The sequence below is a fragment of the Zea mays genome, chromosome 1 (genome assembly GCF_902167145.1).
Source record: "Zea mays cultivar B73 chromosome 1, Zm-B73-REFERENCE-NAM-5.0, whole genome shotgun sequence".
Taxonomy (NCBI): domain Eukaryota; kingdom Viridiplantae; phylum Streptophyta; class Magnoliopsida; order Poales; family Poaceae; genus Zea; species Zea mays.
The window spans coordinates 238,855,657-238,916,628 of record NC_050096.1 but is presented as its reverse complement, the minus strand read 5'-3'; the positions used below and the strand labels follow the sequence as shown (position 1 = coordinate 238,916,628).

General features: G+C 44.1%; 1 protein-coding gene across 2 annotated transcripts; it reads right to left on the bottom strand.

Annotated features, from left to right (window-relative positions):
* Positions 1-8,018: 8,018 nt before the first annotated feature.
* LOC103643471 (DExH-box ATP-dependent RNA helicase DExH1) lies at positions 8,019-31,415 on the bottom strand. 2 transcript variants are annotated; one of them, XM_008666665.4, is made up of 16 exons: positions 31,039-31,415; positions 29,816-29,961; positions 29,502-29,601; positions 29,216-29,416; positions 29,028-29,123; positions 17,660-17,935; positions 15,998-16,201; positions 15,755-15,907; positions 15,440-15,532; positions 13,427-13,641; positions 12,405-12,564; positions 12,041-12,314; positions 11,752-11,944; positions 10,033-10,219; positions 9,005-9,373; positions 8,019-8,386 (listed from the first exon to the last, which is right to left on the bottom strand). In XM_008666665.4, exons 1-16 carry the CDS (start codon positions 31,342-31,344, stop codon positions 8,255-8,257), a joined length of 3,105 nt encoding a protein of 1,034 aa, XP_008664887.1. In that variant the 5' UTR covers positions 31,345-31,415; the 3' UTR covers positions 8,019-8,254. The 2 variants fall into 2 exon arrangements, with proteins under 2 accessions (XP_008664887.1, XP_008664888.1); XM_008666666.4 differs by having other exon boundaries at positions 29,502-29,605; positions 31,039-31,260.
* Between the last annotated feature and the right edge of the window lie 29,557 nt (positions 31,416-60,972).

The following is a 60,972-nucleotide window of genomic DNA, read 5'->3' as shown; positions in this document are numbered from 1 at the left end:
CAAGACCAACTACAACAGTGCAGTATTGGCAGAATTGTATATGTCTCGGATCGTTTGTCTTCATGGTGTGCCAAAGAAGATAGTGTCAGACAGAGGAACGCAGTTCACCTCTCATTTCTGGCAGCAGTTGCATGAAGCCTTGGGCACGCATCTGAATTTCAGTTCAGCTTATCACCCGCAGACAGATGGTCAGACTGAAAGAACCAATCAAATCCTTGAAGATATGTTGAGAGCCTGTGCGTTGCAAGATCAGTCCGGATGGGACAAGCGATTGCCTTATGCGGAGTTTTCCTATAACAACAGTTATCAGGCCAGTTTGAAGATGTCACCGTTTCAAGCGCTGTATGGAAGGAGTTGTAGAACTCCGTTGCAATGGGATCAGCCTGGAGAGAAGCAAGTGTTTGGGCCAGACATTTTGCTTGAAGCCGAAGAGAACATCAAGATGGTCCGAGAGAATCTGAAGATAGCGCAATCAAGGCAGCGAAGCTATGCAGACACAAGAAGAAGAGAGCTGAGTTTCGAAGTCGGAGACTTTGTCTATCTGAAAGTGTCACCGATCAGAGGAGTCAGAAGATTCGGAGTGAAAGGCAAGCTAGCACCCCGCTACATTGGTCCGTATCAGATTCTTGCAAGACGAGGAGAAGTGGCTTATCAGCTCAGTTTGCCAGAGAATTTGTCTGCTGTGCATGATGTCTTTCATGTGTCTCAGTTGAAGAAGTGCTTGCGTATGCCAGAAGAGCAGTTGCCAGTGGAAGGTCTTGAAGTCCAGGAGGACTTGACCTATGTTGAGAAGCCAGCTCAGATCCTTGAGGTTGCAGATAGAGTCACCCGAAGGAAGACCGTCAGAATGTGTAAAGTCAGATGGAGTCACCACTCTGAGGAAGAAGCAACCTGGGAGCGTGAAGATGATCTGATGGCCAAGTACCCGGAGCTCTTTGCTAGCCAGCCCTGAATCTCGAGGGCGAGATTCTTTTAAGGGGGATAGGTTTGTAACGCCCCGAATTTTGCAGTTGAATTTTTTTTCTTTTCTTTACTCGCCAAAATTCGGGCGTTACCTTTCTTTTTCTTTTTCCCTCGCTAAACCTTGACCTTTTCCAAAGTTCTAGCGGGATTCGGTTTGGAATTCCCGTACGTATAAAAACCCTAAATACTTTATGTTGTTTGATGCACCATGCCGAACCTTGCATTTCTTTTGATTGCTTTGAAAGTGCAAATGCATTCATGTAGAAAGATCGGATTTCGAAAATGTTTTCTTTCTCTTTTCTTTCTCTTTTCTCTCTCTCTTTCTCTCTCTTTTTTTTTTTTCTCTCTCTCCCGCGCCGTGGGCCGACCCCGGCCGGCCCAGCCGCCCCCTGGCGCCCCCCTCTTGGGCCTAGTAGGCCCAGCCGCCCCCCCCCTCTTTCCCTTATCCCCTAACCCTCTCCCTCTCCCCCCTCATTTTCTCCCTCCCCACCCAAGCCGCCGCCCCCTACCCGCCCCCTGCCCTAGCCGCCGCCCCTGCCTAGGCCGCCGCCCCTCCCCGTCGCCGTTCGGCCGCCCCGCTCGGCCGCCCCGTCCCCGTCGCCGGTGAGCCCCCCCCCCTCTTTCCCTTATCCCCTAACCCTCTCCCTCTCCCCCCTCATTTTCTCCCTCCCCACCCAAGCCGCCGCCCCCTACCCGCCCCCTGCCCTAGCCGCCGCCCCTGCCTAGGCCGCCGCCCCTCCCCGTCGCCGTTCGGCCGCCCCGCTCGGCCGCCCCGTCCCCGTCGCCGGTGAGCCCCCCCCCCCTCCTCCCTCTCCTCCCTCCCCCTCTCCTCCCTCCCCTTCCCCTCGCCGCTCGGCCCCATGGCCGGTTCGGCCGCCCGCCCCACCCCTCGCCGCTCGGCCCCATGGCCGGTTCGGCCGCCCGCCCCACCCCCCCCCCCGCGCGCGCCCCCGGCTTGGCCGGCTCGGCCGCTCGGCCGCCCCCGCGCCCTGCCCCGCGCCCCTGCGCGCCCAGCGGCTCGGCCGCCCCGCCCCTGCGCCGCCCCCTGCCCGGCCGGTTCAACCGCCCTAGGGCCGGTTCAACCGCCCCCCCCCCCCCCTCTGTTTTTTATTTTTTTTTATTTTATTTTATTTACTTTCTGTGATCATAATTACTGTATTTTAAGTAGGCTAATCACTGTTCATGCTATGGGAAAATAGGAAGTTTAATTTAAAATTCCGTTATGCTATTGATTCACGTAGTTAATTGTTTACCCCGTGCAATGTTGATCAACTAGAAGTGATTAGGTTTCCATTAGTATATATAAATATGTATAACAGAATTATTTTGTTAAGAACCAATTGTGTCATTAGTGCATAAGATTTAACCCCCTGCGAGACCTTTCCCGTTTCTTTCTATCCACAACAAATGCGTTATCGAATGTCATACTTGATGCATATTCGCTTTATTTGTTATCTTGTATGGTGTACTGTTCTTTTGTATTAAATATGTGGATGTATGTATGTATGTTTGCGCTCGCATAGAGAACGATCCGGTCAAAGAGCCCGAGGAATTCGCAGGAGAAGCCCCTGAGCAGCAGTCGTTTGGTGGAGGCAAGTGTCCTTTGACCCATCTATGTCCTATTCATTCTTTAATTCACCTCCCGCTTTACACATTTATACCTAAGGATTGACTAGCTTTTGTTATCCATGTCCTTGTTTACCTATTTGGGTCGGATTATTACTACTTAGTCTGATGCTATTGCTCAACTCTAATCAATGAACATGATGTGATTATCTATGATACGCTGTTTTCCCGTTCTTCTTTATGATTATACTTGTGGTTTTCAAGGGGACTCGAGCGGTTTCTCGAGTGCCTCTCCGTAAGGACCTGTTCTATGGATGACCGCCCGGGAAAACAGTGCAACCATGAGGGTGGAATGGGGTGCCCTTAGCTGAATAATTAGAGGATCCGGGGTGTAGTTCACTTAGCCGTCGTGCCGTCAATGGGGCTCGGTGTATGCGGCTCGCTCTGCCAAGTTTGGGTTCGCCCCTTGGGGAGGAGTGCGGTGCATTTAGGAAACCTAACGGGTGGCTACAGCCCCGGGGAATCTTTGTAAAGGCTTCGTAGTGATGCCCTGCTGGATCACCTTGGTAGTGATCAATGGAGAGTCATGATCTCCGGGCAGAATGGGAATCACGGCTTGTGGGTAAAGTGCACAACCTCTGCAGAGTGTTATGAAACTGATATATCAGCCGTGCTCGCGGTTATGAGCGGCCAAGGGAGCTCCAATGATTAGTGGTACTTGATCAGAGACATTGTGGTACAGGTGGTTATGAGATTGATGGTTCTGGTTATGGTTATGATGCTGGTAAGTGGTATTCTTTCCGTTTGGAAAGGATACATTGGGTTAATAACTTGGGTTAATGCTAAAACTTGGCTTTCTACTAGTAAGTAATAACCTGACCAACTAAAAGCAACTGCTTGACTTATCCCCACATAAAGCTAGTCCACTACAGCCAAACAGGATACTTGCTGAGTATGTTGATGTGTACTCACCCTTGCTCTACACACCAAACCCCCCCCCAGGTTGTCAGCATTGCAACCACTGCTCAGGCGAAGATGAAGCTGTGGAAGGAGACTTCCAGGAGTTCCAAGATTACGACGAGTTCTAGGTGTGGGTTAGCGGCAACCCCCAGTCGGCTGCCTGTGAAGGCCGCGTTATCTACGTTTCTTTTCCGCACTTTGATTTATTGTAAGAACTATATGGACGTCTCAGACGTAGGATGTAATCGATTATTTCCCCTTATTAATACTATTTTGAGCACTGTGTGATGATGTCCATATTATGTAACTGCTGTGTACGTGAATAACTGATCCTGGCACGTACATGGTTCGCATTCGGTTTGCCTTTTTAAAACCGGGTGTGACAGTTACCGTTTTGGGTCGGGAAAATCCCGTTTTTGATACGGTTTAGGCTATTCGGTTTTGGGCCTTTCAATTCTCCAATGTGGCAATGTCAGCACAGCCCATGAGCCCAAGGCGACAAGGCCCACCAACGCACACACACTAAACTGGAAACCCTATCCCGTCATCCCGTGGCCTTGCCAGCTTGCCCTTGCCCGTGGCCGCCGCCCGCCAGCCCCAGCCCCCAGCCACCTTCGCCCAGGCGCCCAGCCCTGTCGGCTGACGGCTGTCGCCGGTCGGCGGTCGGCCAGCCGGCCAGCCCTAGCCCAGCGCCGAAGCGCCCCAACCCCAAGTCCCCAACCCGGCAAGGCGGCAACCGGCAACCCAGACGGTAGACGCGGTCCCACGGAGACGCCAAGCCAGTCAGCAGTGTGTCGCGCTCGCTCGCTTGCTCCTGGCTGCAGGCTGCTCGCTCATGTGCCGCGCTCGCTCGTGTGTCACTCGGTGTGTGCTGGACTGCGCTGGTGTCTCTGCTCTCTGGCCGGCTAGCTCCAAGCTCCTCGCTCCTGCGGCTACAAGGTAATGAAGTTGATGTTTTTTATTTTATTGATCTACTCATTGATCCACATTCCATATTTCTAGTAGGACCATGGCAGGGAGAGATGAAAGCTCCGACCGTAGTTCGGCGCGCTTGTTGTTGGGAACACCGCCTCTACCGGCTGCTCTTGGAACTGCTGGTACTAAGAGGAAAGCAACCACACTTATTGCGGCATCTGGACCTGCAACTAGAGCTAGGAGTGTTGAAGTTGAAGATACACTAGCACCAGCAGCACCTCCAATTGTTGAGAGTACCACAAATGTGATAGATAGCAGTGGCACTGGCACACAAGAGGATGGGGATGACCACTCCCTTCCAAAGAGGGATAAGAAGCGCACATCAGTAGTATGGGAATATTTTGAGAAGACAGATATTGAAGTTGAGGTGGATGGGAAGATTTACAATCAAAAGTGGGGTTCTTGCAAGTTTCCTAAGTGTAAGGCAAGGTACAGATGTGAAGGCAGGTATGGAACAACTGCATTTCTAAACCATTTGAGATCAGCACATAGGATTGTTAAAGGGCAACGACAACTCAGTATGGTAAAGGATCATGAAAAGGATTGCACTGTGGTGGAACCCTATAAGTTTGACCAAGCAGTTAGTTTAAGGAAGTTGTATTTGGCAATAATCATGCATGAGTATCCTTTCAATATAGTTGAACATGAGTACATGGTTGACTTCATTAAATCCCTACGACCCAACTTTAGTATCAAGTCTCGTATCACTACTAGAAAAGAAATCATGGACTTATACTTGGAACAAAAGGATATTTTGTATGGTTGTTTGAAAAATGTTCAATGTTGCTTTAGTGCAACCATGGACATGTGGACATCATGTCAAAACAAGTCCTACATGTGTGTTACTCTCCATTGGATAGATGATGAATGGTGTATTCAAAAGAGAATTGTAGGTTTTTTCCATGTTGCAGGCAGCCATACAGGTCAGAGGTTATCACAAACATTTAGAGAATTGATGGTGAAATGGTATGTTGAGAAGAAATTATTTTCATTGACTTTAGACAATGCTAGTGCAAATGAAGTAGCAGTTAATGACATTATTGCTGATCTAAATGAGAATCATGGCTCTTTAGCTTGCGATGGTCTGTTTTTTCATGTGAGACGTGCATGTCATATACTCAACTTGGTTGCTAGAGACGGTATGGCTGTAATTATAGGAACTATTGACAATATCAAGAAACTTGTGCTGACTGTAAAAGGATCTCCATTGCAATGGGAGGAGCTTATGAAGCGTGCAAAAGAGTGTGGATTGGATACATCAAAGGGGTTGTCACTTGATGTTTCAACTCGATGGAATTCAACATACTTAATGTTGAGGGATGCATTATATTACAAGCCTGCCTTCATGAGACTCACTGGAGAGTGGAGACTTGGAGAGAGTGATAGGTATAGGTTTCACTTCTGGATAAACTGAATGTCTGTTGTCCCTGGCAGCTTTTTGTACATAGTTCACGGGCATGTGGTCACTGCTGCTCACTTCTGGATAAACTATTAGTTAATCAGTATGCTTGTATGTGACATGAGTGTAGATATAATTTCTCACTCAAATAATGTCACTATGTGATTATGTTGATGCTATAAACTTAATATATATTAATGTTTGAATTAAGTCATTCAATTTATTGTTTGTTTTTGTTAATTACCGACTCAAGTTTCATATGTCGATCGTTTTCGACGTATCTTCGTTTCGATTTTTTCGTTTTCGAATGACCGGTAATTTCGATACCGTATACCGACCCTCAACTTTTCGTTTTCGTTTTCGTACCGTTGTTATAAAACGAAAACCAAACCAATATCAGTGTTTTTTCGATCGTTTTCGACCGTTTTCATCCCTAGCTAGACGACTAGGCTGTAATTCTATTTGAGAACTTCCACCCAAACTTAGCGAACACCTCCATAACGACCGACTCCGATAAGTGGCATGCCTTGTTCAGATCGGTCCTCGCGTCCTCGTCTCTAAGCAGCAGCGACCAAGAACGTGCCCAATATGTCGCCCTGAAAATAACCTGCATGAAAGTGTTAGCCTTGGCGCAATTAAACACCATATCATTTCTATTCAACCATATAGCCCAACAAATAGCAGATAAACCTACACAAATCTGATTTCTAAATGTTGGCCGAATACCAGCAAGCCAAGAACCAAACATGTCGGAGATGCTAGAGGGAGGTTGAATTCCAAAGGTGATATGTATTGTATTTTAAATAAAGCGGGCGAAGTGACATTGGATGAAAAGATGTTCAATAGTCTCTAGAGAACTACACGAACAACAGTTTAGATTTCCTTTCCAATTCTGTTTTGCAAGGTTATCCTTAGTGAGAGTAACTCTATTTTTGATGTACCACAGGAAAATTTTAATTTTAAGTGGTATCTTAATCTTCCAGATTGGGCACTTACGTGGAACAAGACCATCACAAATCAATACCCTATAGAAAGAGCGTGTTGAGAATACCCCACTTTTGTGTAAATTCCAAATGAAAATGTCCCTATCACCTGTAAGGCTAGTGTTGAGGACACATGCCACCAATTTGTACCATGACTCCAAGTTAACGCCCGTTAACGCCCTTCGAAAGGTCACATTTAGCGGCGTGATGCTTAGCACCTCAGCTACCGTTGCGGACTTTTTGCGCACAATCTGATAGAGGTTAGGATAGGCGATTTTAAGACGCCTATCACCAACCCAGTTGTCCTCCCAGAATCTAGTTTCCTTTCTATTATGAACTTTGAAACGTCCGTAATGTAAGAATTGGTCTTTCACTTTCATGAGTCCAGACCAGAAATGGGAATCCCCGGGCTGTCTTTGAGCTTGGGCAAGGTTTTTATGTGACAAATATTTCCTTCTTAGAAGATTTTGACAAATGTCTTCCTCATTAATTAACTTGAAAAGCCACTTACTCCAAAGACATTTGTTTTGGGTTTCCAAATTCTGGATGCCTAAACCCCCACAGTCTATAGGCCTACACAAGATGCTCCACTTAGTGAGCCTATACTTCTTGTGTTCATCACATTGCCAATAAAAACTTCTTGTGTTCATCACATTGCCAATAAAAACGTGAGCGATAGTAGTTGAGTTTTTTAAGCACACCTTTCGGTATCTCAAAGAAAGATAGCATATACATGGCAAGGCTAGTAAGCACAGAATTAATCAGAACTAGCCTACCACCTACTGACAACAATTTTCCTTTCCAACTACTGAGTTTTTTCTGAAATTTTTCCTCAATTATCTTCCGGTCATTGTTTGATAACTTCCTATGGTGCATGGAAATTCCAAGGTATTTAAAGGGAACACAACCAGTTTTGCACCCAAAAAGATTGGCATATTCATGCTCAAATTCTTTAGCCTCGCCATAGCAATATAGCTCGCTCTTATGAAAATTTATTTTAAGGCCCGATAGCTGCTCAAAAGTACTTAACACTAGTTTAAGATTTTTGGCCTTATCGAGGTCATGTTCCATAAAGAGGATAGTATCATCAGCATATTGTAGTATAGAGAGTCCTTCATCCACTAAGTGTGGTACTATTTCTACTAGGTCAACATTATTCTTTGCTCTCTCAATTAAAATAGCCAACATGTCCGCAACGATATTAAAGAGGATCGGAGACAGAGAATCACCTTGTATAAGTCCTTTCTCCGCAACGATATCGTTGTGGTTGTTGCTGGGCTCAAATTCTGGTTTCTAAAAAAAGCAACAGAAATATGCTAACACGCAGAGGTGAGATTTACAAAAGAATACGCTGATTTTGCTTTCGTCTAGTGTGAAACTTGTCCTGATAACATGTAATATTTGGCATCTAATGGTCGAAATTTTGACTGTGTAGCAGTTCTACAGCTGCCGCCACAACACCCTTTCCTTGCGAAAAGATGTCGAGTCCAGGTTCCTCAATCTTTTTCTGAAGGAGTTTGTCCAATTCACCTCTTAATTTCTGTTAAATGAAAATAAGTCTCAAATTAGGAAAATATATCTCTATCTATATAATCTAATCCTGAACTGCTTTATGCGCTAATCAATTTTCGATGAAAACCAGGGTATATGTGTTAACTAAAAATCGATGTCTACTACATTCACTACAATGAACTTGGAGTAAATGCAAAAAAATAACACAAGAAACTTCACAGTTGGAGGGCAGTGTCTCCAACAGAATAAAGAATCTAGATATTTAGAGTACCAACAATATTTAAACAACAGGAATATTTAAGATTCAATTCAAAAGGATTTGAATTTTTGAACCTAAATAGACAGTATCCAAACAGAGCCTAGAAATGTGAAGTTAGGGCTAGTTTGGGAGTCCAAAAACCAAAGGGAATTGGAGGGGCTAAAATCCTCTTCTTATTCAAGATTAAATGAGGAGATTTTAGCCTCTCCAATCCCCTCCGGTTTTGTGGCTCCTAAACTAACCCTTAAGGTCTCTCGTTCCACACTGAACTTCAATGCAAAAGTGTGAGGTACAAAAACAACTTTTTTAGCAAAAATAACACAAACAATTGAAGATATTATTTTTTTTCAAAGTTGAGACAATATATTGGAGTGGAGCTGGTTATACCTGAATCAACTCTATGGTACGCTTTGGAGCCGAGAAATGAAGATAACCCCCAAGCATCTCAATGCCTTCTCCAGTTTTGCTCGGACTAAGCGAACCACCAAAGAGTAGAAGGGCATAGTCTGATATATTTGTCGAGTCCCTTACATAAATGCTAGCAGTCTTCACCTTCTCACTGTAAACCAAGAAAGGTAACGGGAATTGGTTTACGAATGCATTGACTGATGATGGATGAATGTCCACTTTTCCCACATCTTTGGTGTAGAAAGCAGTCCTCTTGCCTCGCCTTTTGCATTGCACAACATTTGGGTACAGCCCAGCGCACAAGACAGCGCAAACCATCTCCAGATCATTACCATAGCGGTTATATGCCTGAAGTTATAGCATGGAAGTAAGGAGCCACCCTGAACTATTTAGAAACTGTAGAGAATTATGTCCCACCAAAATTCACAAATACTTAATAGATTTAGTTATTACTCCCTCAATTCCAAATTACAAACGTCTTGACTTTTCAAGATACGTATTGTTCATTATGCATTGAAATATACACAACGTCTAGATACATGGTAAAAACAGTATACTAGAAAAGTCAAAATGTCTTATAATTTTGAAGGGAGTAGGCACCAATCAAAATATAGTGATATTCAGGCAGGTGGTAACAGAGGATGCACATAACACAAAAAACCCCTAGATGCACAAGGAATTGAAATATCAGAAAATAAGGTTTTGGTCCATGACAGTTGACAGGGATGGGGTACGCCTCCGATTCCAAGTATATGGCCATCTACATTTCTCTCAAATGCACAAAATACAAGTCCATGAAAACTCCAATGCACTTTTCACTTCATTCCTCCATGTCTACCTCAGGCATGACATGCTACTAGTGTTCATGAACTACATCTTTGAAATTAAATATTAGTGCATGGCAAAACAAGTTAACATGGTTATATAATTAGACTAACTACATGTTTCAAATGATTACAGCTGTACAATTAGATTTGACATGCTTGAAATGAAAGAGAGCACATAACCTTCACTCCTGCTGTCTTGCTAACAAACCCAATATCAGATAGTAGATCAAAAAATTGATTTCGCATGTCGTCCATCATCTTCAGGGTCATAGGGGACAGAAAACTTTCCCAACAGAAAGTGCGTTCTCTACCACTCCTTTTAGCATCCTTCCATGCTACAAACGCCTTAACAAGAGCAATGTGATCACTGAGAAAGAAATTGCAAGAAACTATCAGCCAGACATAAGCAACTTTTGCATGAAGTTAGTAACAAATGTCACTGCTGTAACCAGAATAGCTCCAAGCTATCTCCATCTGCATGTTTGTCTGTAGCAACTAGTGTTCAAAAAAACATTAAATTCTCACTTAGGTACACGTAGCACGCCGCCAAAGCCATAGGCATCCAATTACACGTAGCATAAACTGTTAGAACCAACAGATGAAGAAAGGAAGAGAACAGAAGGGGTTATGATGGTAAAATAGTTTGCTGTTATTGTGATTCCACCCATGCTCAATTTCGCTCACCCTCGATTTAACCCATTACGCTCGATTTCTCCAAAGGGTCATGTGTGGCTGTGTGCAGCAAAAGCAAGGGTGCCATGAAAGGGGGAGAGGACGAGGTGTGCATGGGCAGAGTAGAGGTGGGTGCATGGCGGAGCATACAGAGTGAGTGCAGGAGAAGAGGTGGTGTGCCATGGAGAGGTGGAGATACGGATGGGGGCACAAAGGCAGAGAAGCAGCGTGGCTGCGTGAGAATGAGAACTGTCTACTCACTGAGAATCGGAGGTGGTAGGGCATCGCTGCATGCTATGGTGTTCAGATGGGCTAGTGGGCTTCCTCCCCTAGTGGCCTCAGTGGGCTGTTATGGCATTGCTCTTCCTTTTCTATTTATTTTGTCACATCTGTGCAACTATAGATCTGTTGATATGTAGTTATAGTGTATAAACACTTATCACGTTTGATCTACATTGAGACATCCTAGGTGCTAATCGATGGCTTAGCGCCTAGTTCCTTTTTGAACCTTTCTAGCAACCAAAGGAACTATCCTACAGATGCTATAAGTGAAGCCCCATCAGCAGTAGTAAGTAAAGCATGTTGGCAATATATAAGAACAAGGTTTTAAAGTAGACAAGTCAACTTGGTCAAAGTTAGAGAAGCTTTATGTAACACAAACCTAAACTTATACAATTTGGAAGAGAGGGAGCAATAAACATCGCAGCCTTGTCTTGAAAGAAAGGCTTCTCTTATGATGTAGATCGCTAGATACTTCTAGAACCTCAGACATGGCTTGGCTAGATAGCCTCCCGCAGTTTTCCTTTGTAATTGTATCTAACAGCATCTCTCTCTTCTTTGGTCTCTAGTTTTTGTACTGTTTTTTTGTACATACAATAATATAGCTACCACAGTAGGTGTTTACCCTACTGTTGCACTTAAGGAAATCGTACTCCTTCCGTTCCAAATTGTAAGTGGTTTTAGCTTTTCTATATATACATAGCTTTTACTATGTATACATAATGTATATCTAGGTGCGTAGCAAAAGCTAACTACTTACGATTTGAAACTGAGAGAGTAGGAAACAAATTGCTACATTCAAGTAGGCATGAAACAATCAAATCACAGCTATGACTATCTATGGTTGCAGAAATATCAACTAATCAGGTGCCTCGAAAAAAGAATCCTTATAGGTTCCCTCAGTCCTTAGGATTTTTATCGAAGTGGCAGAATTGCTATAATAATTACCTGCACGAGTCACCAGCAAATGATCTTTTGACAGCATCAGCTTCTTCTTTTCTATCTATTGGGAGCACAAATGGATTTCGATATGCGAGAGCAGCAGCAATTGTCAATACTGGATCCAGGCACTGGAATACAGATCCCATAAGCAGCATTTTCCCGATGTTTGGGTCCAGTGGGAGAGTACAGAGATGTCGCCCTGCACAAAACCAAAGTAGATTTGAGAGGTTTATGCAAACAACTGGAATAAATGTGCAAAAAAACTTATATGGAGGTTAGCTGGAAAATTTCACACCAAGAGAAGTGAGCTCCTCCATATCATCCAGTGCGCCAATGGTTTTAAGAAGCTCAATAGCATTCTTAACAGAAAGTGGATCTGGTGGCTGCAGTGACTTGGCTAAAAAGGAGGATACTGCTCCAAGCTGTAAGCTTTTGATGGTAAGGCATAGCTCTTGCAAAGGAGTCCTGAGAATTTCAGGCAACTGAAACTGTGGCATTGCATCGTGAATGATCTTTGGATAGAGCCGATAGCAAAAACCTGGCTGAACGCGGCCTGCACGACCTCTCCTCTGTGAATAAAATAAAGAGAGAACTGCATCTGTTAATGGACTTTTCATGTCTGCAAAGAGCCTAGTTACATATTGTCAGCAGTAACATACCTGATGAGCAGAAGCTTTTGATATCCATGACGGAAGAAGGCATGCGAGCTTATTCAAGGCATCATAGCTTGTCTCCTTGGCCTTACCACAATCAATCACATAGACAACATCATCTATAGTGATACTACTCTCCGCAATGTTGGTTGCCAAAACAATTTTTCTGAAATTACAAACAAACCGTTAATAGACAATAAGAAAAGTAAAAGGATCTAAAATTTCTCGATAAGATCTGAAAGGAATTGTTAACCATTTATAAAGAGCTGCAATTAGTTCAAACAAAACAATATGCATAGAGAAAACATTCAGAAATCAGAACAAACAGAATAGCTATTGAGCAAAACCCAGAAATAATGAGAAAATGAAAAAAAAATTGTAGAAAAGAACAAATACTTTGAAGCAGCACACATTGCTCAAAAGGATACCGGAAGGGACATGCCTACATGGCAGAAGTCAGTTCTTGCTTAGTGACCAAAAAACAAATAATTTTGTAACTTCAACAGTTGACTTTCTGACCATATATATGAGCTACATATGCGGCATAACAAAGTTCTATAATCAAATGCACTAATGATGATAATGATAAGGGTCACAAACCAGCAGTCTACATAGTGGTGGAAAGATACCAAAGGTATGCAAATAAAAGAAACGAAAACCTTGTCTAAAAGGCAAACACATTAAGGCTATGTAGCATGATCATATCCAGAACACATTGAAGATTGTACCATGTGTTTGGTTGGGGACTAGAGGGAATGGAATTGTCATGACCCTGTTTTGGATCCCAACCTGTGTTCTGGATTACCCCGAGACGCCAAGAAAGACAACGGTGTCGAAAAGGATCTACTCCATCCGCTCATTTTCAGAAGGCAGGGAGAACCCGAATCTAAGGGTTCCGCTAGGAGACAGACCCATCCCTCGTCACCCCTCAACCAAACACATGCTGAAAGTGGATTGACCCATCTCATCCCTCATTGTCCCAGGAACCTAACACAACTATTTTCTCAATGGGTACCTAACTGGCTCACCTCATATTAGCTGGTGGTCTGTCAAAAATTTCGCGTTGATTCACAGTTGGCATAGAACCATGCAAAGGAAGAACAAGAAATCTATTAGGACTGCCAAGGAAATTATTCCCTTTAATCTTGTCCAGAAGCTTCGAAATTTCATCCCAGCCAGTAAGGAACACAAGGATTGCACCTTCTGCTTCATAGCGACAAATATATTCAATTGTATTTTCCACCTAAAATGTCAACATAGAGGTGTTAGCAGCAACTATTTTTCCTGGGTATGGTTAGCAGTGTATTAAGTTCAAATAATAGTTCTGGTGCACAAATGTGACAGCCATGCAGTTAACTAATGTAACAAGGATCACCATGAAATAAATAAAACTCAGAACAAAAGAAAATACTGTTTAGGTATTAGCACAAGACAGTATTTGGATGGAACTTATGGACATGGTGCTACGGTAGCACCATACTATAATGTATTACTAGTCGGTTGCCCGTGCGTTGCGACGGCTTACAACAATACCCATGTAAACTATCCACAAAAAAAAATTAATATTTTTTATTCATTGTCTCCGCTCTTCGTATAATATTTTTTTGATTTGGCTAACTGATGTTATTATTTACTCCATCCAATATGTTTTGGTACAACACGGCCAATGAAGTGAGCGATTAGAAGAGATTTCACAACGACTGACTGAACGAACATAGATTATAAAATGACATAATTCCACCATACAGAGACCAAATAAGAGAAAGTTTATGAGCTCAAGTTTCTAAAATAAGTCTCATGAACTCAAACTTATAAAAAAGATAGATCAAAATATGAAGTGATTGCTAAAGTCAGGCATCAATAAAAACTGGATGTGCTACATATAAAGTATGCTACTTCGTACTCCCTCCGTCCACGTAAAAGTGGCGATTTAGTTTTACTCAGACAGAATAAGATACAAGGGAAAAGACGCATGTGCCCCTAGTTTAAAGCTTGATTACATTCCAAACTTAATTTCAATTTATGTCACCGCTTATCGTTTCCTGCACCAGGCATACGTCCCAACCTTCACCGCTCATCTTCTGCAACTTTTTCCTTGGCGCCAAATACTGCCGCTCAATGAGTGGTCAATATAATGGGCAGCGCTCAACTTTTTCCTTGGAAGATCGATGGTTCGGGAAAGATACGGCTGTGAGAACGGTGGAGCGTCGTTTTTACGTGGACAAGTTGAAAGGGCTAAATCGACACTTTTACATGGACGGAGGGAGTAGCAATTACTAATATTTAAAACCAACAAATAACCTTTCATTTTACTGTTAGTGTGATAAATCATTGTTGCTCCATCCAACTCAGCAACCTCAAACATCATGGAGTCCATTGCGCCAATGTGGTCTTAGAAACGACCTAAAGCTTGCAAGAGCCAAGAACGCCGTGTCGTGATTGGGATGTAGCCTCGGACCGTAGTGTTAGTCCGGCCCGACACGATTATATATTTTTATTTTACAAAAAACGTATATACATATATATAATTTATATTCATATTAAAAACATTTGAACATGATGTTCTATTGGTTAGACAACTTTACCTAGTGTCTCCAGCCTTGATGGAACCCCACCTCCTACACCGTTTTTTAACATTTTATGCCGATTTAATCAAATAGGCCGACGGGCTAACGGGCTGGCCCGACATAGTCAGCAGGCTGGCATGACGTGGCTGAGCCAGAGTTGTGGTCCGCGGGCGTCTGGCCCGTGCCGGGCCGCCGTTTGGTCATCTATAGCCGTGTAACGGATTAATTTGAAATAGCTGTGAGTGGTTATTTGTAAAAAGATGACGCATGACGACCGTTGAAACTGGTGCTTTAAGTATAGTATAGATCTCAGAGCAAGACCGGATGAAATGACAAAACAGGAAATCAGAAACGTATCCTCCATGATGAAGAGAAGGGACGTTCTCTAATGAATCATTTACAAGAACATGACTTCCAGCTACTTGAGGAATTAATGTATGCATTTCAATTATACAAAAAATGCACAGTACTTACAAGGCTCAAATCTAGTTCAGCAGCAGACCAAGCTTCAAGGGACTGCCTTGTTGAACTGCTGTAATTTCCATACTCCTTAGTAATGTCAATGTCCTGGGAAAAAAATGAGCAACCAAAATGCACTGTGTGAAAACTAAAGCAAAATGATTTCTGAAATAATTGTTTTCACAGTTTAGATTTTTTTTATCTATCTGTACTTGCAGCTGAAGTGCTTAATCAGTGTGACACAATGCATATATAGAAGTACACAGCTAGACTAATCCATGCTCATCAGTGCTAAATTAAGGGGAAAAGAAGTTGAAAAACGAAGTTTACCTCAAAAACATCAGATAGTGGATCACTCTTAACTGATGAAAACCTCTTTCTCCTTGAACTACCTGCAAAATTATCACGTTCGGAATTGATCCTGTAACGTGTCTTTTCTAGAACATCTTCCAGAAACAACTCAGCAACAGGAAAAGTGAACCCCTGCTCAGAAAACCTCAATGTAAATATATAACATACAGACACAATCAATCAGAAGTTCAATTTGATGTTGTTCATGAAACATTACAGTACCGGGATGTGCATCACTGGAGCATCTCCAAAGTACATGGAAAATAGTTCAGCATTTATAGTTGCACTCATCAGTACAAGGCGAAGATCTGGACGTCTTGGTAGAAGGTCACGCAGTATTATGATGAGAAAATCTTCATTCATGCCGCGTTCATGAATTTCGTCAACTAGTAAATGACTCACCCCAATTAAGTCAGGCTCTTGAACCTGCAATTTATATACTGTTTCAGTAAATTCAAAATGCAACTAAAATGGAAGCATTCAAGCATACAAAAAATAAACAATCGGGTGCATTAAATTGCATCAGCAAGTGTTAAGGTAGGCTGAAGTGAGCAAAATATGTCAACAATGGTATTTCTAGGTATGGAGAACATAAGTCAGGTAACTAAAAGTTCATGGGCCCAAATTTTAAAACCAGCTACTGCAAGTAGGAATGGATCCGCCCATCCGGATACTAATTCGGATGTTAACTCCATATATCTGTATTCTTGGTTTTAGCAATGACCTTGTTAAGATTCATACAAAAGTAAACCTCAAATTTGTCCTATACCTTCTCAAATGATAGATATGATTTTTTTCACCTTTTTCTAGGGTGAAAATAATGCACAAAAAAATATATGGAATTTTATTCTTGTTTTCATAATGTGCTTAACAACATAACTAAAGATTAACACCAAATTCTATGCATATTTATTTTAAAATATTGATTTTGTCCTATAATTCAGATGTTTAGGATCCATCCCTAACTGCAAGAGATGAGTCACAGTGCTAGAGTGCAAAGAATATTTTCACTGGTGATTACCAAGGAACTTTCTGCCTTTTCTGCGAGAAAGTTTATTATCAATTCTGGAGCTACCTCCTGCTAGAGTGGCCGCACTAACCAGTTCAACTCAAAAGCTTAAGTTGTTGGGAGAACGTAGGCAATCCACTTATATACTTCAACACCCCACTCATGTGCAGCCGGAGAGAAAGGTGCAAACGTGAAAATAAAAGGACGGAGGCACAAATCAAGCCTCTGACAGGATTCGAACTCGAGACCTCCGGTTTTGATACCATGTTAGAATGAACTGGTTAGTGTGTCCACTCTAACACTTCAACACTCCAAGTAAAGTATTTAGAACCAAACTACCGGTGCTGCTACACAACAAAAAACAACAATCTCTATCCACTATCCACTACTCCCATGTTCCCAAACACCTGCCCACAACATATTATGTGAGCAGACCAAATGAATACTATTCCAGAAAACAATGTGAAATGACAACCAATAACCCTATTAAATCTAATAATATAGAATTTTTCTTCTACTGGAGCATTTGATCAGAGGTAGAGAGTGGAAATACTAAAACGGCTACACTCTTGATATCCTCAATGACAAGTATTATGGAACATTTTCTCCCAAACCCATGAACAAGTATACGTGAATGGAGTAACAAATAAAGAAAAAGAAAAGATCTACTTCAATTTTAATTCTAGACAGACCCAGTGCCGGCGGCTCCCACATGAGTGGGTCTAGGGAAGGAATAATCGAGGCAAGCCTTACCCTGCATTTTGCAGAGAGGCTGTGTCAAACCCAGGACCTTTGGCTCAGTGGAAAGGCTTCTCACCAAGAAATGTGGTCAAGACATCTCAATATATGAATATGCAAAATATTCTAAGGCATACCAGTCTTCTAAGCAAAACTCCAGTAGTGCAGAACAGCAACCGTGTTTGTGCAGACCGTTTTGATTCAAGGCGAATCTGGTATCCAACAGCCTCGCCGAGTTCTTCACCTCTCTCAGCAGATACTCTTGCTGCTACTGAAATGGCAGATATACGGCGGGGCTGAGTACAAATTATGTTGCAATCAGCACCGCGGAGGCTGTTTATTTCTTCTTCTAGAATGAACTGTGGAAGCTGAGTTGTTTTGCCGCAGCCTGTCTCGCCAGAAATGACCAGAACCTGATACAGGAAAACTCAACAAGTTAAGAGTGGAAAAAAATACCCACACTAATAACAGCAATTCTAAAATTATACAGATACACAACCTAAACATGCAATCAATATCACAGGAAGCATGAATAATAACCATTATGTCAGCAGTTGTGCATAAGAAATGCTGAGAACACATGTCAATTGTGTGATTATGTCCATCAAATCACAATTTAGTTCACATGTCAATTTTGTGACTATGTCCATCAATTCACAAATTACTTTGCGGACAAAAGGGGAAACAAGTAGCCACTAAGAGCAACAGAGCATAAAATGGAAGATGTTGGGTGTTAGTGTTATGACCGGCCGCCCAACAACCCTAATAAAATCAGTTAGTTTGTTTAGATGGATAAGCATCAGTTTGTTAGTCTGATAGAGTTAAATCAGTTAATTTGTTTAGATGGATAAGCATCAGTTTGTTAGTCTGGATAGAGTTTAGATGGATAAACATTGGTTTGCTTAGATCTTAGATAAGGTTGGTTATATATATATATATATATATATATATATATATATATATATATATATATATATATATATATATATATATATATATACACACACACACACACACACACACTGTATTTTATATATTACACCTGGGTGCATTCAATATAGAGAATGCACCCAGGCCGAACCTACGCGCCAGGAGCACCTGGTCCGAGCCAACCGCCCCACCCAGGCCGAACCGACGCTTCGTCTTCGTCCCTCCCGACAGAACCTTTTCACTTCCCGCCCCTCTTTCTCCGCGAACGGCTCAACCTTTTCACTTCCCCGGCGACGTAGCCCGCGCCGGAGCCGTTGCGCGCGCGCCCGCGCTCGTCTTCGTCCCTCCCGCACGCTTCCGACAGAACCTCTTCACTTCCCCGCCCCACTTCTCCGCGAACGGCTCCCGACAGAACCTCTTCACTTCCCCGGCGACGTAGCCCGCGCCAGAGCCGTTGCGCGCGCGGCCGCCGTGCAAGCGCATCCGCCCCCTCTCCCGTTTCTTTGTCATTTGATCGTTTTCTAGGTAAGAGCGTAACTGCTTCCACCCAAATTTTTTAGTGTTATTTTGATGCGGAGTATATGTTGATAATTAGGTTATCATATTATGTGTAACTGTCCATTAACCTTGTTGCAATTTGGAGGACCCGATTTAAGTACATTGATTTTGTTAGATTTGTTTTGTTATCTTCGGTAATAGACTGGTAACCCCCATTTTTTTCCCAAGTGTTGCAACTAGTATTATCCGTTGATTGCAATTAGTAATTGTTGTATTTTGTGCGGATACATTTCATTTGAATAAGCAGTTTGTGTTCTAGATTATCAACTCAGATGTTTCCACTTTTTGCAACTGCAGTGTACCTTTTTTTGCAACTGGTCCATCACATAAGTTGCAACTGTATAATTTTAACTTTCAACCCACAAACATCATTCCTGTCTTTTGCAACTGTGCTCATATACAACTAGTTATTGGTTTAAATTCACTGTTGCAACTGTCCCAGTAGTAATTATTTTAGCAGTCTTGTTGCAACTGGCTTATGGCGCATGTGGCAATTCTGTCCACTTTTGACTTTTTTCATTATCTGGAATTCAACCACACACACTAATGTGTGTTGCAGCATTAGTGTGTATTGCAACTATTTTTTGTTCCTATTTGTACTGTGTGTTTTAGTTTGTTGATTAGCAATTTTTGGTTATAAGATCTGTACCATGTGCTTGTGCCCTCACGTTTTTTTCATTCCCATTTTTTCAGTGGTTTTTATAATGGATCAAGAACAGAATGTCACAGGCCAGCAAGGCGCTGACACTGTCCGTCGCTCTCCTCGTGTACAAAACAAGAGAAAGGAATTAGATAAAAATGAATTGAAGGAAAGGAGGAAGAGGTTAAGGTTGAAAGTCCCCTTGTCTCCTATTCAAGATGAAGAAAGTGATGATGAACAAGACCCAGAGTTTGCTCCTGCCGGCGATGGTTCTGGCGACGACAATGTTGTTATTGTTGGTGGCGATGAGAATAAGGGTAAAACTAAGACGCGAGCTATACGATGCTCACCTGGGAAGTTCATAAAGCTTGTGAATGCTCTCTCCGATGAATTGAAAGGTGAAGTAGTTGCCAAGGGGTTTGGTGGCCTGCTGAGATTCAAGCCGCACTTATTGTCCAGAAAATTGCTCAGCTGGCTGATGCGGAAGCTTAACCCGGAGACGATGAAATTAGAGATTGGTGGTGGAAAAGAGATTCCAATCACTGAGCACAGTGTTTGGTGTGTTTTGCAGTTACCAAACGTTGGCCGTGACCCGCCCCCCATGTCTGATGCAGATGCTCGTGCCTTGCGGGACGAGCTAGGAGAGCAAATTTGTGGCAACTCTTATAAACACAGATCTGGTATCAATCTATTTGTTATCACTGATCGACTGCAGAAGAGGATTCTCACTGGGGAGCTGGGCCTGAGAGCCTTTTTCATGGCTGCATTTCAGTGTCTGCTATTCTCCAACACTGACACTCGCATCAGGATTGATGATGTAAAGTATACTCAGGACATCCACAACATGACCAACAAGAACTGGTGCAAAGCGGTAGTTGACAGGCAGCACGCATCAGGATTGATGATGTAAAGTATACTCAAGACATCCAGAACATGGCCAACAAGAACTGGTGCAAAGCGGTAGTTGACAGGCAGAACATGGCCAACAAGAACTGGTGCAAAGCGGTAGTTGACGCCTGTCAACTACCGCTTTGCACCAGTTCTTATTGGCCATGTTCTGGATGCCTGTCAACTACCGCTTTGCACCAGTTCTTGTTGGCCATGTTATGGATGTCCTGAGTATACATCATCAATCCTGATGCGAGTGTCAGTGTTGGAGAATAGCAGACACTGAAATGCAGCCATGGAAAAGGCTCTCAGGCCCAGCTCCCCAGTGAGAATCCTCTTCTGCAGTCGATCAGTGATAACAGATAGATTGATACCAGATCTGCGTCTATAAGAGTTGCCACAAATTTGCTCTCCCAGCTCGTCCCGCAAGGCACGAGCATCTGCATCAGACATGGGGGCGGGTCACGGCCAACGTTTGGTAACTGCAAAACACACCAAACACTGTGCTCAGTGATTGGAATCTCTTTTCCACCACCAATCTCTAATTTCATCGTCTCCGGGTTAAGCTTCCGCATCAGCCAGCTGAGCAATTTTCTGGACAATAAGTGCGGCTTGAATCTCAGCAGGCCGCCAAACCCCTTGGCAACTACTTCACCTTTCAATTCATCGAAGAGAGCATTCACAAGCTTTATGAACTTCCCAGGTGAGCATCGTATAGCTCGCGTCTTAGTTTTACCCTTATTCTCATCGCCACCAACAATAACAACATTGTCGTCGCCAGAACCATCGCCGGCAGGAGCAAACTCTGGGTCTTGTTCATCATCACTTTCTTCATCTTGAATAGGAGACAAGGGGACTTTCAACCTTAACCTCTTCCTCCTTTCCTTCAATTCATTTTTATCTAATTCCTTTCTCTTGTTTTGTACACGAGGAGAGCGACGGACAGTGTCAGCGCCTTGCTGACCTGTGACATTCTGTTCTTGATCCATTATAAAAACCACTGAAAAAATGGGAATGAAAAAAACGTGAGGGCACAAGCACATGGTACAGATCTCATAACCAAAAATTGCTAATCAACAAACTAAAACACACAGTACAAATAGGAACAAAAAATAGTTGCAATACACACTAATGCTGCAACACACATTAGTGTGTGTGGTTGAATTCTAGATAATGAAAAAAAAGTCAAAAGTGGACAGAATTGCCACATGCGCCATAAGCCAGTTGCAACAAGACTGCTAAAATAATTACTACTGGGACAGTTGCAACAGTGAATTTAAACCAATAACTAGTTGTATATGAGCACAGTTGCAAAAGACAGGAATGATGTTTGCGGGTTGAAAGTTAAAATTATACAGTTGCAACTTATGTGATGGACCAGTTGCAAAAAAAGGTACACTGCAGTTGTAAAAAGTGGAAACATCTGAGTTGATAATCTAGAACACAAACTGCTTATTCAAATGAAATGTATCCGCACAAAATACAACAATTACTAATTGCAATCAACGGATAATACTAGTTGCAACAGTTGGGAAAAAAATGGAGATTACCAGTCTATTACCGAAGATAACAAAACAAATCCAACAAAATCAATGTACTTAAATCGGGTCCTCCAAATTGCAACAAGGTTAATGGACAGTTACACATAATATGATAACCTAATTATCAACATATACTCCGCATCAGAATAACACTAAAAATTTGGGTGGAAGCAGTTACGCTCTTACCTAGAAAACGATCAAATGACAGAGAAACGGGAAAGGGGGCGGATGCGCTTGCACGGCGGCCGCGGGCGCGCGGGGCGCAGGCGCGCGCGCAACGGCTTCGGCGCGGGCTACGTCGCTGGGGAAGTGAAGAGGTCCTATCGGGAGCCGTTCGCGGAGGAGCCGTTCGCGGAGAAGTGGGGCGGGGGCGGGGAAGTGAAGAGGTTCTGTCGTGAGCGTGCGGGAGGGACGAAGACGAACGCGGGCGCGCGCGCAACGGCTCCGGCGCGGGCTACGTTGCCGGGGAAGTGAAGAGGTTGAGCCGTTCGCGGAGGAGCCGTTCGCGGAGAAAGAGGGGCGGGGCGGGGAAGTGAAAAGGTTCTGTCGGGAGCGTGCGGGAGGGACGAAGACGAAGCGTCGGTTCGGCCTGGGTGGGGCGGTTGGCTCGGACCAGGTGCTCCTGGCGCGTAGGTTCGGCCTGGGTGCATTCTCTATATTGAATGCACCCAGGTGTAATATATAAATACAGTATATATATATCACCTGGTGCTACCACGGCTTCATCCTCCGTGCTACCAACCGCGCAAAAAATAGTGCAAAGAGAGCACTTGAACCCTAACCCTAGGATGACGGCGCTCAAGCATCAGAGTCCTGGTCCTAGACCCCAAAATTACCACTCGTACTACCTCCGTAACCCTAATCCCAAATCTGGTATCGGAAGACCTCGCCGATCCTAGGATGTTGGGTGACCCTCCCTAGCCTTCAGTTTCCCCGATGACGACCACCATCCCGGCAACCTCCGGGGCAGCAGCCGCCACCAGCATGTGGCGCCCGTGTCGCAGGACTACTTCACAGCATTCCAGCGGCAGGTGCAGGACCAGACGTTGATCATCAACCGCCTGTCGACGCTAACCTCCCGATTAAGGGCAATCGAGGTCCAGCTCGCGTCGGCCTCGTCTGTGAACGATCCTTCATCGTCGTCCCACGTCTCCACCTCCGCTGCGCAAGATTACTCCTACGGCCTTCCCGGTTATGGGAACGTCCCCACCGTACGCGTTGTGGCGCCCTCCCTGTCCCTGGCACTGCCTCTATTCGCCACCCTTGCCCTTGTGCCCACGACCTCCCACGCCACCCCCCCATCGTCCACCGCGGCCCTTGTCTCCATAGCGCCAATCCACCCTTCTGTCCCCCTACCCATCCACCGAATTCCCTTCCCCCACTCCCCATCCCCAATCCCAGGCTTTCCCGACCCCCACCATAGTGCATACCCCCCGCAGCAGCACCCTCACAACCCGCACCACCATAACCTTCCCTTCCCCAACTTCGATGGCAAGGAAGATCCTATTGGTTGGTTGACCCGTTGTGAGAGCTTCTACAATAAGGGGACATCAGAGATGGACAAAGTCTGGTTGGATGTGTACCATCTCACGGGCGTTGCACAGCAGTGGTCCTTCATGTTGCGGCACGACGAGCCCACGTTGCAATGGTCGTGCTTCAAAACTTTGTGCCAACGGCGTTTTGGGCCTCCCCTGCGCAGCAACACGTTGGGCGAGGTGGCACGCCTACCGTTCCGCTTCACGGTGGAGGACTACCAAGATCGATTAATGGCTCTCCTATGCCACGCTGAGCCCGTGCCACCACCGCACCAACAAGTGCAACTCTTCATCATCGGACTTCCCGGCCGTCTGCGGATGGACGTCGAACTGCGTGCGCCCGGCGACCTTCAGCAGGCAATGGCGCTCGCTCGGGCGTACGAGCGGCGTGCCTAGTCCTCCGACAGGCGTCCCCAGCCCTCTACGCGTCTATCGGTTGTGCCATCCCCTACGTCGGTCGGGCCAGTGGCGACAACCTTCGCCCCGATAACACCGACGTCCAAGCGCCTCACCCCAGCAGAAATGGCGGAGCGACGCCGCCAGGGTCTATGCTACAACTGTGACGAGCTGTTTGTGCGAGGCCATCACTGCCAACGCCTCTTCTACCTCGAGGTGTCCGCCAACGACGACAGGTAGTTGCTGGCCTGCTGCGGAAGATCCCCCACCCCTGTAATCCTACCTTCTAGTTCGAGGACGAGCTGTTTTTGGAGGCCAGGAGAGATGTTGTGACCGGCAACCCAGCAGCCCTAATAAAATTAGTTAGTTTGTTTAGATGTATAAGCATCAGTTTGTTAGTCTGATAGAGTTAAATCAGTTAGTTTGTTTAGATGGATAAGCATCAGTTTGTTAGTCTAGATAGAGTTTAACTGGATAAACATTGGTTTGTTTAGATCTTAGATAAGGTTGGTTAGTTGAAGGTTGCTACCTCATCTATATATATATGTATCCCTTCAATTAATGAAAAAGTTAGCAGGCAACCGTGCTTCCCCCAACCCATCTATTGTTGACACGTGCACTGTTCATTCGAGATATTGTTCATCCACGACACTATTCACCCACTTCTATTGTTCACTGTGGGTACTGTTCATCATGTGAACAGTCTCGCTTCTTCCAGCCAGCAGCCCTAACCCTAGGACGACGGCGAGCGTCGGAGTCTTGGTCCTAGACCCCAAACCTACCACTCGTACTACCTCCGTAATCCTAATCCCAACAGTTAGATTATTGTATTATGTCTAAGTGTTATGGGCCTTGACTCAGCCCATGTAACTCTATTTTCTAATATATGCAACACTTAGCCCACTCAAGGGGCTAGGGCTTTCTTTCCTTCTAGCATGGTATCCAGCCAGGGTTTCTCTCTCCCTCCCCTCCCCTCCCCTCCCCTAGTCGTCCTCGTCTCCTCCTGCACGCTGTCGTCGCTGGCCAGCTCCCCCAGCCACCATGGCTGACCCTCCTCCACCTCCCTCCAGTTCTCCTCTTCTCCCCTTGTCCCTTCCTCGCCGCTAGGCCTCTATGGTCGCCCCCTCCCACTCCTCTCTAACCGCTGCCCCGGCCAGCGTCTACCAGTCACTGACCCTGTCTAGTGCGGGACCTGGGCACCCCGCGCCGCCGCCACCTCACCCCGTCGGCCCACCCGCCCCTCCTCTTGTGGCCGGCAACTAGGCCATGCTAGCAGCCGCCGCGTCTAGCCGCCCTTGGCCTAGGCGTGGACGGCCAGGGCCACGACCTAGCCACCACTAGTTGGCCTCCCCCTGCCTGGCCACGGCTGTCCTAGGCCTAGCTAGCTAGGGCCCCATTGCTGTCGGCCTCAACCTCATCAATGTGGCCCCAAGTTGTTTGACCACTGGTCCTGCCCTTGGTGCCGCTCCCTTCTACCTCAAGCTTTCTCCATCCCACGCGCCTCCACCGACCGCTATGCCACCCTCCGATGTGGCGACTGCCCAATCCACCCTGCCAGTAACCCTTCGAAGGCGCCTGACCACCGAGAGGCGCACTATAGAGGGTCGGGACGAGAGCGGGTGTCTCAGTCTCCATGGTGAGCTCCTCGAGGAGAAGCTCGTTGCGAACGACGTGGAAGGTGGGGAAGGGCACAATCCTCTTGATGAGATCCATCAGGTGGCCCTAGTAGGGGCTGAGGCCATGCAAAAGGTTCAGCACCAAGGTACGGTCGGCGACGGGCTCGCTGAGGTCGCGGAGAGAGTCCGCCATGCCCTTCATCTGGTGGCAGTACTCGCTCATGGAGAGGTCCCCCTACGAGAACATGTATAACTGGGCGTCGAGGTGAAGCGCCCGAGCCACCCGGTTCCTGAGGAACTGCTCCTCGAGGGCGAGCTAAGCCTAGCAAGCAGTGCCCTAGTCGCGGACAATGTCCTAGAGCTCGACGGTGATGGTGTCGTGGAGCCACGAGAGGACCACGTTATCCATCTGGTACCAAGATGGAGGCAGCGGGGCGACGATGTCGTCGAGGACATGGTCGGCGAGGGCGAACCGCCGGAGTGTGAGGACCACATGAGCGCCAGCGAGAGTAGTGGGAGCACACCGGGTCCAACACTACGGACACAAGAGACTGAATGTGGAGGGCGGCGATGGTGTTGGCGTCGAGCCCAGAGGCGTGCGGAGCCTCAGAAGCCACTGTGGGAGCATCATGGGCTACCGGGGGGTCGGGCTACGACCAAGGAGGAGGCGTTGCGCGGCAGCCATCTGAGTGGTCAAGGCGGCGCCCATGGCGCACTCGTGCTCCTTGGAGGCAGCGATGGCCACTTGGATGGTTGCGATGGCCGCAACCAACACGTAGGAGGTGGGCGGAGGAGCCGACAAGGATGCGACGATGTCGGTCCATGCGGGAGCAGCGAGAGCAGGGTGGTGGGCGGGAAAACCCGGCGGGGAACGCGGGATGCGTGGCTGTTGGGCAGCGAGGGAGGCAAGGGAGGGGGCCAAGGCCGTTGATGTAAGGGGGGCCACCCATGGGGAGTTCGCTGCGTGCTGAGGGGAGGAGCCCGTACGGGTCGGCAGAGAAGGACGCGACGGCGGTGAGCTGGTCGGCCGCGCTGGTGAGGAAGGGGCGCTGGCTGCAGCGGCGGCGGCCCTGCTCACAACAGTGAGGTCGACGGTGGCTAGGGTCCCGTCCAGGTCGGCGGCGGCCAGGTGCGCGCCCAGGGTGGCGGCGTTGGCATTGACGCCCGTGCCTAGGGTCGCAGCGGCGCTCATGCTCAGCCCTGCGGCGGCGGCGCCCAGTCCGGCGGCGATGGCCACGTCCAGCCCGATGACGCCTAGCGCAGAGGTCGCACCTAGCCCGACGGCACGCGTGCCCAGCTCCGCGGCGGCAGCCGCGCCCATGGTCGCGACAGCGAGGTGGTCGGACATCGAGGTGAAGGCCATGGCGGCCAGGGAAGAGGACTCGACGGCCAGAGGCTACAGGAGAGGGGAAGGGTGGCAGCCAGGGAAGGGTGCTTGGCGGACGACTGGTGCAGGGGAGGGGAGGGAGGCCTGGCGGCCGGCAGATGCAGGGGAAGGGAGGGAGGGAGAAGAGAGAGAGGAACCTAGCTCCATGTGGGAAACCCTGACTCAGGGTTGGAAATTGTATTAATAGACCAAGTGATGTTGGTCCTAGCCCATTACACAGGGGTATGGAGGTAATTACAAGGGGCTAACCCCAAAACCCTAAACTGGATTCTAATAGTGGTGACCATCGAGTGGATCTGGACCTACAAGCGGAAGGTGGATGGCTCTCTGGACAGATACAAGGCCCGATGGGTTCTCTAGGGCTTCAGTCAACATCCTAGGGTTGACTATGATGAGATGTTTAGTCCCATCGTGAAACCTGGTACCGCTTGTGCTATTCTCACAATTGCTCTCTCCCGCTCTTGGACACATCGGCTGGATGTCAAGAATGTCTTACTCTATAGGACTCTCACCGAGACTGTCTATTGCAGTCAGCCTACCGGTTTTGTTAACCATGCTCACCCCGACATGGTCTGCAAGCTCATCAAGTATCCATATGGTCTAAAGCAATCCCATTGTGCTAAGTATAATAGGTTTGCCACATATATGCTCTCCCTTGGCTTTACTAAGGCTAAGTCGAACCATCCAGGTCGACAAGGTCGAGGTACGGGGTCGTGGAACATGGTACGCTACTTGGAAGAGGTTTTTACACTTCGGGTCAAAAAATGAACCCATGAATCTAGGTCAGGGTCAACGAATCTGGGTCAAGGGTCAAAGGCATCGAACCCATTTTATGTGACTATGGGTCGGACACATCTTTGTTCATCTACCAGCGTGACAATAACAGTGCACCTCCTCCTCTATGTTGATGGCATTGTTCTCACTAACTCCTCTACGGGCCTCCTACACCAGATCATCACCGTTCTTCAGGATGAGTTTGCCATGAAATATTTGGGTCCTCTTCACCCTTTTATAGAGATTGTTGTTGAGCATCGCTCGGATGGTCTCTTTCTCCAGCGACAACAATGCACCCTAGATATCCTCGAGCGTGCTAGCATGCTACACTTCAAACCTTGTGTGACCCTGTTGGACACACAGGTCAAGTTCTCCGGTGACGGTGCCCTAATGACCCACTGCCTATTGCAACCTTGTCGATGCTCTTCAGTAACTCACCTTTACCAAGCCCGAGATTGTGTATGTTGTCCAGTGTCTCTACATGCACGATCCTGTGAGCCGCACTTGAGTGCGGTCAAGCGGATCCTTTGATACCTTCAGGGTACTGTCGACTATGGGTTCCATCTTTGTTGCTCCTCCACCCATGAGTTGATCATCTACACTGACGCCAACTGGGGCGGGTGCCCGGACACACGTCAGTCACCTCCGGCTATGCGATGTTTCTTGGGACCAACCTCATCTCTTGGTCCTCCAAGCATTAGCCTGTGGTCTCATGCTCCAATGCTGAGGCTGAGTACAGGACTATTGCTAATTGGGTGGCTAAGGCGAGCTGGTTGCGCCACCTTCTCCAGGAACTTCACAGCTCCCTCACTAGGAGCATGTTGGTCTACTTCAACAATGTCAGTGTCGTCTACCTCTCCATCAACTTCGCCATGAGCGTGTTGCTGTCAGGGACATCTACATCCATCACGTCTCGACGAGCTTGCAGTTTGTCGACATCTTCACCAAGGGTCTTCCCTATTCGCTGTTCTCGGAGTTTCAATCCAGTCTCAACATCTGCAGTGGCTAGAGTTATGACTGTGGGGATGTTGGATTATTGTAATCTGTCTAAGTGTTATGGGCCTTGTCCCATCCCATGTAACTCTATTTTTCTAATATATGCAATACTCGGCCCACTCAAGGGGCTAGGGTTTTCTTTCCTTCCAATATTGGCTGCTAAGGAAATGAACCACGAATTGTGCATATAGAACGTTCAGATTATGGATACAACAGCAAGAACACAACATTGGAGACAACTTACCTGATTGGCTGCCACTGCTTTCAGAAACCCCTCTCTCATGCTGAATGCAGGTAATTTCTCCCTAAAAGATTGCATTGATCTAGCACTTGCTGTCGTCTGAAATAAAAAATGGATGGTGGGATCCCTGAAGAATGCTTACCGGTACTTTTTAAGGAGGGAAATGGAGGGGGCATGGTCAGTGACATTACCTTCCTTGAATTCTGCAACTCCCTAAGCTGGGAACTGAGCTTTTCTTTATCAATTGGTGCTGCTGGTTCAACTACAGACGAGGATGCGCCAGGGAAAATTTGTCTCGTTGAGACAGTTGATGTGCTTGCAGAATTGTTGTTCCACTTTGACCTGGACAAAAGGTCTTCGACTCGCGCCTCTGTCTGATTAGACATCTTAATCTGCCCCAGTAAAAATATAAGCATTGATCAAGAAGAGGACCCATATAATGATGTTATTACAAACTATCAATCAGACACACAGTACCTCCTTTTGTGTTGATCCATGCCTGTCGTCCAGATCTGCTCGATAATCAGGTAAGGGTACCTTGCTGAAAACAAGTGTCTTCCCTTTGTTGTATGCATTACTATCTTCCCCACGTTAAAAATGCAAACCAGGTAAAGTAGAATTTGTCAGCTTTGAAGAGTATGGTTCATAGGCAAAACAGTAGGTATCAAATGGTGAAAAAAATAGATAGAACAACCAAACTTTAATAGATCAAAGCGATATTGCATCTATTCTTGCCAGTGAAGAATGATCATAGACATGTGAAGTGAAGAACAGTCATGATTGATCCATACAAGTAAATTCCTTGTCTCTGAGCCATGTTTGCAAGTATATTTTGTCCATCCCGTCCAAAATTCCGCTTGACTACTAGCTCCTGCTGGGACCCTTCTCTTAATTGCCCAATCTTGTTCCACCATTCATTCTCATCGACCTTTTCCACCTGAAGATTGTGAGCATGCAAAACATTGTAAGTAACTACTACAAAGCGAGCAAGAGCTTATTTGATGTGTACAACAAGTGGAGCAAATTTACTGACACCATGAATCTCAAGCTAACCGCACAGCACAACAGACAAAGTTTATCAATGTGAGCAGAGAGAAAAACAGTACGACAACTGATATCCTTGACATCAAACTAAGCTATATAGATTGTATGAGAAGAGATGAAACCAAATTGTGTTTCATAATGGATCCAACTAGCAGTTCCACCAGTGCAGCAAAAGCAAGCAGCAATCAGAGTTTGGAACTGTGGAAATAGGACAATAAAGCATGGGAAAACTACAGGACTGTAGACATTAACTTGGCCATTAAAACATCAAAAAATATTAAGGAGGCACAGAAATCGGGGTAAAAAGCTCATCTAGAAAAACCAAAGCCAAATCGACCATTGAGGTAATACTATCTAGGAATCTTGATCGATATTAATCAAGCTGCTGGTAAAATCTGAAATGCAGAGTTCAAAGCATATTATAAATTTAATATAAAAGCATATCGTGGCATCGCGACCCATGAATTCCATCAGCAAGGGGGCAACATAAGGGCATGTACAACCCCATTAATTGATATATCTCTTAAGAAATCTCTAGGGGTGAAAAATATCAAAAGACGGGCTCTTCACGAAGAGGCGTCTCTTCACAATTTTCTGTATTTATAGAGGCTCAGAGTTGTACCATACAATCTCAGGCATGTACAGAACTAGGATGGTGGTTTGGTTTTCTAAGTACAAGAGACATTTAAAAGATCGCATGATAAAACTCTGAGCCTCTATACTATAAATGCAGTTAAGAGACAATGTGTATGAAGAGCCATGTAAAGACGGTCTCTTAACAAGAACTCGTATCTTGTATTTTTCTTCAATTAGCCTACTAGAAAACCCACAGGAGACTACATATTAAATAGGATTGTACTTGTCTTTTGTATTTAGAAAACCGTTCTAGGGTACGGGTACATGCCCTATGGCCTAACAACGAAAAAACCAATCCTCATCACCACGCCGAGGCACGGGAGTGTGTCCTCACCTCCCCATGCATCTGCCGGAGGCGCTCGGCTCGCCACTCCGGGTCCCACCACCTCTGCTCCCCGCGTCCCCCGCCGCCGCCGCGGCGTCCCGCCCCACCGCCGCCGCCCCGCCCGCGCCCGCGGTGCGAGTTGGGCCCGCCGCCCCCGCGCCCTCCGCGGTACGACATGACAACTAGGGTCCTGAGCGCGTTTAGGGTTTTGAGGGGAGTGGACGCGAAGCTGGAGAGGAGGTAGTGGCGGCTGCAACTGCTGCTGCAAGGGGACAGGAGGCGGCTGCCGTGGCAGGCAGAAGAGTGCAGCAGCATTCGCCCAAAGGAGAAGAAATGTGGGATTTGAACTAAATGTGGGATTTTCCTCGGTAAAGCATGAGAAATGGAAGTTGTTGGGGACTTGTTCTCAAATGCTAAGAATTAAGAACAAGGCAACACAAGAAATGTTAGGTGTTAAGGTCCTTCGTCCTCCATAACAATATATCCCTTCGGGATATAAAGCATCTCGGACGAAGGTTACGAAGGACATACCTTCGTAAGCATAACAACGAAGAATGAAGCATTCGCATAAATCATGGAATATGAAATAAATATTTAAATATTGTCATAGAATTATCTCTGCTTGTATTAATGAATATAAATGACTTCGAATTACAAGTGTACCTTCGGTCTTGCGGAAGGCAAAAGTATAAGCGTGATGCGAAAGCAAATGACAGATTCACGTGAACAGTACAGAGATACTGTTCATCTATTTATAGGCACAGGTCGCAGCCTGTGACAAATTACAATTACGTCCCTTGCGAAAGTTTACAGCATTGACTCAGACCTATATGTATAAAAAGGTCATTCTATCTCTATGTCGGTTTAAAACGCCGAAGCTCCATGAAAAGGGACCTTCGGCCATCTCTTGGAGACGACTTCAGCCGAAGCTGTTTCTTCGTGTGAGACCTTCGGCACACCGAAGCACAACCCCAACAGAAGTATTTGATGTGATCGGTATAGTTTAGGTATAGTTTAAGCCTCCTTTAGATTTGGATTCAAGGATATTTTTCTCAATCCTATGTTTTTCCTGTGTTTTTGAACTAACTCATGTAAAATTTATATATCATTCCTATGAAATTTCTATGTTCCAAAGAAGCTCTTATGTGCACCTAAAAAATAGTTATATGCTGCTGAATGAGGGATTTTCTCATGTATAGCGTTAGAAATTTCAGTATCTAACACTCTCCGTGCGATATACCAGTCTTTATCTCTACTATTATAAAGCACAAGACTATATGTGTTTAACGATTCTACTGTCGCAGTTTTATAAAAACACTCCTCAAATTTACTTCAATCAACACGCAGTCTCTCTCCACCAGTTCCTCATCCCGCACCTTATACAACACACGTCGCTGCCTCCAAACCTAAACCTTCTATCCTCCTGCGCCTCCACCCTCCTCACTACCTCTCTCTCCCTCCGTTACGTGCCCTGCCCTCATCCTTGTCCGCCCTCTCCGACACCGGGGTCTCAAGCCGCACAATCTGCTCATGACTGCAGGACCATGGCGCACGAGATCGTCGACCTCGGCTCGCCAACTGTTCCCCACCGCCACCAGTTTTGCAAGGCATGGCCATCGTCCACGCTCGCTGCTCCACGCCGACATCGACACCCACAAGGCGTGCGGCCTTGACCCGCCATGCCCTTCGCGGACTACCTTCCACGTTGTCACGCCCGACCTTGTCTTAGGCCCCGTGCCCTATGTTGTCGACGGTACTAGAATCTCATGTGGTCCAACTGGCCAATGGTGAGCCTCTCCACAAGACCATTGTCACCTGGGTGCAGGCCACACATCGAGCTCGATGATGCCACGGCCTACGGTGGCAGGATGGAGCGCCTCGTCAATGATCTCAGGGCCGATCTCGACATCCCAAATCTTCTCGTCATACATGTTAGCCCACAGATTCCTCTCTTTTTTGCTTTCTTTCCCCCACTCTCCATGCGCTTTCATCCACCATGTTTGATAGAGTTTCTCCTCACCTCGTGATCCACTAGGGCTTCTTTCTCCACCGTCACTAGCACCAGGGGCGTTTCCCCCAGGCCCTCGCGTGTCACCACCCTCGCCGGCACTCACGATCGCCCGCTTCATGGTGTGCTTCACTTGTTTGATACATTTTTTGTCTTATTTAGGACTCTATTCTTGAGGTGTTGATAGGCACTTGCACCCTGCTGCCTCCTTGAATGAGATAGAGAAGGAGCTGGGAGCCCCCCTTAACATTCTAGAGAATATCATTTGGGATAAGGAGATTGAAGTAGCTGAGGTATGCATTTGCAACTCTATGCACGTATTGGACTTTTGTGGTTTAGTTTGGCAGCAAAGTTGAATGTTTAAAGGTAGAGAGTAATATTGTGCAAATACATATAATAATGTCGTGTGGGCATTATGTATTACGATCGCTGGTTGTTCACAAGGTTGTAAGAACTCAATGGTGTGCATGTAGAGCCTTAGGTTAGTAAAGTAGTATTGTCATAAGTAATCTGTAGACTACAGTAGTCTTTGGCACAAATTTTCTTGTCCATATAGAGAAGCTAGATGATATTCTATCTATAATACAAAGATACATGACTCTCGTGTATTCGATAAAAAGTTTTCAAAAACTATAATTCCATTTTGGCCCAGAATTACAGTGCAGTGAAAATCTTTTTCAAAAAATATAAAAGTAGTATTAGTTGCTAACAATGAAGAAAATTGATTATTCAACTCCAAACGTGCAGCCAAAAAACGCTAGGTAAGCTGTAAGAAGACATGGACATGTTGATGCATCCATATATGAAAGTAGCCTAGAGGGGGGTGAATAGGCTACGCCTGAAATTTTCCACTAAAAACTTCGAGATAGTGTCAAATTCAAGTTGCACTGGTGCAAACCGGTTCAGTTGATTTTGTTTACAACTGAACAAGTTTGAACCTGCTCAACTTAGATTAGATAAATAGTTAAACAAATGTGACGAAGTAGTGAGAGATTTTGTTAAAGACTTGCCCTAGAGAAAATCCACTCGAATAGATGACAAATCAGTATGAATTGTTCTCACACGATTTGCACACAATATAATCGAATATGAACTAACCAACGAATTAAAGCACTTATCAAGAACACACAAGAACACACGATTTAACTCAAGGTTCGGCAACCACCACAAAGGTGTCCTACTCCTCGTTGAGGAGCCCACAAAGGGTCGGGTCTTTTCCAACCCTAATCCTCCACAAGCCGACCACCAAGGTCATGGCAATCTCTTCTCAAATTTGCTCAAATAGCGGGTGATACAAACTTCTTGGGGTCGTCCACAAATTTGGAGACTCCCAAGCAACCTCTAACCGTCAAGGAACGCTAGGTTCCAAGAGTAACAAATCCGCACAAGGTTAAGTTTGCAATGAGCTCAAAATGAAGAGAATGGGAGAATCAAGATGAAATCAACAGCGTGTTAGATTGACTTCACCTCACACCAAGGATCCTTCAAACGATTGAAGGGGGTGCGATTTCGGGTGTGAGAGGTGAATTGAATGCCCTTGTTTGGAGGTTGGTCAGCCAAGAAATCGTGGAGAGAGCAGGAGTGAATGGAGAGAGAGAGTGTGGGGGTATTTAAAGGATCCCCCAAAAGCTGGCAGCCGTTGGGACAAGTGGACCAAAAACTGGTTAAACCGGTTGTTAAACCGGTTGAACTAGTTTCCACCAGGGAGATCTCGGTTCACCGAGGTACTCAGCCGGAGACACGACCGGCCTGGAATTTGGTTGAGCCGGACTCAAATCCGGTTGAACCGGTTTTTGAAAAACTCTGCATACGACTTTTTCTGACAGCTTTTGACTGGCAGACTGGCAGGTCAGAGGTGACAGAAGGAACAGTTCAGAAACCGGTTGAACCGGTTTTGGGTCCGGTTGAATCGGTTTTTGAAACTGAAGAACAAGTTTTTGAGAAAACTGAGGTGAACCAAGGTGAAACTCTAGTGGGGAATAAAAGTGGTTTTTCCAAGGGCATTCATGATCTAGAAAAATATCCTCTTAGAGATTTTGAAGGGGTTTGAACTGAGCTCATTGCATTACTTACTTAACTTATTGCAGATCCCTCTTAATTGAACGGCGATTTCTATAACTCAAGAATTATAAAATGCAAACTGCCATTGTTTCCAAGCACTTGGAGCACGCTCTATGATGTAGAATTTTAATCCACTGTGTGTTGGGACCATGCTTCGTCGCCGAAGGTCCTGCAGGAAGAAACAACTTCGGCTGAAGCTGTCGGCACGTGATGACGAAGGTTGCTGTTCATGAAGCTTCGGAATTGCAAACCGACTTAAAAGTAGAATGACCTTTTAGTCCACAAGTGTTTGAGTCATTGTTGTAAACTTTTATGAGGGGCATGATTGTAATTCCTCACAGGCTGTGTCTTGTGTCTATAAATAGTGAACAATATTCCTTTACTGTTCACGCATTCCGGTAATTACAATCGCATCACTCGAGAATTATTCCTTGTCAAGGCAGAGGTATAAATGTCTCTAATATTATATTTGAATACATCAGGTTTATATGATATGTAAATGATGTTGTTTGCTTATAGTTTACTTGTTTTTAATGCTTTATATCTCACATTGTTTCATATAATCTTTGAGAATTTAATTATGAAAATTCAACCTTCGTAATTGTATCGTTTTAACCTTCGTCCGAAGTTCATTAAATCCTTGAGGAAATAATGCTTCGACGGACGAAGGACATTAACATTTAACATTTTATGTTGCCTTGTTCTTAATTCATAGCATTTGAGAACAAGTCCCCAACACTGTGCTTTTACATTTGTATACTCATAAGATCTGTGCTTCTCCTGTCTGTAGAATAACTGTATACATGCTAGGAGCAAACTTGTTAGAATCTCTGTTTGTTTTGTCATTTAATCACCAAAACCCTTAATTAGGGTTGATTGCACTTACAATCTCCCCCTTTTTGGTGATTGGTGCCAAAACAAACTAGAGTAAAGATAAAAATAAAAATACTGACGATATATAATTACTTGTGTATGTGTGGCTCCCCCTAAATATGTGCATGAGTTTTATGATCTTCATATTGACTTGATATGTCAATTTGCAGCATATTTGGAGAGAGTGAAAAAACCAACACATTACACAAGCACTGAGGGATGCAACAGAATTATATATAAGATGTGATGATATAAAAATAACATTACTCTAACAAATCCATCATTGCATAGCATAAGATATGAGATTGTACTAGCTATTACAATAATGGGCATCACATCATGAAATTGTTTATGTCCCTTGGCCATCATCATATGCATCACAACAAGCATAGGCTAATAAAGTTATTACAGACCTAGTGTTCATTACAGAAATAAAAGCCCCTGAGGGCTACCTGAAAGGGAATTAGGCTTACACCTAGTTCCTAAATAATTTTTGTGGTTGAATTGCCCAACACAAATAATTGGACTAACTAGTTTGCCCAAGTGTATAGATTATACAGGTGTAAAAGGTTCACACTCAGCCAATAAAAAGACCAAGTTTTGGATTCAATAAAGGAGCAAAGGGGCAACCGAGGGCACCCCTGGTCTGGCGCACCGGACTGTCCGGTGTGCCACCGGACAGTGAACAGTACCTGTCCGGTGCACCAGGGGACTCAGACTCAAACTCTTCGCCCTCGGGAATTCTCGAAAGCCGGCGCGCTATAATTCACCGGACTGTCCGGTGTGCACCGGACATGTCCGGTGCTCCAAGGAAGCGCGGTCTCCAGAACTCGCCAGCCTCGGGTTCGCGCGGCAGCCGCTCCGCTAAAATTCACCGGACTGTCCGGTGTGCACCGGACTGTCCGGTGTGCCAGCGGAGCAACGGTCATCTTCGCGCCAACGGTCGACTCTGACAGTAAACAGTGCAGAACAGTACACGCGACAGAAGTCAGAGCAGAGGATCAGAGAGGCACCGGACTGTCCGGTGTGCACCGGACTGTCCGGTGCCACATGAGGACAAAGCCTCCAACGGTCGACCAGCTCCAATCTCAACGGATAGGATGACGTGGCTGGCGCACCGGACATGTCCGGTGTGCACCGGACTGTCCGGTGCGCCCATCGCCAGCAGCTTCTCCAACGGCTACAAAATTGGATGGTGGCTATAAATACCACCCCAACCGGCCACTTCAAGGTGTGGGAGTCCAAGCAACATTCCAAGTCATCTAGTTGACATACTCAAGCCCTCCCAACCACCTATATTCATTGATCCATCATATACACAAGATTTAGTCCACTACACCCAACACAAGTGCCACAAAAGAGAGAGCAAGCAATTGAGAGCTACTCAATTGAGTTTAGCCCTAGCGCCTTGTGAGATTCATTGAGAGATAGTGTGCGCTACATCTTTGTGTTCATTTGCGCGTGGAGTTTTTGACTCCCATTCGAACTTCCTCCAAAGTGTTGGAGGCTTGTAAAAGCTAGCAAGAGACACCAAAGATTGTGGTGGTCCTTGTGGGATCGAGAGTGATCCTTGAGAAGAAGAAGAGCTCGCCGATCCTTGTGTGATCGGGAGAGAGAGGGAAAGGGTTGAAAAAGACCCGTCCTTAAGTGGACTCCTCAACGGGGACTAGGCCTTCGAGGGCCGAACCTCGGTAAAACAAATCACCTGTGTTCATTGTGCTTTTGCTTGTGATTTGTTTGCTTTCTCTTACTCTAAGTTCTCTTGCACTATTCTTTGCTCATATCATTTGGTGTTGCTTCAAGTTAAAATATCATTTAAGTGAAGCAACACTCCGCAAGAAAAGAACTTGAGTTAGTGCTCTTTTTCATCTAAGCTTTCTTGCTTTGTTATCATAGAATTATTAGTTGTATTGATTTATCACTTCCGCATTATTTGAAAGCTATACTCTTTACTAGCAAGAACTTAGTTTTTATACTCCGATAATTGTTCCTCTTGTTCTAACCACTAGTCAAAGGATCTAGTTGGGGGATAAAGTTTTAATTTTCAGGTTTCGCCTATTCACCCCCCCTCTAGGCGACTTTCAATTGGTATCAGAGCTAGGCACTTCATCTTGAGTCTAACAACTCGAAGTGATGGCTCGTAGAAGATCCCAAAAGAACAAGAAGACTCCTCCAACGAACGCAACTCAAAAGGAGGTAACTCTTGAGATATTACTTGATGATTGTTCTAATTATGATTCATGGTCTACTAGTGTGATAAATGCCTTTAGAACCATACATCCTCAATTAGAACAAATTATTGACAAGAGTATTTTTCCCTCTAGTTTTAATGGAAAAATTAATTCCGAGGAGGATCAAAGATGTTATCGCTTAAACTACCTAGCTTTTGACATCTTAAACAATTCTCTTAGCAAAGAAGATTATCGTGCCTTCATATCAAACTATGATGAATCCGTCCATGATGCGCATGATATTTGGACTAGAATTAGAAGCAAATTTGATGAGTCCAAAAATGATAGTTCATTTTGTGCTTCTACTTCCTTTGGTATTTTTGATACTAACCCTTGCAAGGAAGAAGAAGAAAATGAACAATGGAGACCAAACGATGAATCCACCTCTCCAAAAGGTTTGTCTTCCCATTTCGATTCCCACATGTGTTGTGTGGCTAATGAAAATGATAGCGGAAGCACAAATGAGGATGAGGAGGAAGAAAGAAGCTTTGTACATCTCTACGCTCGCCTAAGCCAAGAAGATAAGGCGGTCATGCTCAAACTTCTAGAAAGAGCGAGAGAACAAAGCGAAGCTCGTCAAAGGCTAGAAGATATTCTCTCCATAAAGATGCAACACTTTGACGAGTTGACTAAAGAACATGAGGAGCTAAAGTGCTCTCATGTTGATTTGGTCCACAGGTATGAAACTATTTCAATTGAGCAAGATAACGCTTCACATTGTATCTCTCAATTAGTAAATAGGAATACCTTGCTCAAGGACCAAGTAGAAAAGCTAAAAGTTGAAAATCTAGCTTTTCAAGATAAATATGATATGCTTTTATGTTCTCATGAAAATCTTATGGATAATCATATCATATTAAACATTGCTCATGAGGTTGTGATAGAGAACTTAAAATCCCAACAACCTCACTCGTGCACATGTATTCAAATTAATACTATATTACCATGTGCTAATGCTTGTTGTTTGTTAACAAGCAAATCTTCCTTTGAGCTAGAATTTGCAGGAACAAATGATGATTCATATCAAAAGCTCAAAGAAGAAAATGAGAGGCTAAAGAGGAGCTTGACACAACTAAAAGGGAAATGCATTGCCCAACCTTCTCAAGATAACCGTGAGCACATGGTGAAGAAGCTTGAGACGGGAACAACCGTGGCATGCACTACATCCCTTGAAGAAAATGTCAAGGATTTGAGGATTGCCATGAGGAGGAAACAAAAGATGAAATTCAACACTTCCTCCAAAAGCCTCAACCACGCCTCCACAAAAGGTAACATCCAAGGTAATGATCAAGCCACACTTCACATTAAGAGGTGTAGTGAATGCTTTGAAATGGGGCACTTGATTAGGTCATGTCCCTATATTAATGGCTTGATTATTAACAAGGATGATAGACTTTGTTTTAAATGCTCTAAGAAGGGACACTTGCTTAGATCTTGTCCCCATTTAAAACAAAAAGGCATAGGGTTAGAAAAGAAAGTTTTTACTAACCATGTAGCAGGCAACAAGCAAGGAAAGAAGAAAACTTCAAAACTTGAAAAACGTCTATGCTACACATGCCGAAAGAAGGGACATCAATGCAAAGATTGTCCCATTAGTAAAAATCTCACTCCTAACTTGTCATTTGATTCATATATAACTAGGCAACCCAAGATTGCAACTTGTGCTAGAAAGGTAACAAGTTTACCAAGCGCTAGCACAAAGGACACTTGGGTTCCTAGATCCTTGTTTACTAACCTTAACGGACCCATCAAGCGATGGGTACCAAAATGTGCTTGACAAGATTTGTAGGAAAAGGAGATGGTATGAACCTTTGGGGTGCTTGAGGGAGTTAATTCAATTCTTATCAACTCAAGCTATCAATCTTCAAATGATCTACATATTCAAGATTGACCCAAGGTTATTTCAATATGTTATTCAAAACCCATATCATCTCGGGGAAGAGATTGATGTTGTAGGAATTAAAGAATTATCATGTGCGGAATATCAAAGCCTACAACATGGAGGAAAGTCAAAGGATGGTAACATTTATATTCTTAAGTGCAATTATCTTAAATTGTCGTGTGTCTTGTGTAGTCACATAGAAATAGAAAGCACTAAAGCATGTTTTAAAACTATGTCATCATTCTTTGAAGAAATTCCTCTCATATGGTAGATTGTGTATTTATCAATTCTATATTATGACAATCTACATGCTCTAAATTATTGCAATTTTTTTCATGGCATGTTTTTACATTAATTATTATTGCCATGTTCTAGATATAGAGAGATATTTCATGTTCTTAAAAGAATAAGGTGTCATATAAGAAATTCAAATACTTAGGACACTTATAAAAGGAAAAATTCTCTCCATAGCTGGAAAAGTGAGACTATTGTTTTTATCTAAGTAATTTAAGTAGTCTCACTTGTAGAGAATAAGTTTCTCTATGGAAATGCGTATCTCATCATGTCTAGGAAATTCTATCTCTTATTGCTCAATTGGATATGATTCTTTCACATTTATCGCTTTCCAAATCATGATTTAGATTTATTCCTATAATCTCAAAGGATTAGTTATGCTTGTTTTATGAGTTAAAATTGAGCATAACATCATCTATGAATAATCTAGTTCATGCTATGGAGTTTCCATGTTTTGTTAATCTAACTTCTCATTCTTTATCAAAATGATTACTAAATGGAAACTAGTGCTTGTGTTGCTAACGTATCTCTTGAGCTTACTTATAAATATGCATAGAAGGGAAAGTACACAAGCCTCATGGGTTGATCTTCACCCAAAAGAAGAAAGGTAAAAGCAAAGGTATGGGAACTCATCTTCTTAAATTAAGTTAAGTTCCCATCTCAATGAGTATTTAATCTAAATTATCATACTCTACTCTTGAGAGGAATAGATTCTTTATTGGACCGAAATTAACTAAGTGTGCATTCAAATATCATTTTCTTAATGCTTATGTCCATTAGAATCTATTTAATGCCTTTGCGATATTTATATACATGTTATCATATTGATTTGCTTCCAAGTGATGATTAACTAACTTCAATATGATAAAGTAAAATCTCCAATGATTATTAAAATGCTTAAAAGGTGCTCACTCATTTTTCTCAAATGAAATGCACTAATGTTGAGGATTTTGCTTCATGTCTGTGTGACTTGTGGATGATAAATTTTGTATGCTAATTATCTAAAGTAATCATCTTTCATCATACACTCCCTTGCGCTATTAACATATCTCTTGAGTATTTTCAATAAGTTTGGAAGGAAAAAGAGACAAATATAAAGGGAGGACACTCAAATGAAAAAGAAAGAACATCAAGGACAACAACACCTACTTGAACAATAAGGTTTTCACAACAATCAATGGTGTGGTTGTAAGCATTCTAAATCCTTTTTCATTATGAGGTTGCAAGGCTTAAGTTGTTTATTGCTAAATTTATGAGCCTTGATCAAAATGTATAATGCTTCTCCCTTTATGTTCTTAAAAGTGAATGCATCGAAATCATTTCTTTAAATTACTTGATGCATATCTTTAGGGGGAGTCCATTATTATACTTTGATTATGTTGAGACTATTGCTTTATCTTAGTAATTTCATATAGTCTCATGCATGAGAATAATGTTTCTCATATAGTATGCTACTTCGCATCTATCAAACTTGTTAAGGTAATATCGCTTTTATCAAGGATCATTGCTCTCATTTTTTAAAAAAAAAGGTAGCATGCTTATTGGATTCTCCTATTTTTAAGCTTGATTGAAAATTTAATGTCTTTGCTGTCTTCTTGATCGCATGTTGGTTGATCATTGAACAACTTCGATTATCACTTATGTTTCTTAGTGCCTCATGTAATTTCAATTTGATCTCAATTGGTAATTTTAATTGACATCTATCTTGATATGCACTAAGGAAAAAGGAGAATTCATGATTCATTTATGCAACTTGTGATCCATTTGATATATGCTAACAATAACTTGAAGAAGATCACTAGTTGTAGAACTCTCTCTTGTGCAAAGTATTTCCATATATTGTCATTGAGTATAGGTCTTAAGCAACTAAGACTAAGGACAAAGCACAATGAAGAGAGCGTCTCTATGAGAAGGTACAAAAGGGTAAAATCACTTCCTTTCATTTAAACTTGTACCTAAATCTTCCTCTTATAAGCATTCTTTGCATATCTTATAAGGAAGAGAAAGCATGTCCTTTGCATTTATCCCTGCTTCATACCTAGTTTAACCTCTTAAAAAATTTTTCTCTCATGCATTATTGCATCTTTGCTAAAACTAGATGAAGTGATTCTATTGTCAAAGAGCTTAAAGCTTAACCTTGTGACGAGGATAAGCTACCTTTGTTCCAAAGGTGGATGGTCCTTAAGTCTCTTTGAAATCCTTAAAGGAAAATGCTTAAAATGTTCGCAACATGCTTTCATAAGTGCATAAACTGTCTTGAGCATCACTCATATTCTATGACTCAATGCACTTCACGTTCTCTATGATATAGACTTGTTCTCATTAACCTAATTATGTGCACTTGGCATTTAAGGCCAAAATATGTATTCCTCTCAAGGCACATATTTAGGGGAGAAATCTATGTTATATAGAACTATGATCATGTTTAATTGACATATCTCTTGATCATATCTCTTTCATTTTGGTACAAATGCATATATCCTATTATTCCCGTACCATGACTACGACTAATATGTTTCCAAGTATATTACTATGCTAAGTCGTAGATTGAAAGGGAAATGGAGTCTTCGGCGAAAACAAAGGCTTCCACTCCGTATATCATACTTCGCCATCACTCCAAGCAACTCTCTATTCCTTGGGGAGAAATAAGCATCAAAGAAAAGGACTTCGTCTCTGGAAGAGAGTAAGAGCCCAAAGCTAAAAGACCGGACTTCGCCTTTGGTATAATCTTAACTCATTTATTTATGCCCAAAGGGGAAGATAGCACTTTGAGGGCTCTAATGATTCCGTTTTTGGCGATTCATGCCAAAAAGGGGGAGAAATGAGCCCAAAGCAAAAGGACCGCACCACCACCACCAAATTCAAAAACTTAGTGATTTCCAAAAGTATTTCTCATTTGGTATCCTATTGTGTTCAAAAGGGGGAGAAAGTAGTATTTCAAAAATGGTATATCAAAACCCTCTTGAACACTAAGAGGTGGATCTCTTTTAAGGGAAGTTTTGTTAAGTCAAAAGAAAAGCATTTGAAACAGGGGGAGAAAATTTCAAATCTTAAAAAATGCTTTGCAAACTCTTATTCATTTACCTTTGACTATTTGCAAAAGATCTTTGAAATGGATTTACAAAAGGGATTTGCAAAAACAAAACATGTGGTGCAAACGTGGTCCAAAATGTTACATAAGAAAGGAACATTCCATGCATATCTTGTAAAGAAGTTATATTGGCTCAATTCCAAGCAACCTTTACACTTACATCATGCAAACTAGTTCAATTATGCACTTCTCTATTTGCTTTGGTTTGTGTTGGCATCAATCACCAAAAAGGGGGAGATTGAAAGGGAATTAGGCTTACACCTAGTTCCTAAATAATTTTTGTGGTTGAATTGCCCAACACAAATAATTGGACTAACTAGTTTGCCCAAGTGTATAGATTATACAGGTGTAAAAGGTTCACACTCAGCCAATAAAAAGACCAAGTTTTGGATTCAATAAAGGAGCAAAGGGGCAACCGAGGGCACCCCTGGTCTGGCGCACCGGACTGTCCGGTGTGCCACCGGACAGTGAACAGTACCTGTCCGGTGCACCAGGGGACTCAGACTCAAACTCTTCGCCCTCGGGAATTCTCGGAAGCCGGCGCGCTATAATTCACCGGACTGTCCGGTGCTCCAAGGAAGCGTGGTCTCCAGAACTCGCCAGCCTCGGGTTCGCGCGGCAGCCGCTCCGCTAAAATTCACCGGACTGTCCGGTGTGCACCGGACTGTCCGGTGTGCCAGCGGAGCAACGGTCATCTTCGCGCCAACGGTCGACTCTGACAGTAAACAGTGCAGAACAGTACACGCGACAGAAGTCAGAGCAGAGGATCAGAGAGGCACCGGACTGTCCGGTGTGCACCGGACTGTCCGGTGCCACATGAGGACAAAGCCTCCAACGGTCGACCAGCTCCAATCTCAACGGATAGGATGACGTGGCTGGCGCACCGGACATGTCCGGTGTGCACCGGACTGTCCGGTGCGCCCATCGCCAGCAGCTTCTCCAACGGCTACAAAATTGGATGGTGGCTATAAATACCACCCCAACCGGCCACTTCAAGGTGTGGGAGTCCAAGCAACATTCCAAGTCATCTAGTTGACATACTCAAGCCCTCCCAACCACCTATATTCATTGATCCATCATATACACAAGATTTAGTCCACTACACCCAACACAAGTGCCACAAAAGAGAGAGCAAGCAATTGAGAGCTACTCAATTGAGTTTAGCCCTAGCGCCTTGTGAGATTCATTGAGAGATAGTGTGCGCTACATCTTTGTGTTCATTTGCGCGTGGAGTTTTTGACTCCCATTCGAACTTCCTCCAAAGTGTTGGAGGCTTGTAAAAGCTAGCAAGAGACACCAAAGATTGTGGTGGTCCTTGTGGGATCGAGAGTGATCCTTGAGAAGAAGAAGAGCTCGCCGATCCTTGTGTGATCGGGAGAGAGAGGGAAAGGGTTGAAAAAGACCCGTCCTTAAGTGGACTCCTCAACAGGGACTAGGCCTTCGAGGGCCGAACCTCGGTAAAACAAATCACCTGTGTTCATTGTGCTTTTGCTTGTGATTTGTTTGCTTTCTCTTACTCTAAGTTCTCTTGCACTATTCTTTGCTCATATCATTTGGTGTTGCTTCAAGTTAAAATATCATTTAAGTGAAGCAACACTCCGCAAGAAAAGAACTTGAGTTAGTGCTCTTTTTCATCTAAGCTTTCTTGCTTTGTTATCATAGAATTATTAGTTGTATTGATTTATCACTTCCGCATTATTTGAAAGCTATACTCTTTACTAGCAAGAACTTAGTTTTTATACTCCGATAATTGTTCCTCTTGTTCTAACCACTAGTCAAAGGATCTAGTTGGGGGATAAAGTTTTAATTTTCAGGTTTCGCCTATTCACCCCCCTCTAGGCGACTTTCACTACCAAGCCAAGCTGTCAATCCTTCTCCCCTTTTTGGCAACTAGCACCAAAAATGGAGAGAAACATCAACCACAAATCACTATGGAGGAGTGGGATCAAAGAACTGAGACGCCAAGTTAGCTGCAAAGTTTTCTTCCCCAGGCTGAGCTAGGGGGGATAGCTGCCCGATGGATCCTGGGGAGGAGGATATGAAGAAGATTGACTCGAATCCCCTTGGTGGGGAGGCGGGGCATACTGCTCACGATCATCAAAATATTCTTCCTCTTCTTCTTCTTCATCTTCTGCTGTCATGAAGGGCACCCCATAGGCCTGCTGGTGCCATTCATTGATTTCTGGCGGAGGAGGATGAAGAGGCACATCAGGCGAGCGGGGAGCAAATGGCATACCCATGGAAGAGGCTTGATGACAGAGGTTGTCGTCAGTCTCCCGCTGACGCCTTGCCAGCTCATGAACATCGAAAGATATGTTCCTGCACGTAGAAAAGAAGGCTGCAATACCATGGGCCAGTCGAGCTCCCATCCCACGACCACAACCTCGACCACGACCACGTGGTGTGGGAGATCCGCGACCAGGAGAGGGACGCGAGGTACCGGCAGCAGCGGGACCAGCAGCAGTATGCGCACGGGAGCTAGAAGGGGCCTTCCTCAATCGCCCTGCTGGATTATTTGGATCAATCCAGAAGAGGGTGTAGGAGAGATGTCTTGTTCCTTTCTCAAATCGAAATTGAGTCACCACTTCAATCATCTTCATGATGAAGGGTGCGTGAAGACATCCCTTGAGAGAGAAGCAGGCAGCATGGATGATTTCTTGCCAAATCATATCAAATACATTTATGTTTTCAGAACTGTTTGGCTTCATGAATGAGAGCAAGACTTTGCTCTCTCCCAGGATATTCATTTGATTACCCCCTTTGGGGATGAGAGTCATTCTGCAGAGAGAATTTATGTATCTGTAGTACTTGTGCAGATTGGTAGACTCCCAATATTTACCAGACTCAGAGATATGAAAATCCTTGGCTTCATCCTTGGTGGGAGGACGAAAGTCATGAATCTTGATTTTGTCTCCTGAAATATCTCCATCAGTAAATCCCAGGATGTGAGCAAACCTCCTGTAGCTCACCTTATACCAGCTGCCTTCAATATAGAAATTGAGATAAGGAAAGTTGTAAGGACTTTCCTCATCAACAAGCTTAATCTAGAGGGTAGAATAAAATTGTGCAATAACTTCATCATTCCAATCGTATTGGAATGTCATTATGTTCTTCATCCTTTTTCTCTCACAGGCCCTCAATGCCTGTGTCATCTCGGGATCACCAATGGCTTCACATCCTTCCTTGTTAATATATCGCTGATGCAGGATTGGCTGGTGCTTCTTGGGAAGAATCACAGAATTATAGAAATCAACATGGTGGAGGGTCTAGAAACGATTACCATCGATCCTGACATCACGAACCCGTAATGTAGGATTTTGGAAGTGTATGTCCTGGAGAAGGGCAGACCCTCCACTAGCAGTGAAATCAGTGACTTGCTCATTGGCAGAGCGACGGGCCTCCGCCCTATGAAGAACCAACCCCCCGATAATTGGTGCATTGGCAGAAGGGAGATCAACTTCATCATCTTTTTCTCCCTCATCATCGCTGGTTGCCTCCCAAGCTTGTGGATTGGCCGCGGGTCGAGACCGACCGGAGGGATTACGGGTCGTTCGACCATGAGCCCCATGAGACCCTGAGGCCTCATCTCCTGGCAGGACATTGCCAGATCCACGCCTACGCTTGGATCTGGACCGACGAGGAGGAGTTTCTTCACGAATCTCTAGAGCGTCATCATCTGAGTCGGACTCAACTACAGACAGATTTCTATGACGCACCATCCTTAAGATAAAAAGAAGAACATATGGTGAGAGAGGTAATCGATGTTCAAGGATTTTAACGAACACGTTTGAGGAAAGACACGTATGATATTGAGCATGCACTTCAACCGTTCATGTGAGCGGTTTAACTACAATGAACAATACCAAACTACTTAACTCAAACAATGTTCGAGACAATGAAAACAGTTTAAGTGTGCCAAGCACCTAAACTACACAATATCCTTGAAAAGGTACTTAAGATAATCAAGAACGGTGTTGAATCGAGTCTAAAATGGGGAAAACGAGTCAATACCTCGATCTGACGAATCGACCACGAAAATCCCAACGAAGAGTGAGGAGATGATGGAGGAGTCCGAGGGGAACAAGTCTCCAACAAACTCCACAAAGATTTGATGGCTTGGGAGGGATTTGGAGTGTGGGTTTTGAGAGAGGGAGAGAGAAGGGTGAAGGCATCGACGACTGTAACAAATGAAAGAGTAAAGAGAGAAAGAGGGAAGGAGAGGAGAGAAAAGGGGAGGCGGCGGCTGGTCAAACTGACTAAAACTGGTTCAACCGGTTCAACCGAACCGCACAGTAAATGCGCAGAAAACGACGACTGACTGCGCAGAAAACCTGGCGCACTGACAGCACAGTCTGCGAGACTGACGGCGCAGACTGCGGAGCTGACAGACTGCGCAGATTCAGAGGTGACCAAAATCGGTTCAACCGGTTCTCACCAGAGAGAATCCGGTTGAGTGGCCTACTCAGTCGATTTACTCAACCAGTTTACCAAATCAGCCCGATAAGGCTTAGAATGCAAGCAATATTTATGACATGTATAATTTAGGCAATAAAAACAATATTTCACATGTCATATTGTTCACAAAACAACTTTATTCCAATCAATCATGGTTCAAATTTTAGTTCTTAAGACACGTTTCGAGAATCCAAGATATTTAGTTCACTCCTTAGAAAACAAAACCTAGTCTCATCAAGGGGTTTGGTGAAGATATTGGCTAGTTGATTTTCAGTGCTCACATGAAATAATTCGATATCTCCTTTGGCTTCATGGTCTCTCAAGAAATAATGTCTAATATCAATATGTTTGGTTCTAGAGTGTTGCACAGGATTGTTTGCAAGTTTAATGGCACTCTCATTGTCACATAGCAGTGGAATTTTATTAAACTCACAACCAAAGTCTCTAAGGGTTTGCTTCATCCATAGCAACTGTGCACAACATGCACCAGCTGCTATGTACTCAGCTTCTGCAGTGGAGAGTGCAACACAATTTTGTTTCTTGGAACTCCATGACACCAAGGACCGCCCAAGGAATTGGCAAGTCCCAGTAGTGTTTTTTCGATCTACTTTGCAACCGGCATAGTCTGAGTCAGAATAGCCAAGTAAATCGAAAAGGGAGCCTTTAGGATACCATAATCCTAGGTTTTGGGTGTGCACTAAGTATCTTAAGATTCTCTTAACGGCAACAAGATGACAATCTTTTGGATTAGCTTGAAAACATGCACACATGCAAACACTTAACATGATGTCAGGTCTAGATGCACATAAGTAAAGCAGTGACCCTATCATTGATCTATATAATTTTTGGTCTGCCGGTTTACCTTCTTCATTAAGGTCGAGATGTCCATTTGATGACATTGGTGTCTTGGCGTGCTTTGCCTTTTCCATGCCAAACTTCTTGAGCATGTCTCGTGTATACTTGGTTTGGCATAGAAAGGTACCTTCCTTGAGTTGTTTTACTTGAAATCCCAGGAAGTATTTGAGCTCGCCCATCATAGACATCTTAAACTTGTTCGTCATCACCTTACTAAATTCTTCACAAAATTTCTCATTAGTACTACCAAATATAATGTCATCGACATATATTTGGCACACAAATAACTCATTATCAACTTTGCGAGTGAATAAAGTAGAGTCAGCTTTTCCTATTGTAAATCCATTTTTAATTAGAAAATCTTTAAGACAATCATACCAAGCTCTAAGAGCTTGTTTAAGCCCATAGAGCGCTTTGTGAAGAAGATAGACATGGTTTGGCTTCTTGGGATCTTCAAAGCCCGACGGTTGCTCCATATAGACCCGCTCTTGTAGTGGTCCATTTAGGAATGCACTTTTGACATCCATGTGACGGAACCTCTCAAGTCATTAGGCCCACCTACAGTTGTCCTTGTCCAACGGACCTCAGACAACCCTGCAGGTGTCCCTGAATCACTTGACAAGTTTAGTATCTGCTTTTCTTACCTTTCCCAAGAGCGTTTCACCCGTCACGCAGACTTTACAAGCATCAGAGATACGAAAATGCGGAAGCAGTTACATAAGCTTACCTTATTTAAAAGTAAGATAGAGTTAAATATTTACAGACCAGAAATATAATATACGAGTGCAGAGTATAATTATTACAAACCATGGGAGGCAAAAATCCCTCCCGCTAAGTTCAAACAAAACTTTTATGGAGGATCCTTTCCTCCCACAGCTTCACTCCTGGTGCTCTTCCTTTGGTACCACCTTAGAACAGAAGTAACAAAACTTGGTTGCTTCCTCACCTAAAAACAACATGGGACAAAGCCCTGAGTATGGAATTACTTAGCAAGTCTTACCCGACTAAAGAAAAGACTCTCAAGGGTATGCTGGCTTTAAGGGAGTCAAGGTAAGGCTTAACAATAATCAAAGACTCTGTTTGCAGAAATGCTTACTAAGAGTGGATCCTTAAAAATCCAAGTTTTACTTGTCAGGTTAAGTAAGATTACCTGCCTCTAGAGTTCTTTCTACCCTAGTTCAATCACTTGACCTACACTAGCCAATTTCTTAACAACCCATCATCTTTACTGGAGTTCTACGTATAGGGCAGTGACCAAGTCTTCATAACCGCGAAGGTACGGCGATCCGAATCGATTATACTCAGCTGAGGCTCTCCAATCACACGACATATGTAGCACTTAACCCTTGCATATGTCAACTCGCCACCGGGGTTCTTAAGACCAGATCAGGTTCACGCCAACCGAGAGCACAGATACACCACCGTCCAGCCTCTTGCCACGGAGGGTACACGCTACTCTCGCCATCTCTCCACTCCCATTGCGTGGTATCTTATTCTGGTATTAGTCTGCCCAAGGCAAAGCTTACCCATGACGAGGCATGTGACCAGTTAAAGGGTCCTTGGTCAGCAAGCCTACATCGACATGGTCCTTAATCGACTCAGACGGAGACACTACACCGAGACTCTCTCCTCGTGCAAGTCACCACCTGGTCTCAGCTTAATCATTTCAAATCCCAAAGTTTGGTACCTGGCAGAGGTACATCTTTTTTGATGTTGAACCCATCATGGCTATGATGGATCCACCATCAAGTTTTCTTTTCAAAAAAAACATCACTCCCACTTTGCAACATCATTTTTTGTAAAAACAAAACATTTTGTTGTGCTAAAGCAAGACTAAGCATAGGAAAAACCTTTTGTAAAACAGGGATTCCAAGGAAGGTAATCAAATTCAAGGAAGGAAATGCATGAATTGTTTTAGCAATCAACTCCTATTACCTAATGCATCAGGCAAGTGAGAAAGAGTTTAAAAGAATCAAGGAGGTGGCAAATGCACCAGGGCTTGGCTTGTTTCACAGGTGAATCAGCCTCAGTTCCACAGATGTCAAAATAGAAACAGTTGTCTGCCTGATGTTCCTTAGGTGGTGGTGGTGGAGTCTTCTTTTCTTCTACTTCAACTTTTTCCTCGTTTTCTAAATATAACCATACATAATAATGAATGCCCATGTAATGATCATGAGAGTGCAAAGATAATAAAAGTTTGTTATCTAAAGTCTTGAATATAATTTTCCTTCACGGATCTCCGAGAACTTAGGGTTTCCGGAGTCAACAGTGAAGTTCACAGGGCAGGGGAGGTAGGGTTTTGGGTTCTAAGTATCAAACAAGGTCCAATTCATACCAAACTCTACCCAAGGCTTCTAAATGAGGTATAAGGATCATTTAAAAAGTTTGAAGATTTTTGGAATTATTATTGATTTTCTAAAAATCCAGAAACAAGGTTTTAGACTATTTTAAATACTCTATAATTTCTTATTTGAACTAAAAATCATGAAACAATTTTATTAAATTCTATGGAAAATTAGGAATCTAACAAAATTGGTCCTACATTTTTAGGATTTTTCTACAATTTTCTAGAATTGTTTCAGCTCTGGTAGAAAAGGAAAAAGAAAAAAAATCATGAATAGTACTGGACCTCATTCAGCCCATTCGGCCCAAATCGAACAGGAAACGGGGACGCGCCCGTGTGCGCGCGTGCCCGCGCTGGCAATTTTGCACAGAGACCCCTGATGACCTAAATAATATGCTAAGAACCCTCGGCCACTATTTATTGTCTCATTGACAAATGCACCGAGGTCCCCAGAACTCTGTTTCTTCTCCAAATAGGTCCCCGACCACGGCGCGTTCGCCGTTCACCATCGACGCGACACGGACTGGCCCTGGCCGGCGGCGGATGCTCAGTCGAGCGATAGGGGAGGCATAACCGACACAAGGTGACCCTAGAACATGCTCTAATTGGATTAATTCGGGCCAGAGTGTGCCTGACCACGGTGACCGCGGATACCGAACTCTGACCGAGGCGTTCCGGTTAATTAGATGAAGTCAAGCTCCAAGGGCTGGGCAGACGACGGTCACAAGCACATGTGGATGCTAAAACATGAACAACAAGGGCGAGGACGAACCTGGAATCGGCTAGCCACGAGTAGGTGGTTCACGGCGGCGCAGTCGACCGAATTGGGGGAAGAAGGGAATTCTCCAGCTACGGTGGCTAATTGAGGGTGAGAACGGGTGCTTCGGCTTCGTGATAACATGACGCGACTGACCCGGCCTTCAATTTATAGAATTGCTAAGCGGTGGCGTCCAATTTTGAAAGGAGAGACCGACGGCCCAGAAGAGAGATGAGTCATCGGCGTGAACTGTCGTGGCGCTTCCTGGGGTAACTACTCCGGCGAGGAACTGACCTCCTACCGATATCTATGGCGATGTGGTACATCTTCTAAGCACGTAGCGCGGTTATAATCGCCGGTGAACTCCGACGAGGACACGACCGTCCACTGCGTGGCAGGTGTCGCGGTGAATAGTCCAGTGATAAGCTGCTCTCCTTTCCCTGATTTGAGATCTTTCTCTGCCCTTGATTATCCATGAGTCCCAGCGCACGAATCGCGATGATCGGTGTTGATCGCGGTGGAGAGTCACCGGCGGTGAGATGCGTTGCATCTCTGATATTTTGTTACTGTACCATGGCGCGACTTCTTCAGTTGACCTGACAGCCTGACTTGCAGGGCTTAAATCTCTATTTTCCATGTAATGACTTGACAATCTTCCTTTAAAGAACTTGTTGCTCTACTATTCAACTTTAATCTTTCTATAGCAATCATAGTCAAATAATGACTGGATCATGATCAAATTTAAGCTCAAAGATTGCCTCATCACACTGTCAGACCAGGTTCAGTCTCCAGACAGCCTGACAGCCCATCTTTGGGTGTATTTTTCTTCATATTTTTCATGACAACAGTGTTGCATCCCTTAAACAAAGTTGTTCTCTCTGATAGATCTACAGAATTGATGTGGTGACTTAGGGCAAAAACTTCATAATTTGGGAGATATAGGGCTTCAAAGTGGGGCCAGTATCACTGGTTTCAGACTTAACCTTAGAACTCAAATAGGGCCCTTTTTGCAAATAGGTCCAAAACTCAGGGTTTAGGTTGCAAATCTTCATAATTGTGAACCATATGACTTAAGACATCTTAACTTCATAGTTTTTGCACTTTAGTCCAAAAGTGCACTAATTTTGCATTTAGCCCCCTAGGGTTTAAGTCTAGGGTTTTCCAGGGTTCCAATTAGGGTTTCCTTGCACTCTTAGGGTTTGGATCCCACTTAAGTTCACCTATGGTGACACCTTATGACTTTTCAATTGAATTTTGAAGTTTTCTCTTGTTTAAACCTTTTTGCTCCATTACACCCATTCTAGGGTTGAGTTCCCTACTCTAGGGTTTTATTTACAAAATGCCATATCAATACAACTTGTTTGAAACTTTTGCCTAGTGAATGCACTCTAAGTGGGTCAAACACATGAAATGCTAATGCTTATGATGTTATGCTCAAGTTTTAGTGACAGTAACACCAGGGGTGTTACATCCTTCCCCCCATAAAAGAATCTCGTCCCGAGATTAAAAGTCCTAGGGTAAGTAATGGAAAAGGAAATGCTTCACATTTTTATTTCCTTATTCTTGGTACAAGGCAGGGGTGGTCTGGGGCTCACTCACTCCTTTATTACAACAATTGTATACACTCTACAAATTACATGAGGCCAAAAAGCCTAGGAAATTCTTTTCTAAAAAGTCTTGAGTTTCCCATGTAGCCTCATCTTCTGAATGTTGGTTCCACTGTATCTTGTAAAATTTGAGAGTTTTTATTCGGGTAATTCTGTCCTTTTGGTCCAAGACTCGAATAGGGTGTTCTGAATAGGTCAAGTCTGGCTCTAAGGAAACATCTGTTACTTCAATGGTTCGATCGGGAATCCGGAGACATTTCTTTAGTTGAGACATGTGGAACACATTATGTATAGTAGACAAGGTTTCGGTTAGTTGAAGTCGGTATGCCACTGGCCCGCATTGTTCAAGGACAAGGAAAGGACCAATGTATCGAGGTGCAAGCTTCCCTTTTACCCAAAACGTGTTACACCCTTCATTGGGGAGACCTTCAGATAGACATAATCCCCCACCAAAAAATACAAGGGCATTCGTCGTTTGTCTACATAACTTTTCTAACGAGCTTGAGCTTTCTTCAAATTATGAATTATTCGTTGAACCTTTTCTTCGGCCTCTTTTACCATGTCTGGCCTGAAGAAACTCCTTTCATCGGGTTCAGACCAGTTTAACAGAGTGCGACACCGTCGACCATACAAAGCTTCAAATGGTGCCATCTCGATGCTTTCTTGATAGCTGTTATTGTATGAGAACTCCGCTAATGGTAAACAATCATCCCATTTCTGTGGGAATTCCAAAGCACAAGCCCGTAGCATGTCTTCAAGTATTTGATTCACCCACTCAGTCTACCCACTGGTTTGAGGATGATAGGCCGAACTATGGAGCAACTTAGTATCCAGTGCTTTGTGAAGTTCTTCCCAAAATTTGGACATGAATTGCGGTCCATGATCCGATACTATCGTCTTCGGAACACCATGCAAACTGAGAACACGGGCAATGTATAATTCTGCATATGTGGCCACTGTATACTTTACCCTGACAGGAAGGAAGTGGGCAATCTTGGTAAGTCGATCAACAATAACCCAGATAGAGTCAAAGCCTTTTGCTGTTCTGGGTAATCCCACAATAAAGTCCATACTAATATCTTCCCATTTCCATGTTGGTATTGGTAGAGATTGTAGTGGACCGACAGTCTTCATATGTATGGCTTTGACATGCCTACAAGTGTCACATTTTGCCACATAGCGTGCGATCTCGATCTTCATCTTTATCCACCAATAATGTTGTTTTAGATCCTGATACATCTTAGTGCTTCCGGGATGAATAGAATAGCAACTAAGATGTGCTTCATCTAATATTTGCTGGCGGATTTCTTCATCCTTTGGCACAACTATGCGGTTGTTGAACCATACAATGCCTTGATCGTCTTTCCTAAAGCACTTGGCTTTTCCAGCTTCTATCTTCTCATGGATGTGCTTCATACCCTCATTGTCTTTTTGAGCATCAATTATCCTTTGCAAAAGGACTGACTCAAGCTTTAGTTGATTTAAAGTTCCATGCTGAATCATTCCCAGGTTCAAATTCTCCATTTCTTGACATAACATAATGTCAGAAGTCTCCATCGTAAGACAATGACATAAAGTCTTGCGACTCAAGACATCTGCCACTACATTAGCTTTTCCTGGGTGATAATGAATCTCTAGTTCATAATCCTTAATAAGCTCGAGCCATCGCCTTTGTCTCATGTTCAACTCTGACTGGGTGAAGATATACTTCAAGCTTTTATGATCTGTATAAATGTGACAGATATTACCCAGTAGATAATGACGCCAGATTTTTAGGGCATGAACCACTGCAGCTAACTCCAGATCATGAGTTGGATAATGTTCCTCATGCCGACGCAACTACCTTGAAGCATAAGCTATTACTCGGCCTTCTTGCATTAAAACACAACCGAGACCACTGCCCGATGCGTCACAATACACATCAAAGGGCTTTTCAATATCCGGTTGAGCCAATACCGGAGCAGTGGTTAATAATACCTTCAATTGTTCAAAGGCTTCATTACACTTTGAAGACCAATTAAATTTAGTATCATTCTTCAATAAACTTATGATTGGTTTCACAAGCTTGGAAAAATATGGTATGAATCAGCGGTAATAGCCAGCCAGTCCAAGGAAACTTCGGACTTGATGTACAGTGGTTGGGGGTTTCCACTCCAAAATATCCTTGACTTTGCTGGGATCCACCGCAATCCCCTTGGCAGATAACACATGTCCCAGAAATTGAATTTCTTCCAGCCAGAACGCGCATTTACTGAACTTAGCATATAACTGATGTTCTCTCAAGCGCGTTAATACAATCCGTAAGTGTTGAGCATGCTCCTCTTCATTCTTGGAGTATATCAAGATATCATCTATGAAGACCACCACGAATTTATCCAACTCGGGCATAAATACCGAGTTCATTAGATAAGTGAAGTGGGCCGGAGCATTTGTCAGTCCGAAAGACATAACCAAATATTCAAATATTCCATACCGCGTAGTGAATGCGGTCTTTGGTATATCTTTGGGCCGAATACGGATCTGATGATAGCCCGACCTGAGGTTAATCTTAGAGAAAACCCTTGCTCCAGTCAGTTGATCAAATAAAATATCAATCCGTGGAAGAGGGTACTTATTTTTGATAGTAACCTCATTAAGGGTCTATAATTCACACACATTCGAAGTGTTTGGTCCTTCTTCTTGACGAAGATGGCTGGACAACCCCATGGTGATGAGCTTGGCTGGATGAATCCCTTTGCTAGTAGATATTGCAATTGGGTCTTGAGTTCTGCCAGCTCATTTGGAGACATTCGGTACGATCTTCTAGAAATGGGAGCCGTACCGAGCTTCAACTCAATTACAAACTCTACATCTCTTTCTGGTGGCAATCCAGGCAAATCTTCTAGAAATACGTCTGGGAACTCACACACTACCAAAATATCTTTGACCTCCGGTATAATGGCTTCATATACTCTGCCAAATGGTTGAGCTAGAATGGCTATGGGGATAGTCAAGAGAATCTCTTCTTGGCCATAACTCAATTTGATAGTTCTTAATTCAGTATTGAGAATAGCTTTATGTTGGGCCAACCAATTCATGCCCAGAATTATATCTATGTCTTGGCCTTTCAGAACAATCATATTAGTAGGAAAGTCCCGTTTAGCCAATGTTACGGGCACTTGGAAAGCCACTTCTTTAGTGAATATTTGTCCCCCAGGCAAATGAATTTTAAACCCTTCCCTTGATTGATGGTATGGAATGCAATGTTGCTCCACAAATCTCTTGCTTATGAAAGTATACGAAGCACCAGAATCAAAAAGAATAATTGCAGGGTGATTGGCCACTAGAAACGTACCCATCATAATCGGTTCACCGTCCGGTGTTGTGGCCACTTGAGTATAATATATTCGTCCCGTTTTCCTTGTATTCTTGCCCACGGTATTAGTTGCCGCATTTCCCTTCTCTTGAAAAGAATTCCTAGAACTTTGTTGATTACTTGAGTGATTCTGCTTCTGATATGGACAATCCTTAATAAAGTGTCTGGACTTTCCATAGTTGAAACAGCCAGTTGAAGAGATGGGGAGGGCAGGGAAACGAGTGCCAGGGGCACCCGGCTGATTTGTTTGAGTGGGGGCAGTGGCGGGGCGAATAAAGACCGGTTGCTTAAAAGGGTAGAAGGGTGGACGTGGGGAAGAGCGATTTGGATTAAAAGGTCGGATGACCAACCTTTGCCTTTTTCTCGGGGCCCTGATTGGGCTTGTCGCCTCCATAACCCTTGGATTTTCTGGATCCTGCATATTTAGCCTCAACTGCCAGCGCTGTGCTGACAGCCCTTCCGTAAGTAAGGTCGATGCAGGTGGCCATCTTTCTTTGCATTCGATCATTCAAGCCTCTCATGAAGCAATTCCTTTTCTTCAAATCTGTGTTGACTTGATCAATTGCATATTGGGATAAGTGATTGAATTTATTGAGATACTGGGTGACAGTATCCCTGCCTTGTTTCAACTTCATGAACTCTTCCTGCTTCATGTGGAGAACTCCTTCAGGTATATAGTGCTCTCTGAAGACCAACTTGAACTCATCCCAAGTTACTTGATGACCTGCCGGTTGAACGGCTATAAAATTTCCCCACCATGTGCTGGTAGGGCCACGCAATTGTTGGGCTGCGAATAGGGGCTTCTGAATTTCTGAACACCGAAGGAGCCCGAACTTCTGTTCAATGACACGGATCCATTCATCCGCTTCTAGAGGGTCCTCTGCTTTAACAAACAATGGAGGGCGCGTCTCGGAGAAATCCAGATAAGATGTTTCATGGGGGCCTTGCGGATATGCCCGCCCGCCTTGTTGTTGTAGTTGTTGACCTGCCATCTCCCGCAAGAAGCGGGTATTGTCTGCTGTAGCGTTAACCAAGGCAGCGATGGCCTTGGCTAACGTGGGAGGTACTGGAGGTGGGTTTTGGTGTTGTTTCCCTTCCACTAGAGGTCCCTGCACCATCCTGAGAGCGAGTCTTGGAAGGCATCTGAGGCAACAAACATTGAAAAGAATATAATATACCAAAGAAAACCATCCATTATACATTACTGAAAAGGGTAATGTTACAGACTCGAATTTTACAATAGGATTACATTACCTATTAAACATTATACTACTTCTATACTACACTATTCTTGCTTCTTGTCGCTTTTAGTAGCCTCGCTGTCGGGAGTAGGAGACCATTCATCCACCAACTTCATAGAGGGAGGAGGCCTGAACAAGTCCAATTCACCACCGAAGGCTTCTCCCGTTGTCCCAGAAGGTCCGGCTTCCGTCCCGACAGGTTCCGCGGGTACATTGGGATGCAGTTGCGAATACAATACATGAACTTCTTCATGTAATGTATTACAATAAACCTGCAGGTTATCCACGACTGAGCTAAGCTCCTCCACACGGGCTCGAGCTTTTGCCTCCTTAGCCCAGGCGAGCGAACGAGAGTTAACCGCCCAGTCGAGTGCTAGATCTCGCTCCGCGAGCTGGTCTTGCAGGTAGCGGATGCCTGCTCTTAATTCATTTATTCTTTCTCCATCCGCGACCCATATGTCATTCCTACGGCGGAGTTCTGTTCGAAGCTGATCCACTTGGGCTTCCAAATCTCCAATTGGATTGTTGCTCCCACTGCTGCTATCTTCATGCCGCGGGGCAAGTTGATGACGGGGTACACCGATTGGTCCAGTCGACTTGCGCGCGGCCTTTCTCGTGCGCGGCGGGATTTCTTAAGGGGGAAAAACTTATTAACATAGTTTTTAGCATGATGCATGTGTAATTACAAAATCAACCTTAGTCGATTCACATCTTCTATACATTGCACTCTATATCTGGTCTTTAAATAAGTACTTCAGAAGGAAGCTAGATAAGAAAGAAAGAAATTTTCTAGGTAAGTCTTAGAAAATTCTTTTTTGAAGATGCCTCATAAGATCTGCCGAGATGGGCTTCGCTCTGATACCAGCTGTGACGGAACCTCTCAAGTCATTAGGCCCACCTATAGTTGTCCTTATCCAACGGACCTCAGACAACCCTGCAGGTGTCCCTGAATCACTTGACAAGTTTGGTATCTTCTTTTCTTACCTTTCCCAAGAGTGTTTCACCCGTCACGCAGACATTACAAGCATCGGAGATACGAAAATGCGGAAGCAGTTACATAAGCTTACCTTTATTTAAAAGTAAGATAGAGTTAAATATTTACAGACCAGAAATATAATATACAAGTGCAGAGTATAATTATTAAACCATGGGAGGCAAAAATCCCTCCCGCTAAGTTCAAACAAAACTTTTATGGAGGATCCTTTCCTCCCGCAGCTTCACTCCTGGTGCTCTTCCTTTGGTACCACCTTAGAACAGAAGCAACAAAAGTTGGTTGCTTCCTCACCTAAAAACAACATGGGAGAAAGCCCTGAGTATGGAATTACTCAGCATGTCTTACCCGACTAAAGAAAAGACTCTCAAAGGTATGCTGGCTTTAAGGGAGTCAAGGTAAGGCTTAACAATAATCAAAGACTTTGTTTGCAGAAATGCTTACTAAGAGTGGATCCTTAAAAATCCAAGTTTTACTTGTCAGGTTAAGTAAGATTACCTGCCTCTAGAGTTCTTTCTACCCTAGTTCAATCACTTGACCTACACTAGCCAATTTCTTAACAACCCATCATCTTTACTGGAGTTCTACGTATAGGGCAGTGACCAAGTCTTCATAACCGCGAAGGTACGGCGATCCGAATCGATTATACTCAGCTGAGGATCTTCAATCACACGACATATGTAGCACTTAACCCTTGCATATGTCAACTTGCCATCGGGGTTCTTAAGACCAGATCAGGTTCACGCCAATCGAGAGCACAGATACACCACCGTCCAGCCTCTTGCCACGGAGGGTACACGCTACTCTCGCCATCTCTCCACTCCCATTGCGTGGTATCTTATTCTGGTATTAGTCTGCCCGAGGCAAAGCTTACCCATGATGAGGCATGTGACCAGTTAAAGGGTCCTCGGTCAGCAAGCCTACATCGACACGGTCCTTAATCGACTCAGACGGAGACACTACACCAAGACTCTCTCCTCGTGCAAGTCACCCGCTCGGTCTCAGCTTAATCATTTCAAATCCCAAAGTTTGGCACCTGGCAGAGGTACATCTTTTTTGATGTTGAACCCATCATGGCCATGATGGATCCACCATCAAGTTTTCTTTTCAAAAAAAAAACATCCCTCCCACTTTGCAGCATCATTTTTTTGTAAAAACAAAACATTTTGTTGTGCTAAAGCAAGACTAAGCATAGGAAAAAACCTTTTGTAAAACAGGGATTCCAAGGAAGGTAATCAAATTCAAGGAAGGAAATGCATGAATTGTTTTAGCAATCAACTCCTATTACCTAATGCATCAGGCAAGTGAGAAAGAATTTAAAAGAATCAAGGAGGTGGCAAATGCACCGGGGCTTGACTTGTTTCACAGGTGAATTAGGCTCAGTTCCACAGATGTCAAAATAGAAACAGTTGCCTGCCTGATGTTCCTCAGGTGGTGGTGGTGGAGTCTTCTCTTCTTCTACTTCAACTTTTTCCTTGTTTTCTAAATATAACCATACATAATAATGAATGCCCATGTAATGATCATGAGAGTGCAAAGATAATAAAAGTTTGTTATCTAAAGTCTTGAATACAATTTTCCTTCACGGATCTCCGAGAACTTAGGGTTTCCGGAGTCAACAGTGAAGTTCACAAGGCAGGGGAGGTAGGGTTTTGGGTTCTAAGTATCAAACAAGGTCCAATTCATACCAAACTCTACCCAAGGCTTCTAAATGAGGTATAAGGATCATTTAAAAAGTTTGAAGATTTTTGGAATTATTATTGATTTTCTAAAAATCTAGAAACAAGGTTTTAGACTGTTTTAAATACTCTATAATTTCTTGTTGGGGGCTTGTTCTCAAATGCTATGAATCAAGAACAAGGCAACACGAAGATGTTAAATATTAAATACCCTTCGTC

What these genes read in the sequence shown, in the direction of transcription:
- LOC103643471 (XM_008666665.4), bottom strand. Translation starts at nt 31,344, where the DNA reads ATGCTGCTGCACTCTTCTGCCTGCCACGGCAGCCGCCTCCTGTCCCCT. An exon ending in AGACCACCAGCTAATATGAG is followed by an intron (nt 12,565 to 13,426) that starts GTGAGCCAGTTA and finishes TTGTAATTTCAG; the next exon opens with AAAAATTGTTTTGGCAACCA. An exon ending in GGAGGAGCTCACTTCTCTTG is followed by an intron (nt 11,945 to 12,040) that starts GTGTGAAATTTT and finishes GGTTTTGTGCAG; the next exon opens with GGCGACATCTCTGTACTCTC.